Source organism: Arabidopsis lyrata, assembly GCF_000004255.2.
Source record: "Arabidopsis lyrata subsp. lyrata unplaced genomic scaffold ARALYscaffold_4, whole genome shotgun sequence".
NCBI classification, from domain to species: domain Eukaryota; kingdom Viridiplantae; phylum Streptophyta; class Magnoliopsida; order Brassicales; family Brassicaceae; genus Arabidopsis; species Arabidopsis lyrata.
In genome coordinates, this window is record NW_003302552.1 from 6,790,470 (window position 1) to 6,862,558 (window position 72,089).

At 42.6% G+C, this 72,089-nt stretch overlaps 2 protein-coding genes and 1 pseudogene across 2 annotated transcripts; 1 reads left to right on the top strand and 2 right to left on the bottom strand.

The window, feature by feature from the left end:
* Window positions 1-20,769: 20,769 nt before the first annotated feature.
* LOC110229396 lies at window positions 20,770-22,166 on the bottom strand. The gene is made up of 3 exons (XM_021029446.1): window positions 21,804-22,166; window positions 21,413-21,679; window positions 20,770-21,336 (listed from the first exon to the last, which is right to left on the bottom strand). The coding sequence occupies exons 1-3, from the start codon at window positions 22,086-22,088 to the stop codon at window positions 21,331-21,333; spliced, it is 558 nt and encodes a 185-aa protein (XP_020885105.1). The 5' UTR covers window positions 22,089-22,166; the 3' UTR covers window positions 20,770-21,330.
* A 5,107-nt stretch (window positions 22,167-27,273) lies between these two features.
* On the bottom strand, window positions 27,274-28,430 carry LOC110229449. Its single transcript, XM_021029674.1, has 2 exons — window positions 28,236-28,430; window positions 27,274-28,135 (listed from the first exon to the last, which is right to left on the bottom strand). The coding sequence occupies exons 1-2, from the start codon at window positions 28,265-28,267 to the stop codon at window positions 27,454-27,456; spliced, it is 714 nt and encodes a 237-aa protein (XP_020885333.1). The 5' UTR covers window positions 28,268-28,430; the 3' UTR covers window positions 27,274-27,453.
* A 4,061-nt stretch (window positions 28,431-32,491) lies between these two features.
* LOC110229532 lies at window positions 32,492-35,368 on the top strand (annotated as a pseudogene).
* The last annotated feature ends 36,721 nt before the right edge of the window (window positions 35,369-72,089 follow it).

Below are 72,089 nucleotides of genomic sequence, written 5' to 3' on the forward strand. Positions count from 1 at the left end.
ACAGAAACTCTCGGAGAACATCTTGAGAGAAAACACTTAAGAGAGAGTTACGATCGGTGCGATCGAAGGTGAGACGGTTCTAGACTTTGTGTCCAAACCTAAGGAGATATGATACGTACGATCTAGCCTAGGGATTGTTTCGATGACTTAGAAGATGTCCGGAATGATTAGGGTGATATTGTAGTATCGGGGGATCATTCATATCATGCATAAACTTGGTTCGAATGGCGGATCGGTTGAAATGGGGATGCGGCTCGGCGGACGATCGGCGGATCTGTGAAGATCTACCATGAATCGGCCGAACTGATTCGCATACTTCTACTCTCCGATCTGTTCTTCGTTCCGGGTGGTTAAAAGGCTTAGAGAGCATTGTATGGACTTGCATATAATAAGTAAAACGGATACTTATGCCTCTTTGACTTTCAGGAAAGGATGGTGATCGTGGGAAGGACTTGGCTTAGGCGTGAGAGACTCAAGGCCGGGAAGATGGGTGGTGATGAATCGGGTAGAATAGGATCGATTATATGACTTGTAATAGCTTATATGCAAACTCATAAGTTGTATCGAATCCTTTTAAATATCTAATAAAGTATCTGATTCTTTGTTTACTCTATTATCGCATATTGACTCTAAGTAATGAATCTCAGAATATCGTAAATCGGATTGTCTTAAGGAAATGGCCCTAAACTTTGACTAAGGATCGGATCACTTAATGATTTGGTCGGAGAGAACCTCTCCAGACTTAGGCAGTCCGGATTGGGGTCTTTCATCGGCCCCCAGCCTAGCATACTCAGCCTCGGCATCTCCATACTCCTCCTTCCATTTGGCGACCTCGAGCTTTTCATCTTCGATCTTTCCCCCGGATTCAAGCGCTTCGATCAGCTCGGCGTTGGCTTTCGCTTGAGAGAAGTATATGTACCGCTCGAAGACTTTGTCAAATTCAGCCAATTTCGCCTCGGTCATCTTGACCTTCTCGAAAAACTCCCCGACGATCTTTCGCTCACCAGCCTTCTTCGCTCGAGCCACCTCAGTCTCACGAAGAGCCTTCTCCTCAACAAGCAGACGCCTGAGTCTCTCAATTTCCGCTTCGGCCTTCTGACAGACACGGACACTCTCCTCAGTTTCTCTTCGCCTCGCCTCCTTCTCAGCAGCAACCAGTGCCTCAGCAGTCCTTGCCGCTGCAACTGCCTCGGCAACCTTTCTCTCGGTTTCACTCCGAACAGCCTCGAATCGCTCCTGAGCCGCTGCGTGCTCACGAGCCGCAGAATCGTAAGAATGAACCATAGTGTTCATCGAGGAGAAGGCCTGGAGAATAAAGCGGTCACGTTAAAACATGAAACAAGGCTACCTTATACGGAAAGGGACTCGAACGTGTACCTTTAAGAAATTGGCCGCGGTCTCACTGTACCGCTCTGCCTCGACTAAACCCTCTGGGGCGGGAAGCAGCGGCCAGGCGCAAGAAGCGATGAGGTTGGCAGAAGCAACTTTGTCTTTATAAATTGGCCGAGAGGAGCTGTGAGCTCTCTTCGACCCCTTGCGCGTATCCCCGGAATGTTCCCCTCGGGGACGTTTTCTCTTAGACTTAGTCTGCCCTCCGGCTCGCAGACCAACCACAGGCGTATTCCCCACCTCGGGAGCTCGGCCGGCAGTATCCCCAATCGGGATACCCTCGAGCACCTCGGTGTGAGCCGTAGCAACGGCTAGATCGACCCCCGATCCCGCTGGATCGACCATCACCTCGGGGTCAACGGTCACCTCGTTTCCCCCAGTCGCCTCGGGTAGGGTTAAAGGCCCAAAAGCAGCCTTGATCGCCCTCTCCTCTTCGCGCGCCTTCTTCTCGGCGGCCTTCCTTTCCCTCAAAGACATCTTCACTCCTTGCATCTTTGTCAAAAAATTTAGCCGCTGGTCCGAAGAAGATGAAGAAGTAAAACAGGACGCACCGTGAAGAACCCTTAAAGCTTTTTCGATCCTTTCTTGAGAGAAGTGCTTGATCCAGTGACACTTCCGAGCAGCCAACTCCTTGCGTACACTGAAAAGGTCCTCGGGAATACGATCCAAGAAGCTCGGGCCTCAATCTGCAAAAAAGAAAGATCAAGGCGAATTAATCAAGGCAGTCAAGTTGTAGTACAAAACAAGCAGAAATCTCGGAAAAACTACCAATCTTTCTCCATTTCCCAATCATTTTCTCAAGGCAGCCCTCGGGAACACAGTCTTCGTCAAGGGCAACGAAGAAAAAATGGTCGGTGTACTTCTCATCCTTGCTCGGGAAGCCACCAATAACCCTTCTCCTCGGGCTAGGAGAAATATAATACCTCTCCATCGCACAGCCCGGAACACGTCGAATCTCCAGCAGATTCCTCAGATGATCAAGGCCGATATTGTTGTACGTCTCGATCCCGCGCACTAGAATCCCGACCAAATGGCGAAGGCCTCGGGTCTTAATCTGGGCCAAATCAAGTTTGTACGACCACAGATACTCGATGATTGGCCTCAGGATTGGAAACCAGAGGAAGCAGAAGTAGAAGAATCCTTCGTACAAGGTAAAGAACCCCTCGGGAGGATCATCGGCTCTCTCATTAGGGGTCGGCAACCGGAGAGTCACCCCTTCGCTGAATTTAAAACGTGCCTTTAGGTCCCGAAGAGAGTCTGAAGTCGACAGAGTGGAACTGGGAGGATCAGGTTTTTTCATTTTCTTGGCTCGGGTCTTCTTTTTCTTAGCCATGACACCTTGAATCGCCAGCTGAAGCAGCCTGGCTCCCTCCTCGGGATCATAGGTAACCGTCTCACCCTTCACCTCGGGCAAAACCGGCAGCTCGGGCTCATCCTGCCAATGAGAAACCCCAGCCTCATCTGAAGTCAGAGGACGTGTCCTCCTCCTATTCAAAACTGCTTCGGGGTCGTCGGGTAGATCCTCGTCCCGAGCCATGTCGGCGATTGTATCTTCCCGTGCCACAAACTGGCTCGGAATCCCTTGACTTCCAGATGACGATTCCGCGTCACCACTTGACTCAGATCGATCTGACAAACTGGCCTCGGGCCCATCAGAGCTACTCCAAACCATGTTTTGTTTATGGACCGGAATATTTCTGCCTCGGGAAGAATCGCTTGAATCAGAAAGGGATATCAATCTGCTCGGGTAAATCAAAAGAACAACCGAAGAAAAAGAATTCAGGACGCCGGCAAAATCAACCTAGATCTAGACACGGCGGCGCTACGGAAAAGTAAATCGGAAAAAGGAAACAAAAACTAAATCAAGATCAGAGAAAAGAAGCAAACCTTAAAATTTTTCCTTGCAAATTGCGAAATAAGAGAATGAGCTGGGAACTCAGTATTTATAGAACCTTAGAGCGCGTCGGGTACGCGCACGTACAACAGAACGCTTCACGTCCGCCTAAAATCTTGGGAATCGGCGAAAACGCTTCCGCTTCTCGAGAAAAGAATTTCGACCGTCTCACAAGATGAATCGACAGAAGAACTCGAAACGTCCTAGGGAATTCGAATCGACAATTAAAATTGAACGGTCAAAGTATGAGCTATTGTTGAAATACGAATCGCCTCGGGAGCGCGAGGACAGCTCGGAAAGAGGACAAATGGCTCGGCCCAATGATGTGAAGCTCGTCGCACTTGCTTCTCAAGTCAACAAGCTGGGGGGGCTAACTGTTGGGGTCGGATTCTATCCCCTATTATGACCGAGCCAAACTTCGATGAACATGTAACCAGCTCGAAAAGTCCCCTTAATCTGTTCGGAAACTCCTCTCTATTCGGTTCGGGGGCAACTCTATATCAGCTCGGGTATAATTCCTCTCTCGGCTCGGGAATTGAGCTAATCGGTTCGGGTACGACTTAGCTAGTAAGTTCGAGTACCCGAGCCCCATCCAAACGGGTACCCGAGCCGGTTTGCCACTCATACTCCCGAGCATGCTCGTAACACAGCCTTCTGAGCCAGTCTAAGCACCAAGACATCCGAGCCGTCAAACTGTTCAGTCGCCGAGGAAAAATCATCAGTCACCCGAGGCGAAGACTTAGCAAATATCCGCCTTCAACGTATCATTTCCGAAGGAATGAACCATTTCCAAAATACTCGGAAATGATAAAGGAGAATCTAGAAGGATCGACTCAAATCAGAAAACCTTCCAAAAAACTCCGAAGAATAAGGAAATTATCCTAATCCCGATATTCTAGCCGACTTCAAGATAAATGGAAATCTTCCGAGAATATCGCTGGAGAGGCGGCTTATCATCCCTATATAAAGAGACTCAAAGCTCTCACAGAAAGGGGGGACATCGCTCTAGAATTTATATTACACAAAGCTCTCAAAGCGCAAACACTTTTTCTTTTACGATCAAACTCTTGTACGATCAAAGCTATCTTTTTCTTAATAATACCAAGAACACCATCTTTGGTTTCGATCCATTTTGCTGTTCTTTGAGAATTCTCGCAAGTCGTATCCCTAAATTAAAACCCTAGACAAATCTCGATTGTGTTAGTTTAGACATCCACATAGATTATAAGGTGGCACGCCAGATTGTTTTTTTCCACATAGTGGCATACGTCGCTCGGACTCAGGTTAAGCTTGTATCATCTATTATCTTATTTTAATCTCATGTTTGTATGTTTTAATTATCTATATTAACTAGAATTTAACCCGCGGTACACCGCAGGACTATATTTTAAAAAATATATATAAAGTTGTTTTTTAAAGTTTAAATGAAGATATATCATATTAATTTGTATTTTTAATTATAGATAACTGAAGATATATCATATTAATTTGTATTTTTAAATATAGATATTTTTAAAATTTTGAATATTTGACTCCGAAGTATACCGTGGGTCGGGTTTTTTATAACTAAAATTTTTAAGTTGTATTTGTTAATATTTTTTCTTTTGTTTTGTGTTTAAGATTGTATAATTGTATTTTGATTGTTAATTTTAGGCTTTCATCCGTGATATACCGTTATTTATTAATATCGACCCAAACCCGTCATTCCATATAAACCCGTCTATTATCCTGTTAGCTAATTTATTAGTGTTATAAAATCCAATAATTTTAGGATCTCACCCGTGGTATACCGTTCTTTGAATGAGTTTAAATTTATACTACTAACATGTATTTTAAATTTATCATATAAAATATATGATTTCACGTTTTTGTGTTTTTATTTTTTTTAAATAAAGCAACGGCTTAAATGATGACAGATATAGTTTTTTTTCTTATATGTGTATATGATTTTTCTATGTGAATATTTTGATTATTATAAATTAGTATTTTTATTACTATGCAAAATGTTAATATAAATATTTGCTATAAATTTTTTTGAAGATATATGGAAAGATTGTGAAGAGATTTTTAGAAACAAATTAGGCAAGATATTGTTTGGTTAATATCTTTTATTTAAATTTTTAAAAAGTAAATAATAAATGCCAATGGCATTCTTTGTAAATACTTAGCAACTCTAGGATTTATTTGCTAAGTGTACTCCAAAAATGTATATATAGATAATGTATTGATGATGACAAAACAAAATAGTTTGTAAAAGCAATCTGTAGTTTTAAAATATTATTTGGATTTTCTGTTTGTGGGATTTTAAATTTTGGGTTTTGTTTTTTTCTCTTAACTTTTAGAGTTTGCAAAAAACAGTAACTATTACTAATGGGGTAGAGTCGGAGTAAAACAAATTGTTTAGATAAATCTATAGTAATGGATTTCTAGGTTTTTAATTGGAAATTAGTGAAAACGTTTAAAATTTTGAAGTTTGATTGGTATGTCCAATAAATAGTAGAATAATGGTATACCTGATCATGAAATAATAAAAGTCAATAGAATGAGAAAAAATTAAGTTTAACAAAACTAAGAACGGCACAACTACAAAACTAAATTACATAATGTTAGAAAACTACTATTAAGTAGATGATTGAAGTTTAAGACATGTGGGATGAATGAAAAACACGTATTAATTTTAACGTTTTATCACATTGTGAATGGTATGTATTCGGTGGAATCAAATTTAGAATACGTGAAAGCATACAAATATTGTATAACATTTAAGCCATTAGTTTTTCTCTTTTTTTTTGGATAGAAAAATGGGATTTTGAAAATAGAGGAAAACGCACCTCTATATTTGCATCTAAACTATATTTTAAAGGTAAATATACTCCAACCAACCTCTATTTTCACCTCTAAAATAGAGAATTTTTCTTTTTTTTGCTCTATATAAGGAGGATCTCTATTTTTTCTTCTATAAATATAGTTAAACTTTTTTAGAACAAAAAAAATAGAGAAATACATTGGAGTAATTAAAGTTCCCTCTATTATAGAGATAGAGGTAGACATAGGGAAATACATTGGAGATGGTCTTAGGTATGGACATATAGGTCACATATGGTGTTACCCTATCTATATGTAACATGTATGTAGTTCCTAGGTCTGAAAACTATTAGGTCATATGCATTTATAAAAACTCAGTAATCTAGTGAATCAAAAGAAGAAGCTGTAGAATTAGCTTGATCACCACTAACTGAATAAAAAAAGTCAAAGTAAAATGAGACTTAGGTGATGAATGGTATGCCACTTGTTAACAATTTTGCGTTTCAAAAACTTGATTTTTATATTTTGACTATTCATAGTATTTGAAAGACCCCGATCCGGACTGCCTAACTCCGAATAGAATCTCTCCAAACTACTAAGTGGTCCGATCTTTAGCAGAATTTTAGGTTTCATTCCTTATGACAATCCATTAATTACATTATTCCGTGATTCATTACTTAGAGTCGTTATGCAACTTTAGAGTAAAACAAACAATCAGATACTTTATTAGACAAGTAAAAGATTCGATACAACTTATGAGTTTTCATATAAGCTATTACAAGTTATATATTCGATCCTATTCTACCAGATTCATCACCACCCATCTTCCCGGCCATGAGTCTCTCGCGCCTAAGCCAAATCCTTCCCATGATCACCATCCTTTTGTAACACCCCGGTTTCAAGAATATGGTGGTGCATGCAGAGAGGTTTATAAGAATTGATTTGGCCACCTATATCACTAAAGTGCACTTATCTTTTCGGTCAAGTGTCTTGAGAGAACTCCACAGTTAAGCGTGCTTGGGCTGGAGTAGTTTCAGGATGGGTGACTTTCCAGGAAGTGATGGTCGGAACTGTGTGAGTGAGGACAAAACACAGGGAAAGATCATGTGGTAATTTGTAGGGTCGGTAAACAAGTATTTAAAGCCTCCTGGACGTAGCGGACTGGGGCCCACTGGTAGGGACGGTCAGAGCGTTACACCTTTCCTGAAACCAACAAGGCATAAGTAATCGACTTTTATTTAGTGGATGCAAGTCCATGCAAGTCCATGCAATGCACTATATGCCGTTACAATCCTTTGGTCCAGAAAACAGATCGGAGAGAGGAAGTAAGCGCATCAGTTCGGCCTAGAATCGGTAGATCCTTGCGGATCCGCCGATTCCTTGCCGAGCCGCATCCTCGTCTCAACCAAACCGTTACTCCATACAATGTATACAAGATATGAATATGCTCATGAATGACTAAGCCGATCAACAAACTAATGAATCACCCCACAATATCCTAGCTGATGCGGACATCACATTTGCTGATGTACTTGCTGATGGACTTGCTGAACGACTTCTTGAACGACTTGCTGAAGGACTTTCTTAACTACTTCCTGACGAAGTAAACAAAGAAAGCGAATCATTCATCCAACTTGGATCGTTCAAATTAGGTATTTCAAATCCTCCAAATGAAGAAGAAGCTTACAAACATCTTTGGTCAAAATATCAAAAGGAAGCAAAGAGAAATCTTATAGAAAGAAACTTTCCTTATTCGGCTTAATCAAATTAGCATTGATTGCCAAGGAGGATTGCTTGCTAAAAATCCTTGATCCACCATTTAATCCAGAGAATGCACCTAGACGTCCTCAAGTCTCCCAAGACGTAAAGCTCAATCAATGCCCACGATTTGTCCCTCATCATCACCACCAATCACGCATTCTCCATTATATCGATTGATTTGTATTTAATTTTGAATATTTTCTTTTAATGTAGATTAGACCATGTAATAGCTATAAAAGGGCTCATTTGCTTCATTGTAAAGACACTATGAAATTTGAAAGTAATAGAAAGAGTTTTGTCTAAAGCTTAAGGTGATATGTCTATAATTTGCATGATTTAAGCATCCATTCTTCATCACTTTGTCATTGTTTCAATCACATTTCATCTCATTAGTAGTCGTTTTAGTGTGTTTTGCATATTTAGGACGTTTTTGCATTAGGATTGCATGTGCATCGCATATTTGGTTGTTTTCAGGTACTTTGGATGCTTTTGGAGTTCAAACAGAGGAGAAACAGAACAGAAATTCAGAACGCTCAATCACTCCCTCAGCCAAAGCACTCGATCGCAACCTCGGAGCCCTGACAGAGCAAAGCACTCGATCACAACCCCAGAAACTGTCATGAAGGGCAAAACCACTCGATCACAACCCCGGAGCAATTTCAGAAGAAACCACTCGATCGCAAGATCGAGCAGAAGCTGTCATGAAGGACATATCACTCGATCACAACCCCGGAGAAGCCAGTAGCTTAGTTTCACTCGATCGCAAGCCCGGAGGGATCACCCACTCTACACCACTCGATCACCACCTCACGTCATCTACTCGATCGCACCACTCGATCGCAAGGTCGCTGGACCATTCCATCTCGTCTTCACTACAGACCACTCGATCGCAAGACAGAGTTCCCGAAGCCCAGTTTGATCAGTTTCACTCGATCACAGGGAGGCCCATTTCAGCCCATCAGATGCTCGATCACAGGGTCTCGATGTGAAGACCACTATCTCGAACTTTCCTTATTTGACTTTTTTCGCTTATATAAGCAGCCTCTAAGGGTTTTCCCTAGGGCATCCAGTCTTTATTTTCAGTTTTTACCTAGACTCGTTTTGGTAGCCGCAGTGTGTTCTTCCTGCGACTTTGTATTTGCTTTCAAGTATTTTATAATTCAGTTTTGTTTCAGTCTTTATCATTTCTTGTTATCATGTTTTCAATCGTTTCATTGCTATTGTTTTTGATTATGTCTGAGTAGTGAATTGTATTTCTGAGGATGGGATAAAGTAGTCGTGGTTGTCTTAGTCGATTTAGATGGTTGAGTTTAGATTGTTTGAATCCCTTCTGGATTAGTTGCGCTTATTGCTTGTTCCTTTCTGATCAACTGGAAAATGAATCCAGACATTCCCGCACCCAAAAGGTGTTTGATGGAATGTCTGATCCACTAATTCTAGAGATACTCGTCTCTATCCCAAGGTATTGGCCGTTAAGAGCGGGTATTGGCTTTAACAAGTTGATTCGGTATTGCCTGCTTAGTTAGAGATCGCTAATGGTGATTAGGTCTGTGTCTAGCTCTGCTTGAGAATTTCTATCACGGTGGTGAATTGATTTGCTTTTGAACTTGTTGTCAAGGGATAGCTTCTGTGAAGTTTTGTCAACCGTCTAAATAGATTAAGGAGACCACGCTATTCGATTACCCTGTCCTTAGGAATCTCTCATCCATTTGATTGCCTGCTATCTTACCTGCTTTGTTATTCAACTGCCTGCTATTGCTAGTTTACATTTCAGTTTCATTTCATTTCTGTTATTTCGCATTAGGATTATTAGAAAACAACAACTCTCTGCTTGGCTTGACTTAGCAAATTCTGATCACATCTCATCTGTTTGCATCACACTAGATTGGATTGATACCCTATAGTACTACAACGACATGATAGTGCTTTAGGTTTAATTGATCTAAAAATCTATTATCAATTTGGCGCCGTTGCCAGTTTAGTGTTTGTTTGCTATATTTGAGATCATTAGAATCGTTAAGATCAAGTTCGTTTTTGTTACACAAGATACTGACATTGTGTTTTTCTGTCTGTATTTCAGGTACTCACAGTAACTAGCTTTACAGACTCATCTTTGATTGGTCTGCTAAAGCCTTGCTGTTACCTGTTATATGCATACACGGTCAAGAGGAAATCAGAATCTCCTCTTCAACGATAACATCGACCGTATCGCTCGCCAACTAAGAGAACAAACAGCAACAGACACAATGGCTGATATTGTAGATGACCAAGACCAACCCAACAACATTGGTGCTGGTGACTTCCCACACAATCACAACCAGCGTCATGGAATTGTTCCTCCACCAGTCCAGAACAACAACTTTGAGATCAAGAGCGGTCTCATTGCAATGGTTCAGGGGAACAAGTTTCACGGCTTGCCAATGGAGGATCCGCTTGATCATCTTGACGAGTTTGAAAGGCTCTGTGGCCTTACTAAAATCAATGGAGTAAGTGAAGATGGTTTCAAGCTTCGCTTGTTTCCATTCTCACTTGGAGACAAAGCCCATCTGTGGGAAAAGACGCTACCCCAGGGTACAATCACGACCTGGGATGACTGTAAAAAAGCCTTCTTGGCTAAATTCTTCTCCAACTCTAGAACAGCAAGACTCCAGAATGAGATATCCGGATTCACTCAGAAGAATGCTGAAACCTTCTGTGAAGCATGGGAGCGCTTCAAAGGTTATCAGACCAAATGCCCTCATCACGGCTTTGGAAAAGCTTCTCTTCTCAGCACACTCTACAGAGGCGTTCTTCCCAAGATAAGGATGCTGCTTGACACCGCTTCCAATGGGAACTTCCTCAACAAAGACGTTGGAGAAGGGTGGGAGCTCGTTGAAAACTTAGCTCAGTCGGATGGCAATTACAACGAGGATTATGACAGAAGCATCCGCACTAGTACTGACACTGATGACAAGCACCGCAAAGAGATGAAAGCTCTCAATGACAAACTTGACAAGCTCCTGCAAGTGCAACAGACGCATGTTCACTTCGTCTCTGAAGATGAACAATTCCAAGTCCAAGAGATGGAGAATGATCAGTCTGCTGAAATCAGTTACATTCAGAACCAAGGTGGCTACAACAAGGGTTACAACAACTACAGATCAAACCCGAATCTGTCATACAGAAGCAACAACGTTGCCAACCCTCAAGACCAAGTTTATCCTTCTCAGCAGCAGCAGCAACAACAACCCAAACCGTTTGTTCCATACAACCAAGGTCAAGGGTTCGTTCCAAAGCAGCAGTTCCAGGGAGGATATCAACAACAGCAACCACCACCTGGTTTCCCATCACAGAAACATCAAGCACCTTCGCCCCCGGATTCTGATATAAAGAACATGGTCCAACAGATACTTCAAGGGCAAGCCACCGGAGCGATGGAAATCGCAAAGAAGTTAGCCGAATTAAACAACAAAGTCGATTGCAACTTCAATGATCTTACTAGCAAGTTTGAATCACTGAACTCAAAGATACGAAACATGGAAGGCAAGACAGCTTCGACATCCGCTTCAAATAAAATAGGACATCTTTCAGGAAAAGGAGTGCATAGCTCACAGGAGTATGCACATGCAATCAATCTAAGAAGCGGAAGACAATTGCCCACCAGGGAAAATCCTACTCAAAACACTGAGGACAGTGTGGTTCAAGAGGAGGAGGATTTTTATCAAGATAACGTTTTGGCTGATAAAACAATCGAATAACCGATTCTTGTAAACCAACCTACTCAATCACAAGCTCCGCCTATCGTTCCCCCTGTTGAAAAACCGGTTGCTGCAAAAACCAAGGATACAGTCTTTGTCCCTCCACCTTATAAACCCCGCTTCCATTCCCTGGTCGATTCAAGAAAGTGCTCGTCAAGAAGTACCAAACCCTCCTAGAAAAACAGCTGAGGAATCTTGAAATCACAATGCCTCTGGTAGATTGCCTTGCGTTGATACCAGACTCTCACAAGTACGTGAAAGATATGATCACAGAGAGGATCAAAGAAGTCCAAGGGATGGTGGTATTGAGTCATGAGTACAGTGCAATTATCCAACGAAAAAACATACCTACGAAATTGGGAGACCCTGGCTCGTTCACTCTACCATGTTCATTAGGTCCTTTAGCATTCAACAGATGCATCTGCGATCTAGGTGCATCAGTGAGCCTCATGCCTCTCTCAGTTGCAAAAAGACTAGGTTTCAGCAAATATAAAGCTTGCAATATCTCTCTGATTCTAGCAGACAGATCCATCAGAATACCTCATGGCCTTTTAGAGGATTTACCAGTCAGGATAGGTGTCGTGGAAGTACCTACAGACTTCGTGGTGTTAGAAATGGACGAAGAGCCTAAAGATCCATTGATCTTGGGACGACCATTTTTAGCTACAGCAGGCGCCATTATTGATGTCAAGAAAGGAAAGATCGACCTTAACCTTGGAAAGGATCTCCGCATGACTTTCGACATCGCCAACACAATGAAAAAGCCTATGATAGAGGGTAAGGTCTTCTGGATTGAGGAGATGGAATTATTAGCTGATGAGCTATTGGAGGAGCTAGCACAGGAGGACTACCTAAAGAGCGCTCTGACCCAGGAATGCAACGATGGGGACTTGCATTTGAAAACTTTGGGATACCAGAAGCTAATGGACATGCATAAGGAAGCTGATGACCCGGAGGACTTTGAGGAACTGGCTGTACTCTATCGCGAGGAGGATTTTTCTCCCGACAAAACCACTCGATCGCATGGTATTCACAACCACTCGTTCGCGTCACTCAGTCATGATGCTAACCTTGACTCTGAATCAACATCTGACGATTGGTCTGAGCTCAAGGCACCCAAAATCGACCTGAAACCGCTTCCAGAAGGGCTAAGGTACGTTTTTCTTGGTAGTAATTCCACTTATCCTGTTATAGTAAATGATGAACTAAATGCTGAACAAGTAAATTTGCTGATAACTGAACTAAAAAAGTATAGGAGAGCTATAGGGTATTCGCTAGATGATATCAAAGGTATTTCACCTACTTTGTGCACTCATAGAATTTACCTAGAAAACGAATCATATTCTAGCATTGAACCCCAGAGGAGATTAAACCCAAATCTGAAAGAAGTGGTAAAGAAGGAGATACTTAAACTATTAGATGCAAGTGTAATCTACCCTATATCTGATAGCACTTGGGTGTCTCCTGTCCACTGTGTCCCTAAAAAGGGAGGAATGACGGTCATTAAAAATTCTAAAGATTAACTGATACCCGCTAGGACAATAACAGGACATAGGATGTGTATTGACTATAGGAAGCTTAATGCTGCCACTAGGAAAGACCACTTCCCTTTACCCTTCATTGACCAAATGCTAGAAAGATTAGCAAATCACCCCTATTACTGTTTTCTAGATGGGTATAGCGGATTTTTCCAAATTCCTATTCACCCCGATGATCAAGAGAAAACTACGTTCACATGTCCCTATGGAACTTTCGCTTATAGGCGAATGCCTTTTGGGCTTTGTAATGCACCCGCCACTTTTCAGCTGTGCATGACTTCTATCTTCTCCGATTTAATAGAGGAGATAGTTGAGGTGTTCATGGATGATTTTTCCGTGTATGGCTCTTCTTTCTCCTCCTGTCTGCTTCTGTGCAGGGTACTCAAGAGATGTGAGGAGACAAACCTGGTGCTAAACTGGGAGAAATGCCACTTCATGGTCAGAGAAGGAATTGTCTTGGGGCACAAAATATCAGAAAAAGGGATAGAAGTTGACAAAGCCAAGGTAGATGTGATGGTGCAGTTGCAGCCACCCAAGACTTTGAAAGATATCAGAAGTTTTCTAGGGCATGCGGGGTTTTACAGGAGATTCATCAAGGATTTCTCCAAGTTGGCTAGACCACTCACAAGGCTGTTATGCAAAGAAGCAGATTTTACTTTTGATGAAGAATGTCTGACAGCCTTTAGACTGATCAAGGAAGCACTAGTCTCTGCTCCAATTGTCCAAGCACCAAACTAGGATCACCCCTTCGAAATCATGTGTGACGCTTCGGACTATGCTGTAGGAGCAGTTCTAGGACAGAGAATCGATAAAAAATTGCATGTCATCTACTATGCTAGCAGAACGATGGATGAAACACAAGTGAGATACGCCACAACTGAGAAGGAACTATTGGCAGTGGTATTCGCATTTGAAAAGTTCAGGAGCTACTTAGTGGGCTCTAAAGTAATCGTTTACACCGATCATGCTGCACTGAGGCATATTTATGCGAAAAAAGATACGAAGACAAGATTGCTAAGGTGGATTTTGCTGCTTCAAGAATTTGATATGCAAATAGTGGATAAAAAGGGGATTGAGAACGGTGTAGCTGATCATCTATCGCGAATGAGAATCAAAGATGCGATCCCTATCGATGACTCTATGCCTGAAGAACAGCTTATGACTATCAGGAAATTGAACAAAAGCATCCAATCCCTAGATGAGGCACTTGTAGTAGAGGAAAAACTTCCCTGGTATGCCGATTATGTCAACTATTTGGTGTGTGGTGAAGAGCCTCCGAACTTGTCAAGCTATGAAAAGAAAAAGTTCTTTAGGGACATAAATCGCTACTACTGGGATGAGCCCTACCTCTATACTCTCTGCAAAGATAAGATTTACAGGAGATGCGCTTCAGAGAATGAAGCAGACGGTATCTTGCAGCATTGCCACGGTTCCAGCTATGGTGGTCACTTCGCTACATTCAAAACAGTATCAAAAATCCTGCAAGCAGGCTTTTAGTGGCCGACGATGTTTAAAGACGCTCAAGAGTTCATCTCGAGATGTGATTCATGTCAAAGAAGAGGGAACATAAGTAGAAGGAACGAAATGCCACAAAACCCTATCCTGGAGGTCGAAATTTTCGATGTATGGGGAATTGACTTCATGGGTCCGTTTCCATCTTCTTATGGAAACAAGTACATACTGGTCGCAGTAGATTACGTATCGAAATGGGTGGAAGCCATAGCTAGTCCCACGAATGATGCAAGAGTCATCATAAAGCTGTTCAAAACCATCATCTTCCCTAGATTCGGAGTTCCCAGAGTGGTCATCAGTGATGGAGGTACGCACTTCATCAATAAGGTCTTTGAGAGTTTGTTGAAGAAAAATGGAGTTAAGCACAAAGTCGCAACTCCTTACCACCCACAGACGAGTGGACAAGTGGAAATCTCCAACAGGGAGATAAAATCAATTCTAGAGAAGACAGTGGGAATTACAAGAAAAGACTGGTCGGTGAAGCTTGACGATGCACTATGGGCTTACAGGACGGCTTTCAAGACCCCCATTGGCACAACTCCTTTCAATCTTCTTTATGGAAAATCCTGTCACCTGCCGGTTGAACTTGAATACAAAGCCATGTGGGCAGTCAAACTTCTAAATTTTGACATCAAGACCGCTAAGGAGAAGAGGTTAATATAGTTGAATGATCTTGACGAGATCCGACTAGAAGCCTATGAGAGCTCTAAAATTTACAAGGAACGGACCAAGTCGTTCCATGACAAGAAGATAACCTCAAAAGATTTGAGAGTAGGCGACCAAGTACTGCTATTCAACTCTCGCTTGAAACTCTTTCCTGGAAAGATCAAGTCAAGATGGTCTGGCCCTTTCAGAATAGTTGATATAAGACCTTACGGAGCTATCACTTAAGCAGGAAAAAGTGGCGACTTTACAGTCAATGGCCAGAGAGTAAAGAAATACATGGTAGACCAACATCTTCTAGAAGGAACTTTTGTTCCATTGGATGAGCCTCCCAGCGCCTAATAACTGTAAGGAGTCAAGCTAGAGACTTAAAACAAGCTCACTTGGGAGGAAGTCCCATGACTATCCTTGTATATAGTTTTTATTTTCTTGTTGTTTTTGATTTGTGTTGATAGTGTTTTTTAGTTCTCAAGAGGCGTAATTGTCAAGAGCAGTAACAGGAGAAATATGGTGAACACACTCGATCGCAATGTCGGGGTATCACTGATGCCTTGCGATCGAGTGCTTTGGTTTAGGGGAAGGCTACAGTTTGAAATTTTTATTGAACATACTCGATCATGAGATCGCATGATCGCCGAGCTCAACAACCTGCTGGGGTTGCAATTGAGCACGATGATGAGGAGATGGCGGAAGCGCAGCTAGGACCTGTCATGCCTACGGATTACACTCAAGGGGAGATGGATGACTACATCTCCAGGCAATTTTCCTGAGGTAACACACCAAAACACAATTGTAAATACCGTTTTTGTTTTTGTTTCTTGTGTTTATCTTGAATTCTTTCACAAATTTTTATTACACAAGGGACTGTGTAATTTAAGTTTGGGGGAGGGTTCAAGACGTATTTGACTTGTTTTTTGTGAATATCATTTGAGTCTGCATATCATCTAAAACATAGAGAAAACAAAAAATTTGAAAATTTCTGAAAATGTATTCCACAAAAACAGAGTGCTCATGTAGCTGCATTGCATTTAGGATCGAGTCTAGAGTGTTTCATTTAGGATTGTTGCATATGCATAGGGGATAATGAGGAAATAACCTTGTAAGCATGTTGATTTACTGAATAAACTCAATGCCCTCGTTACTAGTTGTCTGATGCATTTGAATGACTTTGAAGTAAAACTGCACCATGTTCTATAGAAACCACTCGATAGCATGTCATGAAACCTTTCCCTGTCAATTTGAACTTGAATCTGACTTATAATTATCATGTTTGCATCGGTTTTGAACTCGTGTATAGAATACATACTTGGATTTTCTTTCACTTATTCACCACTCTTGTTAATCCAAGTAGCTGCTTCTGTTATTGGAGTAGTTTCCCCACCCTTAACCAACCCTTCTTTCAAGCCATGTTATTTGTGAGAGCATGTGAGGCCTATTTCAGGATTGAGCTTGGTAGAACGTGTTAGGTTTGAGCCGACAAGAGTAGAATCTCATGTAGTTCCAATCCGCGTTTTCGGACTTGGTAGGACTAGGTGGGAACTTATTTGGGATTGAGATTGAGTGTGAAAAGAAAAAAAAAAAAAAAATAGGTTAAAGTCTTTAGGAGAAGGAAGCTGAAAATCATACTCAGGTCTAGTGAATATTTGGGAAGTAAAGAATTGTTAAGTTATGCTCTAAAAAAAAAAAAAGATGGCAACAAAAACAGAAAAGATTATAAGAGCCATAAGAGTTTAAGAAAAACCAATTCACTAGACTAGACTCATAGAGTATAAGAAAGTTTCTCCTTAAGAACAAGAGCCAAAGAAAAGAAAAGACAGATTGATCCAAGAAAAATATCGAAATATGCCTTTAGTGCAAAAGGGTAGACTTAGGATCATCAATGGGTTTAGAAATAGGACCATCTACTTGTTATTCACAGTTTATGTCATTGGGTAGATGGGATGCTATTCTTGTATGCATAGGTTGGCACTTACCTTTAGCATTCTTCTAAAGCTCAGTTTATTCTTATTGAGAGTCCCCTGTTATTAAAATCTGAACCACCTTAAAGGGACCATCTTTGTCTCATAACCTGTCCTTAGCCAAACGAGTTCACTAACGTTGCACAGCTTGATTCATGATTTTGAACTTAATGAATGTTAAAGGGATTGGTTGATTTTGACGCATTATGCAATTGAGTGTGAGTTGGATCTTGACAGAGCATGGCTAAAGTTTTTAAGTAGAAGTCGTTCACCTCGCATCTTAGAACTATTAACTTGGACATTGAGCTTAATTACTTCATCACGTGTTTTGGTTCTGAGTCCCCAACTTCAAACCTCTCCTGCCACTTATGTTTTCTTGTTTGCTTGAGGGCAAGCAAAGACTAAGTTTGGGGGAGTTGATATGTCTATAATTTACATGATTTAAGCATTCATTCTTCATCACTTTGTCATTGTTTCAATCACATTTCATCTCATTAGTAGTCGTTTTAGTGTGTTTTGCATATTTAGGACGTTTTTGCAATAGGATTGCATGTGCATCGCATATTTGGTTGTTTTCAGGTACTTTGGATGCTTTTGGAGTTCAAACAGAGGAGAAACAGAACAGAAATTCAGAACGCTCAATCACTCCCTCAGCCAAAGCACTCGATCGCAACCTCGGAGCCCTGACAGAGCAAAGCACTCGATCACAACCCCAGAAACTGTCATGAAGGGCAAAACCACTCGATCACAACCCCGGAGCAATTTCAGAAGAAACCACTCGATCGCAAGATCGAGCAGAAGCTGTCATGAAGGACATATCACTCGATCACAACCCCGGAGAAGCCAGCAGCTTAGTTTCACTCGATCGCAAGCCCGGAGGGATCACCCACTCTACACCACTCGATCACCACCTCACGTCATCTACTCGATCGCACCACTCGATCGCAAGGTCGCTGGACCATTCCATCTCGTCTTCACTACAGACCACTCGATCGCAAGACAGAGTTCCCGAAGCCCAGTTTGATCAGTTTCACTCGATCACAGGGAGGCCCATTTCAGCCCATCAGATGCTCGATCGCAGGGTCTCGATGTGAAGACCACTATCTCGAACTTTCCTTATTTGACTTTTTTCGCTTATATAAGCAGCCTCTAAGAGTTTTCCCTAGGGCATCCAGTCTTTATTTTCAGTTTTTACCTAGACTCGTTTTGGTAGCCGCAGTGTGTTCTTCCTGCGACTTTGTATTTGCTTTCAAGTATTTTATAATTCAGTTTTTGTTTCAGTCTTTATCATTTCTTGTTATCATGTTTTCAATCGTTTCATTGCTATTGTTTTTTATTATGTCTGAGTAGTGAATTGTATTTCTGAGGATGGGATAGAGTAGTCGTGGTTGTCTTAGTCGATTTAGATGGTTGAGTTTAGATTGTTTGAATCCCTTCTGGATTAGTTGCGCTTATTGCTTGTTCCTTTCTGATCAACTGGAAAATGAATCCAGACATTCCCGCACCCAAAAGGTGTTTGATGGAATGTCTGATCCACTAATTCCAGAGATACTCGTCTCTATCCCAAGGTATTGGCCGTTTAGAGTGGGTATTGGCTTTAACAAGTTGATTCGGTATTGCTTGCTTAGTTAGAGATCGCTAATGGTGATTAGGTCTGTGTCTAGCTCTGCTTGAGAATTTCTATCACGGTGGTGAATTGATTTGCTTTTGAACTTGTTGTCAAGGGATAGCTTCTGTGAAGTTTTGTCAACCGTCTAAATAGATTAAGGAGACCACGCTATTCGATTACCCTGTCCTTAGGAATCTCTCATCCATTTGATTGCCTGCTATCTTACCTACTTTGTTATTCAACTGCCTGCTATTGCTAGTTTACATTTCAGTTTCATTTCATATCTGTTATTTCGCATTAGGATTATTAGAAAACAACAACTCTCTGCTTGGCTTGACTTAGCAAATTCTGATCACATCTCATCTGTTTGCATCACACTAGATTGGATTGACACCCTATAGTACTACAACGACATGATAGTGCTTTAGGTTTAATTGATCTAAAAATCTATATCATAAGGCTTTGTCTATGTTTATCTAAATTAGGTGGATTCCTTTACTTAGTAAATGTTTGTTCTTATGTCTTGTTGAGCGAGTCATCAAGACTTAGAGCTTGCGCTGTATCAGAGTCTTATCACAACTCTGTTGTGGATGTAGGATTCACACTCGATTGTCTTTAAGTATTTTTGCGGAGAAAAAACTCTAAAATCAAAGGATGAAAATAAGAATATGAACAGGAAAGTAACCAAGAAACTAAATAAAGCGAAAGAAGTTGATAAGAACAAAATAGTAAAGAGCTTTGCGAAATTGTAAGAGAGAAAGTATGTTGTATTGCTTGATTATAAGAGGTAAAAAGATTGTCCCCCCCAAACACATGCGTTTGAGGTTGTTTTTATAGAGAAAACATGATCAATGCGGTCATTTACTGCTCATAATCGCATTGACCCGCATTAATCATGTAGGTTACAATTTGACCGAAACGGCTTGAATTTGAACTATCTTAGGCCTCGCATGGATCTTCCGAACTCTTTCTTGTTGACTCCGAACTCCTGCGTCTTGACGCTGCCGCGAACCTCGAACAATATTCTCCTCGCTTCGGCCTTTCTCTGTGCGAGCTGTATGCTGAATAAGAGCGAACTCCGTACTGGTAAAGATCGAGCTCTTTAATAAACTGAATCGAACTTCCGGCTGGTCGAGCTCGATTCTCCTAATGAAATACCTAGAAATCCAAGAGGATTATTATGTAATAATGACGTGGACAGATCCAAATGGATCCTACCGAAAGTGTGTGGGATCCAACCCCAACATTTAGCCCCCCAAGTCTTGCGAGCTGAGTGCTTGGCTTGGAAGACTTAAGTAGATAGTAATTAATGACTCGAGATCTTTAACACTCTGGAATTTCTCCATGTTTTACGCTATTACGCCGATCTCGGATAATCAGATGATTTGATTTCCCTGACAATCGTGATCATTAATTTCCTAATTTTATATTAATACCACGGGAAAAACTGTCCCACTTCCCAATATTCTCGAGGCGGTTTTTCGCTAAATAAGGTTAAATGGAACGACGGCTTTTACAGCAGCGTATATTTACCCCAAAAGCTTTTACCAAACCAGAAAAAGAGAAACCTCTTAGTTAAAGATGTCTTCCCCAGCCGTCTATGTTTCGGAAAACGAAGATGACAGTCAAGGAATCCCTGTTCCCAGAGGGGATGAAGTCTTCACCCAAAGGGGAGACAAATTTGGTCCGCACTTCAGGTCTCAGTCGATCTCTGCTTCCCTTGGCGCTCTTCGCCGCCTTTGTAACATCCCCCAAGAAATTGAATTCTCTCTTCCTAGACCCAACGAGTCTCCAGAAGTGGTGCGAGAGGGTTACTGTTGTGCGTACGAAGTCTATTTCAAAGGTTGTGGTTTGTTTTTTCCCGTTCCGGAATTTCTTCTTTTATACCTCCTCCACCCACTACAAGAAATTCGGTCATTGATAGTACACTAAAAACGCTACTATATCGATTTTGTAGCGTTTTCATGAACGCTATGACAGAAGGAGCTATAATAGCCTCACCCCATATGATAGCATTTTTTTGAATGCTATGGAAAATGAACCTATTATAGCAAGTATCATATGCTATTGTATAAGTTATTCTAGCACTTGTTTCGTGCCACTCTATAATATGTCATGGCTTTTTATTAGTGCCATAGAATATTTTATTATGACACGATTACAATGTTGTTGAATACAGTTATTTGGCTGCCAAAATTGTGCACCTATTCGATCAATTCTGGGATTTATAAAAACCTATTGTGAAACAAAAAATCATAAAACAGCAATGCTTTTTCATTTAAGATCCAAAGCATACAAAGTGTACACATACATCATGAACTCTAAAAGAGAACATGTAAACATACATCAAACCAGTTCATAAACAAAACAGAAAGTCTTTATCAAGTTCTCAAACATAGCTAAACTTAATTAAAAGCAGAAAACATATTTCATTCCATCATCAGTTCAGATTAAGCAATTGAGTTCACTCCTGAAAACAAAAATATCTTAGATTAGTATGACATAGGTAAAATGAATCACAGCAAATTAATGATTACAAATCTCACCATTAATGGTTCCACTTTATCTTCTGGCCATGCAATAGAGGTTCCAAATGCATCTTCCATACACTCGATCTCAGAAGATCGTCTCCAAACTGCAGCATCTTTATCCTTGACAACATCCACCCAGACTCGACATGCTTTAGGGCCCAAAGGTACAAAGTGGACAACACTGGCAGGATTATTGGATGACCAACGTCCTTCAGCAACGACGTGGTTCTTTCTGATCAGATCTATCAACTTACATTTTTGATTTTCCTTGAATGCAACAGGCTACAAAGACAACCAACAAACAACCAGACAAACAATTAAAACAACAAACCACAATCAATCATGTTTATCAAAGTCAACAGCCCAACCATCAATCATGTAACACAGTAAATTTAAAAGAAAGTACCTGCAATTTACGACGAGGAGATGCGCGCGCCGCTTTCAAAGTTGTTGCTGGTTTCTTTACAGGAGCTTTTGGAGTTACTGGAGACTTCTCATTCTGATAACCTGTACTTGATGCTTTAGATGTAGATGGTTGAAGAGGAGGAGATTCTGGAGTTGTCTCCATCACAACTCTATTTGCAGGCCATGCTACAAAACAGTTCAAAGAATCCTCCACATTTCTCATGTTAACTGTAGGCCTCCATAGATATGCCTTAGGGTTTACTACCACATCCACATATACCTTCATTGCATTTGGACCAAGAGGAAGTCCATTTACCAACGCTTTAGGTTCTCGAGTCTGAAATCGACCTTCAGCGATCACTTGATCATTTGTACTATAATCCATGAGTTTGCATTTGTTCCTTATACTTGTGCCAGGGCTCTGCGAAATTCAAATGTACCAAACAATGAAAAGAAAAAATAATTATCAAAGACTCAGATATAGATAAAGAGCATCTACAAATAACAAAAGTTAAGAAACTTAACCTTAGGTGCTATGTCTTCTGGTATACTACCATCAGTTGGAACAATACAGTAATCAGCATCCCATGCAACCATTTCGCCAAGTACATCCTCAAGAGTAAACATGTCAGGTGCAGGTCTCCAGAGAAATGCTTCTGGTTTAGTAACTAATTCAACTAAAACCTTGACAAAGTTAGGCCCTAAAGGAATTCCATTCACCAACTCATCCTCATCATAAGAAACAACACGTCCCTCAGCGACATTCTCATCAGGACAGGACCAGTCAACCAAATAACACTTGGGAAGTGATTTGGTGTTTACACTCTACATGAAAAACAAACAATGAGAAATCAACTCATAAATATAAACAAAGGCAATATATAAATAGCTGGTACATACTCTATGAATCGAGTTTTCACCGATGTCAGACCCTTGTCTCTGTAATAAGATCTGCTCTAACTCATGAACCTTTTTCTGCAAACGAATCTGCTTTTCTTCCATTGCAGCCATACATTTGCTCTTGACTTGGAAACAAGCCAATTTTGTCAAGCTCATACCTCTACCCATTGCTCTCAATCTTCCAGGATTATCAGGTCCCAAAATCTGTGTAAGCATATCTTCCTTTGGATTCGTTGTCGTTGAATCATTAAGACTTTCAGTGTCTATCTCTTTTGCCTTTTGCTGCAAACACAATTACAGATCATAAGGTGGACCAAGCAGGATATCCAATTTCTAAAATCATACTGATAGGTAAAGTCAATACTTACAATCTTTTCAGCAGCATTAATATTTATAGGCGTACCATCCTTCCTAGTACGCGACTTGACCCAAACTTTTAGCCTTGTGATCTTAGATGGTTCTGAGCTACTCTTTACCAATTCTTCTCTCAATCTGACCATTCCTTTACGCCCACAAGTGTGAGGTATCTGCTTCTTCCTTCTTGCCTTAAATGAATCACTTACAACCTGAATTAGAATGAAAAAAAAGGTGAGTATTCTACAGGCCAATAAACAAAGACAACTAAGTGAATACCTTGAAGGCGTTACTAGTCTTGGCTTTGACAAAGAGACGCCATGCTGTTGGAGGTACATTATTCGGTCGCAGACTCATCCTATCTTTCATGGTTCTAGCTTTCTTAACCTTGCTCACCAGACGTGATTTGGAGGCTCTCCAGAGACATCCCATCTGCTTAAACACAGCATTCTTCTTATAGTCTTCGTCAATGTCAAACCTTGCCTTCATTCAAATGCACCAGGAAAAGAAAAAACAATTTACTAATGTGAGGCAAGTTAAACTTAAAATGTGGATAATTTAATTATAGCTTACCTCAATAGATTTCCACAGAACAGTTTTGATATCTTCACCAACTTTTTTCCAAGTGTCGATTATGACAGGAACATGTTCCCGTACTAACGGACCCAAGTATGATGATAACAGCACTGACCCTGGGCCACAATGTTCTCCCATATCAGTGAAGTCAACATGTTGCTTTTCATTTGGATCCTTGGCAATGTGTTTCATCTTCGTTGGTCCTCGTTGCTTTTTACGCTTTGGTTCAGCAACTATATCATCATCTGCCGCCTGTTCTTCAGGCACATTCTGTGTTTGCTCATCATCTCCATTAACTACATCATTACCAAATTCTTCATTCTCCTCATCTGCCGCCTGTTCTTCAGAGTTCTCTTCTAACTCATCTTCTTCATTCAGGCTACCTGCAGCTCCAGTACCTACATCATTACCAACTTCATTAACTACATCATTACCAGCTCCATTAAGTAAATCATGACCAGCTTCTTCAGTCTCTATATCTGCCGCATGTCCTTGAGCAATGTTCTCTTCTAACACCTCTTCCAAGTCCCTTGTCTTTTTGGTTACCCGCTTGTTGTTACGATTGCCCATCTTAGTTCACCTGAAACAAAAGAGACAAATGTTAGAATACAGTTCATAGATGAAACACCAGTGAAAAAACAGACACACACAAAGAAACCAAGATGTATAACACTCAAATCAAAAGCAATAATGATCCAATTTAATTAAAAACGAATTCCTGGCCATCATAGATCCACAAAAAAAAACGAAACACTATTCTTTCAAACATAAATTCCTTCACAATCATGACGGGCATTTCTAGCTTCATCAACCAAGTCATCAGCTTCCATGTCCACTACTGCTGGCAATGGCCCCACATCTGAATTTCCATCTTCAGATTCTTCTTCACTGTATCTTCTTGTAGGACCTCTCATAGCTACATACCAACTAGATGACTCATCTACCCTTGAATAGAACACTTGCTTTGCTTGAGAAGCTAATATGTAGGGATCTCTTGCAAATGAAACTTGACTTTGGTTAAGGTTGACTAGCGTGAAGCCATCTTCTTTCTTGACTCCATTACCTATGTTTGCCCATTGACACCGGAATAGAGGAATGTAGAAAATGTTGTAATCAAGAAGTATAATCTCTACCACTCTGCCATAGTAGGATACAAAGTCAACCATCTGAGAAGTGACTTTCGCACTGGCTCTACACATTGCTGTGGCCTCATATAAGACCCCACTGTTCTGAGTTTGTCTATCAACTGAAGTAGTGTGAAACCGTTGCCCGTTGACAATGTAACCCGTGTAAGACCTTGTGCAATTACGAGGACCGTAAGCCAACCATTTAAGCGTATCTTCATGTTGTTCTGAACTGAGAGGTATCTATTTCAAAAAATTTTAAAGTGTCAGTGTATATTGAAGACAAGTATAGCTACACCAAAAAATAAATAAGGGTGACTCAAGTATGAACTTGCCTGTTCTTTTAAGCAAGACGCAAATTTCTGAGTATGCGTACTCCATAATATTGTCGCATCACGTCTACATCTTTCATTAGAATCTTGTAGTTGTTGAAGGTGCATGCTTAAATCGAAATAAAAACCCAATATTAACAGGCTGATGTATCTATTAGAAATGACTGGTAGATATAACAAAAATTGAGAAGAGACTGTTAAGAGTACTTACTCCACATAAGGATCCACTAGAGCCATATTATGAATCACAGCAAGGTGGGCTATGTTCTTCTCTTTCTCAGTAAGAGTACATGATGTGGCTGCGGATATCGGACGACCCTCTAGTATAGAGCTGCTCTCATACTCATCATTTCTGTCAGATTTTTCCTCAACACTAGTTGTATTTTTCAAGAACTCACGGCAGAACCTCATGCATTCCTCAGCGAGATACGATACAGCAATACAACCCTCAGGTCTTGCAGTGTTTCTTACAAAGTCCTTAAGAACTTTCATGTACCTGCAGATAAAGCACATTGAAGATTAAAAGCCAGAAAAGCTAATTGTATAAGAAATAAAGTTAGAAGTTATCCATTTGTACCTCTCAAATGGGTAAATCCAACGAAAATGGACTGGTCCACATAACCGAGCTTCCCTGCCTAGATGTACCGTCAAATGCACCATTATATCGAAGAAACTTGGAGGAAAGAACCTCTCAAACATGCAGAGAGTTTCAACAATTTCAGTTTCCATTACTGAAATTGTCTCTCTGTCGATAACTCGCTGACATAGGTGGTTGAAAAATGCGGATAAGCGTCCAATAGCTATCCTAACACCTTTAGGTAACAAACCTGAAAATAAATAGCATTGAAGATTAAAAGCCAGAAAAGGTAATTGTATAAGAAATAAAGTTAGAAGTTATCAATTTGTACCTCTAATCGCAACCGGAAGTAACTGTTGCATCAACACATGATAGTCATGAGATTTAAGTCCTTTGACCGTAGAATCTTCTATTTTCACGCACCTGGAGATATTTGAGCAATATCCATCCGGACCTCTGAAATCAAAAAGGCGCTTACAAAATAGTTTCTTCTCTTTCTTGGATAAAGACCAAGGAGCTGCAGGCAGGTACATTCTTTTTCCACGGGGTTGGGGATGTAAATCCTTCCTAATACCAAGCAGTTGCAGATCTTTTCTAGCATTAAGCCCATCCTTTGATTTACCGCAATGCAATAGTGTTGAGACAATGCTAGCAACGACATTTCTCTCCACGTGCATAACGTCTAAATTATGTCTAACCGGCAGTTCCTAGGCCCAAACAAAAAGACAGAAAAGAATACTATATGTTAAAGACAGTTCAAATAGATCAATTCAGAAATGATATATAGAAAAAAAAAACAAAAAAACATTAGGAACATACCTTCCAATAAGGCAATTTGAAAAGGATTGACCGTTTCTTCCATCTAGATAACTCATCCTCATCTACTGGTTCATCCTCTTCCTCTGATTCACTGGTTTCATCATTAGAATCTGAGCCTGAACCAACACTTTCTTTCATATTCCTCTTCCTTCCAGTTACTCTCACATTCCCAAAATCATTCTTGTAATTTTTCAGTAGTTGGTATATGTTATGACCACTCAGAATCCGACCTCTTCTCCCATGCTCAGCTTTACCATCGAACCATACTTTCTTTCTTCGATAAACATGTGTTGGTGGCAAACCCTTCCGATGGCACATATATACGTGCTTTCTGCAATTAGTCAGCCACATACTGTCTGTGTGTTTTCCACACACAGGACATGCCATTTTTCCCTTGACTTTACAGCCCGCAAGATTTCCATATGCCGGAAAATCTTGTATGGTCCAGAGAAGCATCGCCCTTAACGTGAAAGTAGTGTGACTGAATGCGTCATACGTTGACTCTCCCTTCTCCCACAGATGATTTAGATCCTCTATAAGGGGTTCTAGGTACACATCTATATTGTTTCCAGGTTGTGTTGGACCAGGAATCAGTAATGACAACATGATGTTCTCCTCTTTCATACACTTGTCAGGTGACATGTTGTAATTGACTAACAAAACAGGCCAAGCACTATAGTTAACATTCTTCATGTTAAACGGATTAAACCCATCTGTCGAGAGTCCAAGCCTAATGTTCCTTTCTTCAGAGGCAAATGATGGGTACATGTCATTCATTTGATCCCACGTCACAGAATCCACCGGATGACGAATTTTCCCGTCAGTGCTCTTATTACTAAAATGCCACCTTAAGTCTTTCGCCATGTCTTCAGACCTGAACATCCTCTTGAGACGTGGAATTATCGGAAAATACCTAAGTACTTTCTGTGGAATACCTTTCTTCACCTCGCCAGTGCGGGTGTTAATCTTCTAACGTGAAGCGTCGCATTTCGGACAATTGTTGAGCTTCTCAAACTGCTTCCTGAATAAACAACAGTCGTTCACACAAGCGTGTATCTTCTCGTAACCCATATCAAAAGATCTAAGAAACCTCTTCACCTCGTACAACGAGGTGTGCATTACATTGTCCTTGGGTAGCATCCGTGGCAAAGTCTGAAGCAGAAGATCAAAACTTCTGTCAGACCAACCACTCTCTGTCTTTATCCTAAAGAGTTCAACTATCGCCGATAGCTTGCTGTGGTTTGCACAACTTGGGTATAGGGGCGTTTCTGCATCGGCTAGCTTTGCAAGAAACTCATCTTCTAGCTTATCCTCAGCCTCAGCACCCTCACATAAATCTGCCTGCCTAACCAACTCTTCATCTCTAAACTCAGCAGCTTGGTATAACCCCAAAATCTCTTGGTTCCACTGACTTGCATTGCTTCTACTCTCAGTCCCTGATTGCACTTCTCCATGATGATACCAATCCTCTCTCATCTTGTAACTCAAATCCATTCCTCTTGTTACAAGATGATCAACGACAATACCGGCTGAGTGACGATCTACGTTGCGACAGTCAATGCAGGGGCAAATAATCATCTCCATTTCTCCTAAAGCTGCAGCCACAGACCTCACAAAATCCCAAGCACCTCTCTCATAATCCGGTTCAGCTCTTAAGTAAATTAAGATGAGACCAAAAAACAATAAGAAACCTTAACTCTCTTAATCTCCCATTAAACCCTTAAGTATATATATATATTGTTTTTACATACCTGTTCAGATGAACCCATGACTTTTCGACCATTATATGTTCTTACCCATAAGCAAAACATAAAAACTCATAAGAATAACTCAAAGACCAAACAGACACCATAAGCAAAACATAACAAACCTATAATAATAACTCAAACACCAAATCGTTTTCATTGACATTCACATTAACAAGATTAAAGAGACAAGTATTAAACCAAACAAGAAATTCAAAGTCAAAAACATTGGAACCTACAAACAATACCGTTATATGTTCTTACCCATAAGCAAAACATAAGAAAAGATAAACTGATCAAACACCAAACAGACTGTACCATAAGCAAAACATAACAAACCCATAAGACTAACTCAAACACCAAACACACATTGACATTCACATTAACAAGATTAAACAGTCAAGTATTAAACCAAACAAGAATTTAAAAGTCAAAAACAATGGAACCTGTAAACAAGACAAACTGCTTTAAGCTTCTGAAGATTGGTTTTGTGAGTTTTAGTCGTCAAAAGATCCAACCTGCAAACTAATAACAGAAGCTAAGAACCCTAACCTAAAGATTGTCTTCTGAATGTATATCTCGATTTCAATTGCAGAAATAAACAAAAATCAAAACCAGATTTCAAACAAATAAAAGAGCCATAACCTGAAGCTTATATTCGTGTTAGGTCCTCGAAGATTTCTCTAGAGCTACAATGAGAGTAAATAGAAAGTAATTAGAGAAATCGAATTAACACATTGAGAAATCGAAGATTATATCTACAGTTCATTACTACAGATCTGAGTTGCCTACCTGTCGTGGGTTTCTTCTTCGATTTTGCAGATCTCCGGAGACGACACCAACACAGCGACGGAGACGACAACAACTCAGTGACGGAGAAGACATGCACCAGCTAAAGGGTTGATTTTCCTTTTCGAAACCAGAGAGAAATCGAGGGAATCGACTGGAGATCGAGGGAATCGAGAAGACAGAGGTGGCGGAATGACCGGAATTGGGTTTCCTGGTCGCCGGAAAATCGAGGGAATCGAGAAGACAGAGGTGGCGGAATGACCGGACAGGTTTCGATTTTTAGAGAAAATGACCTAAGTGTGTGAGAGTGTTTGGCTAAGTGTGTGAGAGTGTTTGGCTAAGTGTAGAGTCGCGGAAAAAACAAAGTTTTGGCTAAGTGTTTTGCCTCCAAAATGATTTTCTTTGCTACAGTAGTGATTTTTGGGTTCCCGCTTAGTGAAATTCTATTCCAGCACTAAATTAATGCTACAATATAGTTGCCATCCGATTTTGTAACTTTTAGTAGCAGTTAGTGAATTAGTGCTACAATGATATGCTACCAATGACCGAATTTCTTGTAGTGACCTAGGGATTGCCTTTCCCCAAATGGCTCCCAACTTCCTTCGATACGTTCTGAGTACCCTGACCGTTTCGGCAGAAGCAGGGTTTTCCCTCTCCACCAGCGAACTCTTAGGGCTATTTCGAGCCCGTGAATCCGCAGCAGCGGGTATTTTTTCTATAAACCCTATCCTTGAACGTAACATGATCGATGGAATGCCCTCGAATGATGGGCCTTGGCGGAAATACTGGTTCTTTTTCCGAGTCAATCCCCATTCCGTTCAAGGTCTTTCCGGTCTTCTTCTCGCCAATTGGTCGGCTAAACTTGGTTAAAAATCCAACCTTTACTACTTTCTACTGAATTAAGCAAAAGAGATGGAATTCTTAACCCAATTCTTTGTTTCAGGGAACCAGACGATCCCCCGCCCAACCGATGACTTCTTGTCCTTCTTTCGAATCGTTTCCGAGTGTGAAACAAATTGGAATTCCTTCACCCTTCAACGCATTCATAAAGCGGGGCTCGCCATTAAAGACGGTCAGACTCTCCCACTCGATCCTCCTCCCGAGGAGAAAGACGTCTCGAGCCTGAATGCCCGAGACAAAAGAAAGATGCAGGCTGAAATCAAGGCTCTTAAGGATCAGCTATCCGAAATCGGGAGAAAGAAACGGATATCTACAATCTCCAGGGTTGGTAACTTCCACAGGAAGACCCTCTTGGTTGATGATGGTTCGTTAGAAGCAGCCCTGTCAGCCACGGTGGATACTCTAGCAGCTAACGAGCAACGCATCAGAATTGCGAATGCTGAAAGAGATTCTGCGAGGTCTAATGCTTCTCGCTTAGAGGCTGAGCTAGTGGAGAATACAGCTTTGTTCGAAGGCAATTGCATTGCTTAAAGCTTGCTGATCAGCCATAATTTCTTGGTTTGAGAAAGAGAGATTTTGAGATTTAAAAAGTTTTGCGGTAAGTCTCCACAGGCGGCGCCAAAATGTGGATGTAGGATTCACACTCGATTGTCTTTAAGTATTTTTGCGGAGAAAAAACTCTAAAATCAAAGGATGAAAATAAGAATTTGAACAGGAAAGTAACCAAGAAACTAAATAAAGCGAAAGAAGTTGATAAGAACAAAATAGTAAAGAGCTTTGCGAAATTGTAAGAGAGAAAGTATGTTGTATTGCTTGATTGTAATAGGTAAAAAGATTGTCCCCCCCAAACACATGCGTTTGAGGTTGTTTTTATAGAGAAAACATGATCAATGCGGTCATTTACTGCTCATAATCGCATTGACCCGCATTAATCATGTAGGTTACAATTTGACCGAAATGGCTTGAATTTGAACTATCTTAGGCCTCGCATGGATCTCCCGAACTCTTTCTTGTTGACTCCGAACTCCTGCGTCTTGACGCTGCCGCGAACCTCGAACAATATTCTCCTCGCTTCGGCCTTTCTCTGTGCGAGCTGTATGCTGAATAAGAGCGAACTCCGTACTGGTAAAGATCGAGCTCTTTAATAAACTGAATCAAACTTCCGGCTGGTCGAGCTCGATTCTCCTAATGAAATACCTAGAAATCCAAGAGGATTATTATGTAATAATGACGTGGACAGATCCAAATGGATCCTACCGAAAGTGTGTGGGATCCGACCCCAACATCTGTGGTGCACTTCGCCCCGCCATCATTTTCCCTCATTTGATCCCACACGAGAGAAGCGACCGCCATCGTGTCAGATTTCCACCTTCGACCATCTTTCCTTCAGAAGAGAGAAGCCATCTCCAGCATGTGAAGCCGCCATATCTATCCGCATACGAGTCTCACCACTGAGTCTTATTGTATCACTAGCCCTTAGACCATCCGCACATCCGGAGATCGGAATCTCCGATACCTTACCACGGCTTACACCCACCTTGACTACACGGATACGTTCGGTCAAAGAACCGTGTTGCCTCTCTTGATCGCCGATAGAAAGCTCGGCTCCGCAAACTCTCCTTCTAACTGTATTTATCTCGGTAAATGGCTTAGAGTTTCTATGGATTTTTAGGTGTTTATGCGTGTCGAGAAATGAAGGAAACGCCTTCTATTTATAGTTTTTCCGGATAAAACCGTTTTACCCCCAATGGTGTCCATTCGGTGAAAAACGCTTGTTCGCATGTTTTCGCCGAAACCGCTCATTCACACGTGTTCGCCGAAACGGCTCATTCACACGTGTTCGACCAAACCGTTCACCCGTGTCTGTTCGGCCAGCGAATGTAACCGTCAACCCAACCGCCTTACTACCTTTCCACCCGACTGTGGATGTCGGATTCACACACTTAAGTATTTTTATTAAGTAGGAAAGATTACTCTTGAGGGACAAAAATGAATATGTAAAAACTTATGAATTGCTACGAAAATTGCTATAGTATTTCTTTCTTGAGAGGAAGATCCCCCCTTACATGGCCATTGGCCTTTGTAGTTATACCTAAGAAAACGACATTAAAATGGCTAATTAAGTATAATTATTCTCTCTTAAATGTGTCCGTTTTGATCTTTGGCTTTAATGCTTCAACGTTTGAATTTGAGTTGACTCTGATCTTCATGGGCCCCGCCTTTTGGCCCAAATGTCCTTAAACCGACTCAACCGTGACTTCGATGCCAGACTCATGCCGAAATGCAGTCACTTCGGATTCTACTTGTGGCGATACCCACTTCGACTGTTCCTTTGGCTCACTGATCTGACGGGCTTTATCCTTTATGGGTCTTCATCTTGTCTACGTGGCAATCTTTGGTTGGTCCCGGACTTCTGGTGCGGGATCCGACACCAACAATTAGCCCCCCAAGTTCTTCGAAGTGCCATTCCAATTCGGAGAACTTTAAATGCTTAAATGACCAAAGATTGCGCTCGAGAATCTTTCTGATTTCCCGCCGAAAATCTCATCACTCCCTTAATTTCGGCACTAGCCATTTCTACTCGAGTGACATCTGTCATCATTATGACCGTATCTTAATTATTTACTATTAAAGCGGGAAACCTTTCCACTTCCCCCACAATTCCCAAGGCGGTTTCACCATTATCACTTAACTTCCGTGAGGTAACTTCTTTCATCATTACTTCTTTTACTTTTGCGTTTTTAGCCGAAATTTCTCTCTTCTCTTTCTTCGCCGACTCTTTCTTTGCCGGATTTTAAATTCCTCATCTTCTCCGATGATTTATGACTCCGAAAGACCCGAGTCTCCATCCTTTGAAGGTGGCTCTAGTAATGACGAATGCACTCGTCCTAACGATATCGCTGGTCCGCACTACAGATCCACCTGTACCCTTCAATCGCTAGAGCGATTAAAGGGGCTTTGCCAGATCCCCCCCGGAATCATAGCGGAAGCGCAGATAGCCAACCCTACGGAGTCCCCGGAAAACCACCGTGATGGCTATTTTTGTGTCTATGAAATCTACTTCAAGGGCTGCGGATTGACTTTCCCCCTTCCCGAAGCCTTAGTTCGATACCTAGCGGCTCTTGAGATCGCTTTAGCTCAATTAACCCCCAATCTCCTCCGAACTATCCTCGGAATCATAACCGTTGCGGCGGAAGCGGACTACATTATCGGGGTCCCCGAACTTAAGGAACTTCTAAGTGTGAGAAGTTCGTCAAAGAAAACAGGATACTTCTCGGCATACCCAAATGCCAATAGAAACGTCATCTCGCACCTCCCGAACAAGGATGAAAACTGGCACCATCCTTGGTTCCTGATTAAGAAAACTCCTGCTTTGATTGGGAATCTTTCCGATGTACTCCCATCGAAGTGGTCTACGAAGCCTGGTAGAGACTAGGTCGTATATTCCTTTCCTGGCTATTATTATTTTTTTACTGATCAAATTCGTTGTTTCACTTCGCAGCTCTCATCGCTTCAACTCTCCCGACTGAAGAATTTGTCAAGTTCTTCAAAACAATCCTCGAAGGGGAAACCCTTTGGAACTCTTTCACCCTCGATCGGTTTGTCGAGGCCAACCGAAAACTCAGGATGAGTCCTCCCAATCTACTTCATCGTCTTCCGCCTCCTCCCTCAACTCAGGGAATGTCAGCTCGGGCCCTTACTGCCCAGCGTAAGAAACTCTTCAAGCCGATACCAGAGGCTTGTGATGAAAACAAGGCGTTCCTTGCGGCCGCCATTGACAAAAAAGACTACAGCAGAACCCTGCTGGTTGATGATAACAGCTCCAAGGGAGCCAGATCCGTTGCTGCTTATAGGTTAACACCTCGTCGCGAACGTCGTGACGAACGTTCTCCTCGGAGAGAGCGATCTCCTCGTCGTGATTCTCCTCGTCCTCCCCGATACGATTTCAGCAATTAACCACTTAAGAACTTGGTTCGCAGGAAGAGAGACAAATCATCCCGTAGTGACTCTTCTCCGCGAAGGGAGAAATCAAGGGCCCGGACTGACCGTTCACCTCGATCATCCCCTCCCACTGAACCAATGGGTCCTCCCCGACCTGTTGATATGTCTTCTTCTTCCCAGCCCGATAGCGAAAAGACTGCTCGGAGTGCATCTCCTAAAAAGGGGGATTCTGAATCTCGAGATGCTTCCTCGAGGTTAAAGCCTGCTCTTGTTCCTCAAGTCAAATCGCTTTCAGGTTTGGTGACTTACACATACTTAAACGTTTTTGTCTCTATTAAGATTCTAATTTTTACAACTCTTCCTTCTTCGCAGCTATGGAGAAAGAAGGCAGCGTCTTCCGATGCTTCAAGACCCGATCGGGTTCGATCTTGCCAGACTTCGACAAGTGGCGCCCTGCGATTTGCGAACTCTATTTGCTTCACGCTCACCACTCATCTCGGGTTAGTTCCGTTTTTTTTTTATTGTATTACCATTCTGCAAACTGACTCACCATCCCGGGTTTATATATAATGCCAGGCTCACAGCAAGCTTAACGACATGATTGAACATTACGAAGGGTTGGTCATTGGACGGGAGAAGGAGATTGACATGTGGAAGAAGAAATTCTCTGCTCTTGAGGCTGAACTCAGTTCTCCTGCCGGCTCCAAGCACGATCTGGAGGACAAGGTCGATAGTTTAACATCCGAGCTTGCGCAGATAAAGGGGGAGCTGCAAGACCAGTACGACCGGAATTACAAACTCCAGGATGAACTTTCTAGTGTTCAGGGTACACTTCATGAATCCGAATCAACCGCCGATACCCTGAACAACCAACTTATCGAGCTTAACGCGAAGTACAAGGCGCTAGCCAAGTTGCGTGATTCCGAGTTGGCAAGGTCGGCATCGAAAGCCAGACAAGATGTTAAGGGACGCGGGATGGAGTTGATCCAGGGGGCCATCCGCTTCATTCAAACCGAGAAGGCTAGGTCAGATCTGGAATCAGACATCAAGGAGCACGAGAGCAACCTGATTCTGTTGGACCAAATCCATGATGCAGATTTCTCCGAGGTGCAAGAGAGGGCCGAACTGTCGGCTAATCTTTCTGAAAAGCGGAGTCGTTTGGCAGCTCTTCCCGCTTTGACTTTCAACCCGCAGGACTTTGAGGAATTCTTCACAGAATCTCCTCCTATAAGTGAATCGGGTCTAGACTGGGCGGGTAACTTTTGGCTCTTGATATTCACTACCTTTTCTTACCTTGTACCTTTGATTGACTGGAATTATTTTTTCTAGGCTCAAGTGAGACGGAAGACGTTATCCCGCCCGAAGTTCCTGTGGCGCCGGAGGTCACTCCGGAGGATGGTTGTATCGTGGAGGGTGGTCCAGGAGCTTCATCTGATCAAGCACCAGTTAAGGAGGCGAGTGAAACTTTGAAAGCTGAGCCGGAGTCCGAGGTGGATGTTGATCCGTAGTGGCTGTGTCCACTTTAAACTGGGGATCCGTAGTGGCTGTGTCCACTTTAAACTTAATTTCGAACTTGTTTTTGGCCTAAGGAGGCTTTATCATTTCTTTTGAACAAGATATTTGCCTGAAGAGGCTTTTAAACCTTTCTAGGTTATGACCCCAAGGGGGTTTGGTTAAAATTATATGCGGGTTTGCAAAGTCCGCTTTTAACCTTTTGTGGCCTTGTGGTTATGCTTTTGAGATTTTTTAGGCTGATTAGACCTTTCTCTTAAGAATGCGAGAACTGAGCTCGGCTTAAAGCGAGTTCCCCACTTCGGGTTTAGTCAACTCGATAAATTTATTGGGCTTGGGCCTTAGAAAGTTTTGTAATTAATGCGACGGTTGCTTTTTCCCTTCTTATTTCTTAAAAGTAGGGGAAACGGCTCGTCTTTAATGCAAAAACTGCCTTTTCTCGATTTTCCAAAAATGGTTTAAACCACTCGGGCACACTACCATTATTGGAGTTATGGTTCTAAGACAAACCCTACATCATTATAAATAAAGGCTTACCTATCTCTAAGCTTTATTTAAATACGTTTTTAGAATCTTACTTGAGAAATATTACGAGAATGGAAAACGAAAAAGTAGCCCCCGTTGATCACGGCAGCCCACTCTTCTTGTCCGGCGACGGCTTTGAACCAGCCGGCGTTCTCTTCCCTACGCCGTCTTTCACTTTCCTTTAAAGGAGAAAAAAGAGGCTTGCGACTTTATTGACAAGGTTAATATCTGTCGTCTTTGATTAAAAACTTTCTGTTTCATCTTATTCATTCATCTTTATGCTAGGTTGCCGACAAACACCGTCGCTTGTGTGAAGAGAGGCAGCGGCTAGGCCTTAAAAGGCAAACACTCGAGGCTCGCATCGCTCGGGTGGAGAGGAAGATACGGGCTTTGGAAAGTGATCCCTTTGAATGGGAATGGCGGAACTTTGATTCTGTCGCTGAGATACCGAAGATGCTCCGGATGTATCTCCGCGCTAAAGGAGTCCCGGGTCCCGTGAATGCCCCGGTCTATACCGTTCCATCTGACAGCGAAGAAGAAGACGAGGAGGAGGCCAGCACCTGTCGGAAACGCGTTCGAGATCATCCCGAAGTGGATGCCAAGAACAAGGCGTCCACTTCGAAGACTAAACCGGCGATGAAGGAGCCTGTTCCTGAGCCTCTTCCATAAATGTCCTCTAACTTCTTCACTTATTTTGAACTCGTAACGGGCTTCGGCCCCTTTTTATTTATGGAAACATTTGCAATTTTCCTTACTTTTCAAATATTCTCGGAGATGCGTCTTTTAATGCAGGATCTGTTCGAGGGCATAAATCTCTCCGCGAATCACTCCATTCCTAGGATAGAATCCGCAGCTGACTTAGGAATATAACATTCCTATAAATTACAGTCTCAACTTCTCTTTTCTCCTCACCGTTCTTTTTCATTTTAACAGGCATGGAGTTTAACCTTCGATGTTCAGAATCTATGCCCGACTTCTCCAGGATCGGAATGATAAACGAAGATGTTCCAAATGAGCCAAACAGGCAACCTCCTCCACCTCGCGGCTTCTTCAGATCTCAGATCCGAGCTCCATGTGCTTTGATCAGGGATCTCCCTATTAGAGACCAAGGAACAGCGATGGCATTCATAGAGGCACTCACGCTTCAACATCGGAAGCTTACATTGGAAAAGAGGAGACTCCGGAAGAGAATTAACCGGATGCAACGCAGGCTTACTACGGTATCAAGAGATCTCCACATTCTTGAATCTAACCCCGGAGAATGGATAGAACTTGGAATCTCTGACCTCGCTCGAATTCCAGACTGCATGTTGTCAATCCTTGACCTTGCTGGCCAAGGAGTCGAAGTGTTCTGTTCGTCAACAAGATCTCCATAATCCGAAGTGTACGATGAGGGATATTTTGCCTTATTTGCTTGAATAAACGCTCTTTTTCCAATTTATTGTATGTTCGCATAGCCAAACTTTTATTTGCTTCATTTGTTCGCACAGTCGAACCTTTCCCTTTAATACTGTAATAAAACAAATTTTTATTAATAGCTGAACTCGTTTCCGAACTGCCTACGTACCCATTTTGGGATCAAGCCACACCGTAGTTCATGTACATATAAAATGCATGCAGCTTTTAAATATAAAACTTCTTTAGGTTGATCACATTCCAAGGTCGCTTGACTGGCCTGTCTTCTAAGTCTTTCAATCTGTAGACACCGTTCCGAACCACTTCGGTAATAATGTAAGGTCCTTCCCAATTAATACCAAGTTTACCGGCACCTTCTTCTTTTTTATTGTCAAAGACGCGCCTTAACACATAATCTCCTACGAAGAACGGCCTACTTTTGACTTTAGAGTTGTCATATCGGGCTGCTGCCTGCTGGTAGTTTTGAATCCGAATCAAAGCTTGATCACGCCTTTCATTTATGGTACCTAGTGAATCATTAAGCATTGCTGAATTTTCTTCCTCATTTAACGGTGCTTCTGTTCGGCGAAGTCCGGGCACGTTGAGTTCAGCTGGTACTACTGCCTCCATGCCATAAACCAAAGAGAATGGAGTTTCTCCGGTAGGTCGCCTAGGGGTTGTACGATAGGCCCATAGGACGGGTTGGAGTTCTTCGTACCATCCTCCCTTTAGATGATTCAAACGTTTCTTGAGATTGCTCAATATCGTCTTGTTCGCGGCTTCAGCTTAACCGTTTCCTTGCGGATATCGTGGAGTCGAGTAACTGACTTTGATTCCCCAGTCCGCACAAAAGGCATCAAACTCTTGTGAAATGAATTGTGGCCTGTTATCGGTGACTATTTCATACGGAACTCCATGTCGACATATAATATTTTTCCAAATGAAACTCCAAATCAATTCAATGGAGAATACGCGGCTCGCGACGAACGAATGGAAGCGTATCTTGCTCTCACGCAAGACTTGGCGAAACAGTTCGGAGAGTTCGAGTTAACCAGAATCCCACGAGGTGAAAACACATCGGCCGATGCCTTAGCGGCTCTAGCTTCAACCTCCGACCCGAATCTGAAGAGAATCATACCGGTCGAGTTCATCGAAAAGCCGAGCATCGAAGATAATAGCAAGGATCAAGTTCTAACAGCTCGGGAGACAGAAGAACCGGAAGAAATGGACATCGAACTGCTAAACCAGCAAACTACAGACGCAACCGAGCCCGAATACGGAAGCGACGCCAAATGGATCGGAGCCATCCAAAGCTACATTGCCGATGGAGAAGTTCCTACTGAAAAATGGGCAGCTCGGAAGCTTAAGGTAAAAGCGGCTCGGTATACTCTGATCGACGGAGAACTCTTTAAATGGCAATTTTCCGGTCCCCTCCTTATCTGTGTCGAAGGAAATGAAGCTCGGAGAGTCATGGAAGAAGTACACGGTGGATCTTGCGGAAACCATTCTGGCGGGAGAGCCCTAGCTATAAAGATCAAACGGCACGGATATTTTTGGCCGACAATGGTCAAAGACTGCGAGAAGTTTTCTCAACGGTGTGACAAATGCCAGAGGCACGCACCCACCATTCATCAACCCGCCGAGCTCCTCTCTTCCATCACTTCGCCTTATCCGTTCATGCGATGGTCCATGGACATTATTGGACCTCTACACAACTCCAAGAAGAAGAAACTCGTCCTTGTACTGACAGACTACTTCTCCAAATGGATCGAGGCGGACTCTTACGCCAGCATCAAAGACGCGCAGGTCGAGAGCTTCGTCTGGAAGAACATCATATGCCGCCACGGGATACCTTACGAGATCGTTACAGATAACGGATCGCAGTTTATTTTGGCTCGGTTCGAAGGATTCTGCGAGAAATGGGGAATTCGCCTCAGCAAGTCTACGCCTCGGTACCCTCAGGGAAACGGTCAAGCCGAAGCGGCAAATAAGACGATTCTCGACGGAATAAAAAAGCGCCTCGACGCGAAGAAAGGCCGCTGGGCCGACGAATTGGAAGGAGTACTATGGTCGCACAGAACTACGCCGCGGCGGGCCACGGGAGAAACGCCTTTCGCCCTTATCTACGGCACGGAGTGTGTGATTCCCACCGAAGCCAAGATCCCAGGACTAAGAAGACGTTTTCTCCCCGAGCAGGAAAATTCCAACACTCAGATGATGCTGGACGAGCTGGACTTAATTGACGAAAGAAGAGATTCGGCTTTGATCCATATGCAGAACTATCAGAATGCAACGGCTCGGTACTACAATTCTCACGTTAAGCATCGCCGTTTCCACGAAGGAGATCTCGTACTGCGCAAAGTTTTCCAGAATACCGCCAAGCAGAACGCAGGTAAGCTCGGCGCGAATTGGGAGGGACCTTACACGATCGCAAAGGAAATCTGTCCCGGCGTCTACGAACTCATCAACATGAATGGCAAAGCAGTACCTAGATCCTGGAACGTAATGCATCTAAGGAAATATTACCGCTAAAAACCTAAGGTACGCAACCACTCGAACTACGGGGTGGCTTGATCCCTGAAAAGGGTACATAGGCAGCTCGTCCTCGGACGAGTTCAACTACCCCCCCTAATTAAAAAAGGGGGGAGTGGGTCCGTATACATATACTCCCACTAAATTTTTCAAATTTTCTAAGTTTTTACCCTTCGGATTTTCATTTTTATCCACCTCGACATCTATCCCGAAATTCATCTCGGGAACCTTTACGGTCTCCTTATCGACCCACAAAGCCAACAGTTCGTTCGGACGATGGCCACGCCCACGAACAGAGAGCTCATTTCACCGCTTCGGTTACAGCGCGCTATATAAGCATTCAAGACAATTCGGTCGGAGATATCTTGCCAAATAAATTGTCTTCAGAAAACCCAGTTAACTTCAACACTAGTACCCCGGTTCGCTTCTAAGCACTGGCATCGACTATATCAGCTCCGGTCGCAACCGATAAAGATTAGTCCCATATGACCAAAACCCAGTTACCTTAACACTGGTAAACGATCCATTTTACTTTCAGTTCGGAAGTTGAAATGGTTCAGGAGAATTTAACTTTTTCACGTCACACTTACAAAAACCCAGTTATCTTAACACTGGTTCGCTATTCCGAAAGTTAACTTCTTCTGAACCGAAACTCATTTTTACCAAAACCCAATTACATTGACATTGGTGTATAATTTGGTTCAGAAGTTAAAACGACTCGGAAAGGATTAATTTATCGATAAACAATTATTAAACCCAGTTACTTAGAACTAGTATCGAATTTAGTTCAGAAATATTTCAAGATAAATAAGACTATTCAAGTACTTGAGAAAGAACATATATTCTGTGGATAAAGCCATCCAGGCATAAGTCTTTACAAAAGAAACTCGAAACATGAAACAAAAGAAAGAAGAAACGCCTCAAACTTATTCGTCTCGCTCCTCGACATGCGCTGCCACAGGCTGCAGAAATGTGCCCGCCTGATCCGTAATGCCAATCCCCGCGGCAACTCCCTCGATTGATCTGTTTCCGAAATTATCTTCAACAGAATCTGGAGAAGCCGGAGGAAGCCTCAGATCCTCTCGCAGCTCGGTTCCAATCCGCACGAACTCTTCCTCGGCATCTCCGTACTCTGCTTTCCACTGGAGCACTTCCTCCTTCTCATCTTCGACGTTTTTGCCGCCTTCAAGATCGGCAATAAATTCGGCATTAGCCCTAGCCTGGACCAAGAACATGTAGCGCTCGGACGCCTTCCCGTACAGGTCCATCTTCGCCTCTATCGCCTCAATCTTCTTGGCGAACTCCTTCTTAGCCGCTTTCCTCTCCCGACCTACTTCCTTCTCCCAAAGAGACTTCTCCTCGGTGAATAGTCGGTTCAAGCGTTCGACTTCAGCCTCCAACTTCCGACGAAGGCGAAGACCATCCTCGGCCGTCTTTAATCGCTCGACCTTCTCTGCTTTGGCCAACGCTTCGGCTTTCCGCCTGGCCTCATCTGCCTCGGCAATCATGGCCGCCGCCTCGGCAATCTTGGCCTCAGCCTCGGCACTCTTGGCATCCGCCTCGACTATCCTGGCATCGGCCTCAGCAATCCTGACCTCCGCCTCGGCTCGGGAAGTCTCGTATTTCTGGTTCGAGGAGTCGTAGGCTCGAACCATGCTGTTCATCGAATGAAAAGCCTGGGACGCAAAAACTTAAGTTAGTACCAAGAATTCTAAATTTTAAAAGACCGAGGATGCCTCAGAAATGAACCAATACCTTCAGGAATCCCGCAACGGTTTCGCGGTAGTTTTGAGCCTCGAACAAGGCCTCGGGAGCAGGCAATGGTGGACCCGAGCAAGAAGCGACAAAATTCGCCGACGCGATCTCGTCCTTGTACACTGGAGTTTCACTACGACTCCTCTTCTCCTTCCTGGAAACTCCCGAGCCGTCACCTCGGGGTCTTTTTCCCCTAGTTTTGGATTTCGCCTCGGCGGCTGGAGCAGCAATAACCAGAGCCCCTACCACCTCGGGGACATCAGTCGAAGGGGAGATATGCCCGGCCACCTCGGGCACGATTGAAGTCATATCCCAAGCATCATCAGTCGCCTCGGCACCGACGACGACCTCAAGGCTGGCCTCGGGAGGAGTAGGAGGTCTGAAATTGAAAGACCCCAACCCGGACTCCCTAGGCCCGGAGAGGTTCTTCCCGAACGGATCACTAAGTGGTCCGATCCTTAGCCAAATTTTAGGGTTCATTCCTTAAGACAATCCGTTTCATATTATTCCGCGATTCATTATTTAGAGTCATTATGCAACCTTAGAGTAAAACAAAAGATCGGATACTTTATTAGATAAGTAAAGGATTCGATACAACTTATGAGTTTGCATATAAGCTATTACAAGTCATATAATCGATCCTATTCTACCCGATTCACCACCACCCATCTTCCCGACCATGAGTCTCTCGCGCCTAAGCCATATCCTTCCCACGATCACCATCCTTCCCTGAAACCAACAAGACATAAGTACTCGTCTTTTACTTAGTGGATGCAAGTCCATGCAATGCACTATACGTTCTTATAATCCTTTGGTCCGGAAAACGGATCGGAGAGAGGAAGTAAGCGCATCAGTTCGGCCTAGAACCGGTAGATCCTCGCGGATCCGCCGATTCCTTGCCGAGCCGCCTCCCCGTCTCAACCAAACCGTTACTCCTCGCAAAGTATGCACGATATGAATATGCTCATGAATGACTAGGCCGATCAACGAACTAATCAAACAACCCACAATATTCTAGCCCTTATACCATCCGCACGTCCGGAGATCGTAATCTCCGAGGCATTACCACGGCTTTACACCCACCTTGACTACACAGATTCGATCGGTGAATGATCCTTGTTGCCTCTCTCGATCGCCGATAGAACGCTCGGCTCCGCAAACTCTCCTTTTAACCGTATTCCTCTCGGCAAATGCCTTAGAGTTTCCTCTAGATTTTAGGTGTTTGCGCGTGTCCCAAAAATGAAGGAATCGCCTTCTATTTATAGTGTTTACGGATAAAACCGTTTTCCCCAAAGGTGCCCGTTCGGTGGAAACGCTTGTTCGCATATATTCGTTGAAACCGCTCATTCATGCATGTTTGAGTAACCGTTCAACCCAACCGCCTTACTACCTTCCCACCCGACCAGCTGACCTAGCTAGACTGTCACTCGACCAGCTGACCTTCACTCCGTCCAGCTTAGGTGAGCTACCAATCAGCTGGTCCAGCTAGTCGAGCTGGTTAGCTCATCACTTCTAGCTCGTTTCACCTTGTTAAGCACTTCGGAAGCCATTCTATCCGCTTCCCTTAGACTTAGCCCGAGGTTTCCACACTTCCCTCGAACCAAGTCTTCCCCGGCGATCCTATTGAGGATCGCGGGTGTTACAGAAATTTGCCTCCAAAACAGCTCTTTCCTTAACCGCCTTCTTTTCGGCAGCTTTCCTGGCTCTCAAAGACTGCGCGGCGCCCTGCATCTCGATAAGATGATCTAGGCGATGATCGGACAATTCGGAAGAGGATTGACAAGGAGCTCCGTGCAGTAGACGCAGGGCTCTCTCAATTCTTTCTTGGGAGAAGTGTTTCGTCCAATCGCACTTTCGAGCTATTAGTTCGTCGTGCAGATCTAAAAAGCCTTCGGGAACGTCTTCGAGAAATGACGGATTCGGATCTGCAAACACAAGAAAACGTTCAGTGAAAAGTTTAAAGCAAAACAAAACAGCAAATACGGCTTCGGGCGTAGTACCGATTTTTCTCCACTTTCCAACAACTTTCCCTAAGAAGTCCTCGTGGACACTATACTCATTCAAGGCTACGTAGAAGAAATGGTCAGTGTACTTCTCATCCTTGCTCGGGAAACCACCGATAACCCTCCTATTTGGCCTCGGAGATATGTAAAATCTCTCAACAGGGCCTGGTATGCGCCGGATCTCTAGGAGATTCCTTAAGTGGCTAAGGTCGACAAGGTTGACCGTCTCAATACTCCGGACTAGAATCCCTATAAGATGGCGCAAGCCTCGGGTTGTGATCTGAGACAAAGCGATCTTGTACGACCATAGAAACGCCAATATAGGCCTCGGAATCGGAAGCCAGAGGTAGCAATGGTAGAAGAACCCCTCGTAAAGGGTGAAAAACCCCTCGGGTGGATCATCTGCTCGCTCATTCGGAGTTGGAAGTCTTAGTTCAATCCCCTCGCTAAAACCAAATCGAGCCTTGAGATCCCGAAGGGAATCCTCCGTGCATAAAGTGGAACCCGGGGGATCAGGTTTCTTAGCTTTCTTGGCTCGTTTTCTCTTCTGTTGACCCTTGGCTGCTTGGACATTAGCTTGGAGCAACCTAGCTGCCTCGTCAGAATCGTAGTGAACCTCCTCGGCCTTAATAGGAAGTAGAGGCGCCTCGGGGGCATTTAGCCAGCACGAGACTCCAGCTTCACCAGCTGCCGGTGGATGGATCCTCCTTCTACTCAAAATTGCCTCGGGGTCATCAGGCAAATCCTGATCCCGAGCTACATCCGCAATCGTGTCTTCCCGAGCAACGAAACGGCTCGGGTCTTCCTCCCGTGAGGCCGACTCTGCATCACTACCGCGGTACAACTCGATCTGACGGTCCGTGGTTCCCGCCTCGGGGTCACTCGAAGAACTCCAGACCATCTTTCTCTTGTAGACAGGGAGATGAGTGTCGCCTCGGGGCGAATCACCGGAATCAGAGAGAGACATTTTCCGGCTCGGGCAATTGAAGGAGTTGATCGGAAGAACAAAGCCTGACAGATCGGAGAAATCAACCTAGATCTAATAACGGTGGCGCTACGACGGAAGTATAACGGAAAAAGTATAAAATGCAAGAGCTCAAGATCAGAGAGAGGAGAACAAACCTTGAAAATTTTCCTTTGCAGTGGCGAAATGAAAAAATGAGTCGGAGACTTAACATTTATAGAGATTTAAGGCGCGTCGGGTACGAACGAGCCAAATAAAACACATCGTGTCCGCGTCTAAGGCGCGTCGGGCACGCACAAATTGAATATGATTCTTCACATCCGCACAAATCTCGGGAATCAGCGAAAGGACCTTTCAACTTCTCGAGAAGGAATCCTAACCGTCATACGCCAAGAGAAGATGAAACGACAGAGGAATTCGAATCGCCAAAAACTTTGAAGGGACCGAACTGTCCGAAGTAAACGGCTCGGCCCAATTATCATAAAGCTCGTCACGCTTGGTTCTCCAAACTAACAAGCTGGGGGGCTAACTGTTGGGGTCGGATTCCACCCGCGTTAAGACTGAGCCAAGACATGACACCTCGGGATCTACCACCAGAACGGCTCGGGGAACTATGACTAGGCCAGCTCGGGATCACTCGCCGAACTGGCTCGGTGAACGACGATCAAATCAGCTCGGGATCAATCACCGAATCGGCTCGGGTTAGGACATGATTAAACCGGTTCGGGTCATCCTGCGTCAGCTCGAAGACGAGACCCAGAACATCCTCACCAGAGCTGAATTCTCCCTTCGTTCCGAGCCGATTTGGCAAAATCACCCGAGACAAAGAACCAAGTCACCCGAGGCAAAGACTTAGTAAAAGTACCATTTCCAAGCAAGGCTTCATTTCCGAACAAGAAGGATTATTTCCGTTAAACCCGGAAATGATAAAGAAGAATCACGAAGGATCAACTTAAATCAGGAAATCTTCCAAAAACTCCGAAGAATAAGGAAATTATCCTGATCCGCGATATTCTACACCGACTTCAAGATAAATGTAAATCTTCCGAGAATATCGCTGGAGAGGCGGTTTATCACCCCTATATAAAGAGACTCAAGGCTCTCGCAGAAGCGAAGCAAGATCGCTCTAGAATTTACACTACGCAAAGCTCTCATAGCACAAACATCTTTTCTTTACGATCAAACTCTTGTACGATCAAAACTACTCTTTTCATCAATAAGATCAAGAACACCATCTTTGGTTACAATTGTTTCTGTTGTTCTTTGAGAATTCTCATTTATCGTATCCCTAAATTAAAACCCTAGACAAATCTCGATTGTGTTAGTTTCGACTTCCACATTAAGTATGCCTTAAGCTGCCCAAAAGCTTCTTCACACTTCTCATCCCAAAGAAATCCTTTGTTCCCTTTTAGAATTTGGTAGAAAGGTAACGACTTATCTGTTGATCTCGAGATAAAACGATTCAAAGCCGCAATCCGCCCAGTCAACCGTTGTACTTCTTTGAAGTTTCTTGGAGATGGCATGTTTAGAAAGGCGTTAATTTGATTTGGATTGGCTTCAATCCCTCTTTCTGTCACGATATAGCCAAGAAATTCTCCGGACGGGACTCCAAATGTGCACTTCGCCAGGTTCAGCTTCATTTGATATTTATTGAGAATATCAAAACATTCTTCTAAATGCTTAACGTGATCCTCTTTCTTTAACCATTTAACCAACATATCATCTATGTAGACTTCCATTGTTTTCCCGAGATGATTATGGAACATTTTGTTAACCAACCGTTGATAAGTTGCTCCTGCATTTTTCAAACCAAAAGGCATTACCTTATAACAATAGATACCTCTATCAGTGATAAATGACGTTTTTTCTTGGTCCTCGGGGTTCATCATTATTTGATTATAACCCGAGAAGGCGTCCATGAATGTTAACAGCTCGTTCCCAGTGGTGGACTCTACAAGTCGATCTATATGTGGGAGTAGGAAACTGTCTTTGGGACATGCTTTATTGAGGTCTGTGAAGTCGATGCAAACCCTATCTTTCCCATTCTTCTTCTTCACAACGACAGTGTTTGCTACCCATTCCGGATATTGCACTTCTCTTATGGACCATATCTTCAAAAGTTTATCCACTTCGTCGTTTACTATTTTTGCTCGCTCCACTCCAAGCTTTCTTCTTTTTTGTTTCACCGGTTTGAAGCTTGGATCCACGTTTAGTTCATGACAAATTATACTTGGATTTATGCCAGGCATGTCCGCTGCTGACCACGCAAACGATGTTCTGTTTTTCCTTAAGAGTTCGATTCAAGCTTCTTTTATTTGGCCAGTCAAAGTTGCCCCAATTCGAATTTTCCGGTCCGACTTGTCTTCTTCCAACACCACTTCGATTACTACATCGTCTTTCTTCTGCCCGCTAGGAAATTTTGTTCTTAGTCCCTCTTTTGCGGGCTTCGTTAATTGCTATTGAATCTTCATACGGTGGCTAGCTAGATAACACGTTCGTGAAGCTTCTTGATCTCCCCGAATTGTTTCCACTCCTCTTGATGTTGGAAATTTGATACATTGATGATATGTAGAGGGGACTGCTTTCATTTGATAAATCCAAGGACTCCCGAGGATGATGTTGTAAGCTGCGGGCTTATCGAAGACAACAAAGTCCACGATCTTCGATACCTTTTTGGCAAGGACCGGTAGCTTGATTGTCCCGAGAGACATGGCTGACTCACTTGTGAATGCAACTAATGGAGACGGAGGCCCCACTATGTCCGCCCGACTAATTCCCATTCTTTCTAAAGTACTTAAAAAGATCAAATCGACCGAACTGCCTGTATCTATAAGGATCCTTGATACTTCGAAGTTGGCAACGTCAAGGGTAATGACTAGAGCATCATCATGAGGTCTTTCGAGGTACCGCGTTTCTTCTTCATTAAATGATATTGATGCACCTTGAAAATCGACTTCTTCGCTTAAGCTTGCTTTGAGTAGGACATTTCGTCTATGTTTCTTGATGGAACTTATCGAATCTCCGCAAAATTTGGAACCTCCTAGAATAACATTGATCTTACCCTTAGAATTCCTTGGTTCTTCCTCGTTGGTTAACCTTGGTCTTTTGGAATTTTGATCTTTGGAACTTTCCTTTGCTTCGTGGTATTCCTTCACAAAATCTTTTATATCGAATTTGGAAAGATCTCCACTGGCCCAAAGCTCTGCGAGGTGCCTTTTAAGAACGCTACAATCCTTGGTTAAATGTCCGGTTACTTTATGAATGTCGCAATATAGACTTTCATCACGGACCCAAGTGTTTGATCTTCCTTTCCCTTGGAATTGCTTTCTGACGGTACTGTTGAAGGGTTGCGACCCAAATTTCTTTGGTCCTTTGTTCTCCCTAGGTTCGAACTTTTTGGCAGGGACGGTGATTGCCGGCTTCTCTTGCTTATTTCTTTTGGCAAAACTTTCTTTTTCGTCCTCTACCTCCATCCAGTTGTTTGCGCGGAAGAGTGCATCCTGAATTGTGTCTGGTTTATGAAGTATTAAATCTTCTTTAAATCTTGAATCATGTCGCAATCCTTTTCGTAAGGCAGATAAAGCTGATTGTTGTGAGATTCTTGGAAGCTTTGACAACACTCCTTTGAACTTGGTGATGAAAACTCGAAGTGATTCATTTGATCCTTGTGATAAGTTCCAAAGATCGGCATCCGAAACGCTTTTATCCATAAGGATGGAATATTGCTTTAAGAATACAGCTGATAGCTCGTCGAAATTGCTGATCGAACCCGGCTCTAATTGGGTGAACCACATTAAAGCTTGGCCGCATAGGTTTTCCGAAAAAAGCTTGCAGTAACCTGCATCCTCATCAGCTTCATCCAATTCGACTCTTCCAGCAGCGATCAGAAAAGCTGCGAGATAGCTTTTTGGATCCTCCAATCCGTTGTAAGGGTCCAACTTGAGCTTCCGGGAATCTTTGATTCTTAAACTCGCGATTCGCGAGATGAAAGGTGTTCGCCTAGCTTCTTCAATGACTCGATTGATATCCGGCTCCGAACTTGTAGCCTGATGGAACTTTGACTTCATTTCTTTTAGGTCTTGGCTAACGTTCCTCATAGTCTCGAACTGGTCGAGGTTTTCCTGCTCGTACTGATCTGCAAGTTGAGCTTCATCTTCGAGCTGTGCCTCTCCATCCAATGGCTGAACTACATTGTTAGTAGTACCAGGAGTTGTTTGTCCGCTGGTTTCATTTTGCACAACGGAACTTGGCGAGTTGAGTATCCTCCTTCGGATTCCACAGGATTTCCTGCACTTAAAGAGCGAACACGAGTTTGTATAGTATTGACATTTTGACTAAGAGATACCTGGGATGTTTGCAACGTATCGACAGCCTTTTCCACATCCGAGATCTTTTGCGATATGTCCGACATGGTTTGCTGCATAGCTTTGAGGGTTTCGGCCAATGATGTCTCAACGGCGTCTCCTTCGGACATTGCTGCTTATCTCGGGAATGTAGTAAAGAAAAATCTGACCACTTAAGAATCCTCTGTTGTTGGTATCAGATCCCGCACCAGAAGTCCGGGACCAACCAAAGATTGCCACGTAGATAAGATGAAGACCCATAAAGGATAAAGCCCGTCGGATCAGTAAGCCAAAGGAATAGTCGAAGTGGGTATCGCCACAAGTAGAATCCAAAGTGACTGCATTTCGGCATGAGTTTGGCATCGAAGTCACGGTTGAGTCGGTTTAAGGACATTTGGGCCAAAAGGCGGGGCCCATGAAGATCAGAGTCAACTCAAATTCAAACGTTGAAGCATTAAAGCCAAAGATCAAAACGGACACATTTAAGAGAGAATAATTATACTTAATTAGCCATTTTAATGTCGTTTTCTTAGGTATAAATACAAAGGCCAATGGCCATGTAAGGGGGGATCTTCCTCTCAAGAAAGAAATACTATAGCAATTTTCGTAGCAATTCATAAGTTTTTACATATTCATTTTTGTCCCTCAAGAGTAATCTTTCCTACTTAATAAAAATACTTGAGTGTGTGAATCCGACATCCACATCCACAGTTTTTACGTAGTAAATTACGTAGCAATTCATAAGTTTTTACAAATTGGTTTCTTAAATGTGTCCGGTTCGCTCCAGCAGCAAGGCGAGGCTCCTCAATGCTAGGCGACCACTCAACCGCCATACTGACCGCCAAGCTGACCCTGAGATCGAGCACCATGCACCTGAGGAGGAAGAGCAACAACAAGGTCCCAACATTCCATGGGAATACACCAGAGAGGAGATGGATGACTACATCTCCAGGACCTTCAACTGAGGTACCACACTCAACCACCATTGTTTATACCATCTCTTGATTTCTTTCTTTATTTGTTTGTCCTGAGTACTCTCTTCCAAGTTTGATCACACAGAGGACTGTGTGATTCAAGTTTGGGGGAGGGCTCAGGAAGTGTTTGTTATCTAATGAAGTTTGTTCTGTTCTTATTTCAAATTTTTACATCATATAGTCTGCATTGCATCTAAAGCATAGAAAAAACCAAAAAAAATTTGAAAAATTACTGAAAATGATTTCATAAAAAGAGTGTTCATGTAGTTTGCATTGTCATGTAGGATTGTTTAGTATGCAATCACTTAGGACTGTTGCATCATGAAGTTTGCATTGGGGATTATGATGATATTGCCTTGTAGAAATTCTGGTTTAAGATTGAACTTAAAGCCCTTGAGCATAGTTGACTGCTGCTTGATCATCTGTGAAAAAATGAAAATTCCATGCTTAGACTTCTGTATGATTTGAAAGCAATTTCTACTTGTGTGATGCTTACATGATCTCTGAAACATCTCTATGAATTTGGACTTAAAACTGATTTAATTCTCTCGCTTATGGTATCTAAATGCATCCTCATGGTTGTCTATATGACTCATTCGGGTTTTCTTCTCCATTTTGCCAATCTATTGTGAACCCGAATGACCATTCTCATCTTTAGAATGGCTCCCCTACCCTTAACCTTAACCTTTTCTTTGAAACCTATGATTTGATTGTGTGTGAGGCCTTTTTGTTTGATAATGCAATAGGTTGTGAAACTTTGAGAGTATCGAGAACAACAAGGCTTTAACTCTTGCTTTAGACTAGACTCCTGAACTTCATTAAGGATAGCTAATAGGTTGGGAATGAAAAGGCATAAGTGGTTAGAACAATATATGGGGTTGGTCAGTGGGTTTGAGAGAAAGAAAAGGGAATGAAAAAGAAAGGTTGATCACTAAGTGTTTTAAAAGAGTCCCTAGGGAATGAAAGTCATAAGTAAAAGCTCTAAGCCTCTAAAATAAGAGAAGTGAATAAGTTAGTTCCCCAAACAGAAAAGAAAAGTCTCAAAGTTATACAAGTATTGGGAACAAAGAAAAGTCTAAGAAAAGTTTAAAGAAAGAGCTAAGTGTTTAAAAGGATTCCCTAGGTGGCTAGTAAAAGAAAGATGATCTTATGGGTTGTGTTTTAAAGAGAGACCAAATGGTCTAAGTGGTTTCTGGGAAAAGAGAGAATGATAAGATTGAGTTAAGGGTAGATACTAGAGATTACATCTAAGATGGGTAGAGCAGCAAGAGTTGAACTTTGTAGCATAAACTGTTCTTGGTCTTAGATAAATTTCATGACTGTCTTGCATTCCTTGTTTCTGAGAGAAAGCCACCAAAAAAATAAAACACTTGAAACCTCCCTCAAAAGCCTTTGTCCCTAAGCCGATTGAGTTTGATTCATTTACCATCTGCGAGACTGCACCAAACACTAATGAATGTTAAAGAGTTGTTTCAGCTTGATTGTGAGTTTTCGCTAATAGCTAGAAGTTGAACTAGGATCATGCATTAACATAAGTATGGAGAAGTACGAAAGAGTATATTGTTTGATCCTTGCAGCTTTGAATTATTCTCAAGGACTTTAAGTTGAATCTTTCATCTGATGCTTAACTTGGTTCTGAACCCCCACCTTCAAACCTCTCCTCCAGCTTGTTCTTGATTGTTTGCTTGAGGGCAAGCAAAGACTAAGTTTGGGGGAGTTGATATGTCTATATTTTACCTGTTTTAAGCAACCATTTAGCATCACTTTAGCATCGTTTCATCATTGTTTCATACCATTCTTCATCATTTGTCATCACTTTACATGTTTAGGATAGTTTTGCATGCATACTGCATATTTGAGTTTTAAGCAACCATTTAGCATCACTTTAGCATCGTTTCATCATTGTTTCATACCATTCTTCATCATTTGTCATCACTTTACATGTTTAGGATAGTTTTGCATGCATACTGCATATTTGAGTTGTTTTCAGGTGCTTCGGAGCCACTTGTGAGCAGATTGAGAGAAGCAGAGCCAAATCAGACAGCACACTCGACCTACTCAGTCGAGCATGATCAGGGACAAAACAAGGAACCACTCGACCACGGTGATCGAGTAGTGCTCTTCACCAAATGACTCGATCACCACTTCAACGCCACCACTCGACCACATACTCGATCACGAGGTCGAGTACCATCATCCTGGCCGCTGAAGCAGATGCTCGACCACAACCTGCCACAACACTTGATCGCATCCTCTGTTGACATACTCGATCGTGTCAGTCGAGCATTCCCCAGCAAGCCTCCCTCAGATCACTCGAGCAGATGCTCGATCACCACCTCCACGCAGCCTCTTGATCACAAGCTTCAGAGTCTTCTCAGATCCCCACTCAACCAGACATTGAGCATAAGGAAGAGAAGAGGATGAAGCAGAACGCGAGCACATACTCGACCCAAATGCTCGATCACAACATGCCCAGAGCAAGAAAATCGCAAGGCGCCAACTTTATTCAACCTCTCTACTCGATCACAAGGGTCGAGTATCTCCATAAACCGCCCTAATACTTTGTCGTCTTGTGATTTAGGGTTTCCTAGTATTTGCTATAAATAGGTTATTTCTCATAATTTTCAGACTAAGTTATTTTCTGCAGAACAATTAGTGTTTCTTCATCTTTGTAATCCAGATTTCTCTTAATCTATTGAGTTTTTGCTTTTGATTTCTTCTACAAAGTTGTTCATCTTGTTGAGATCTTGCTAGTATGAAGTTTTTATGCATTTCTGGGTTTATGTTCATGTTCATGAGTTTTGAGTAGTGATTAGGGTTCTTGAGGATGGGTTAGAGTAGTTTGGAATCCTTGATCTGCTGGGTGGTTGAGTTTGATTGGTAGATCCCTTCTGGATTAGTTGTTCTTAATGCTGATTGCTTTCTGATCAACTGGAATCTGAGCCCAGACATTTCCGCACCCAAAAGGTGTTCGATGAAATGTCTGAACCACTAATTCCAGAGATTCGTGGCTCTGTACCAAGGTATTGGTTACAGGGAGCGTTTTGGCTTAGACTTGTTGTTTCGTAATGCCTGTTAGGTTAGCTCTCGTCAATGGTGATTGAGTCTGGGACTAGCTTTGCTTGAGGATCTCTGTTGCGGTAGCACTTTGATTTGGCTATTGAACTTGTTGTCTAGGGATAGTTTGTTGAGCATGTTAACCACCTGTTAGATTAAGGAGACTTCACTACTCGATTACCCCATCCTCAGGAATTTCTCTTCCATTTGATTTCTTTGTTTACATCGCTATTAATTGCTTGATCTGGTTACTTGTTGCTCAGTTTTATCATTTCTATCCTGTTTCATTTGAAGTACTCGACCACACCCAGTAGTTTGGTAACAAACTGTGCAGTCGAGTACCCTGTTTACAGTTTCTGTTAAATTACTCGACCTGATACTCGACCACATCCAGTGCTTGGCATCAAGCTGTGTGATCGAGTATATTGCCTGTTATAGTTAGAATTTATGTTATCTGCATGATCGCTAGAGCTGTTAACAACACCAAAACCTGTTATTGCTTGGCTTGACTCTGTGATATCTGATTGCATCTTGATTGCTAGCATCACACCCATTTGGATTGACACCTTAAATACTGCAATGACATGATAGTACTTTAAGGATAATTGATCTTAGTCAAAATCCTACTATCAATTTGGCGCCGTTGCCATTTGGGTGTTTGTTTGTTACATTTGAGATTTCAGACTTGCTTAGATCAAGTTCTATTTCAATTTTCACTTAGGCTACTAACTTTGTGTTTTTCTTGTTGTCTTCTTGATCCAGGTACAACCCTGCTGTATGCAAACTCGATCAAAAGGCAACCAGAACCTCCTTTTTAACGATAACATTGACCGTATTGACAGAGAACTAAGGGAAAGGAGAGACACTACAGACCTTGAACACAACCATCCTTTCAGAATGGCTGATGAACAAGATGTCAACAATCTGCCTGCAAACATTGGTGCTGGAGATGCACCAAGAAACCACCATCAGAGGCAAGGAATTGTGCCTCCTGCTGTCCAAAACAACAACTTCGAGATTAAAAGTGGTCTCATCTCGATGATTCAAGGAAACAAGTTCCATGGTCTGCCTCTGGAAGATCCCTTAGACCACTTGGATAACTTCGATAGGCTCTGCAGCCTAACCAAGATAAACGGTGTTAGTGAGGACAGTTTCAAGCTGCGCCTGTTTCCCTTCTCACTGGGAGACAAAGCACACCAATGGGAAAAGACGTTACCTGCTGGCTCCATCACATCTTGGGACGATTGCAAGAAGGCCTTCTTAACAAAGTTCTTCTCAAATTCAAGAACTGCACGGCTTAGGAATGAAATCTCCAGTTTTACCCAAAAGCAGTCTGAATCCATTTGTGAAGCCTGGGAGAGATTCAAAGGCTACACTATACAGTGTCCACACCATGGTTTCAAGAAGGCTTCTCTACTAAGCACACTCTACAGGGGAGTTTTGCCCAAGATCAGAATGTTGCTGGACACTGCTTCTAATGGGAATTTCTTGAATAAGGATGTTGAAGAAGGCTGGGAATTAATTGAGAACTTAGCTCAATCCGATGGTAATTATAACGAGGATTTTGATCGCTCCAACAGAGGTATTGGAGAATCGGATGCAAAGCATAGTAAAGAGATGAAAGCTCTTAATGAGAAACTGGATAGGCTTATCCTTGGCCAGCAGAAGAATGTGCACTTTCTACTTGATGACGAGCAGTATCAAGTCCAAGATGGGGAGGGGAACCAGTTAGAAGAGGTCAGCTACATCAACAATCAAGGCGGCTACAAAGGGTATAACAACTTCAAGACTAACAACCCCAACCTTTCTTACCGCAGCACCAACGTTGCTAATCCACAGGATCAAGTGTATCCTCCACAACAACAGCCGGGTCAGAATAAACCTTTTGTTCCCTACAACCAAGGTTTTGCTCCCAAGCAACAATTTCAGGGGAACTACCAGCAGCAACCACCACCTGGGTTTGCAGCTCAGCAACACCAAGGTTCTGCTGCTCCTGATTCTGACATGAAGCAAATGCTACAACAGATTCTCCAAGGACAAGCATCTGGCTCCATGGAGATTGCTAAGAAGATTTCCGAATTACACAATAAGCTGGACTGTAGCTACAATGACTTGAATGTCAAAGTGGAGGCATTGAATTCTAAAGTCCGATACTTGGAAGGACAATCTGCATCCACTTCTGCTCCAAAACCTACTGGCCAACTTCCAGGCAAAGCGATTCAGAATCCAAAAGACTATGCTCAGGCTCATGCTATCACCCTGCGCAGTGGTAAAGAACTTCCAACCAGAGAGGGACCTAAGCCAGCCACTGAGGACAGTGCAGACCAAGATGGGGAGGATTTCAATCTCAATGAAGATCAAGTTGACAAGCCAACAGAAGTACTCGACCCTCCACTCGACCATGTTACTCGATCACCAATTCCAGTAACATCACCTGCTGTTCTAAAACCAGTTGCTGCTAAGAACAAGGAGAAGGTTTTTGTTCCTCCTCCTTACAAACCCCCACTTCCATTCCCTGGACGACACAAGAAAGCATTGGCAGAAAAGTATAGAGCTATGTTTGCCAAGAACATCAAAGAAGTTGAATTAAGAATACCTCTTGTTGATGCTCTCGCGCTTATTCCGGATTCCCACAAGTTTTTGAAAGACCTGATCATGGAAAGAATTCAAGAAGTGCAAGGAATGGTAGTATTGAGTCATGAATGCAGTGCTATTATTCAGAAGAAGATCATTCCAAAGAAGCTTGGTGATCCTGGCTCATTCACTCTACCGTGTTCATTAGGTCCTTTATCATTCAACAGATGCCTCTGCGATCTAGGCGCATCAGTGAGCCTCATGCCCCTCTCAGTTGCGAAAAGACTTGGTTTCAGCAAATACAAAGCTTGCAATATCTCTCTGATTCTAGCAGACAGATCCATCAGAATACCTCATGGCCTGCTTGAAGACTTACCAATCAAGATCGGAGTCGTAGAGATACCTACTGATTTTGTAGTGCTTGAAATGGATGAAGAACCAAAGGACCCTCTGATTCTGGGAAGACCTTTCTTGGCGACTGCTGGAGCTATCATTGATGTCAAGAAGGGGAAGATCGATCTGAACCTTGGTAAAGACCTTAAAATGACCTTTGATATAAAGGATGCAATGAAGAAGCCAACTATAGAAGGGCAACTCTTTTGGATTGAAGAAATGGATCAGTTAGCTGATGAGTTACTAGAGGAACTAGCTGAAGAAGATCACCTTAAGAGTGCTTTGACCAAGAATGGTGAAGAAGGGTTTCTGCATTTAGAAACTTTGGGTTACCAGAAGCTGTTGGACTCACACAAAGCAGTAGAAGAGTCAGAATCCTTTGAGGAATTGAATGGGTCAGCAACAGAGGTAATGGCAGTGAATGACGAGGACTCAACTCAGGCTCAACCTGCTCACTCGAGGACTTACTCGACTGAACACTCGACCACTACAGTTGACATCCCTGCGGAGCTGATCATTCCAACATCAAACGACTGGTCTGAACTCAAGGCACCAAAAGTTGAACTTAAGCCGCTTCCCAAAGGACTCAGGTATGCATTTCTAGGTAATAACTCTACATATCCTGTCATTGTGAATGATGCATTAACTGATGAACAAGTGCATCTTCTGTTAACTGAACTGAAAAAGTATAGAAGAGCCATTGGTTATTCACTTGATGATATAAAGGGCATTTCACCTAGTTTATGCACACATCGCATTCATCTTGAAAATGAATCTTATTCGAGCATTGAACCCCAAAGAAGGTTGAATCCTAATTTAAAAGAAGTTGTAAAGAAAGAGATACTTAAACTATTGGAAGCAGGTGTAATTTACCCTATTTCCGATAGCACTTGGGTATCTCCAGTTCATTGCGTTCCAAAGAAAGGAGGTATGACTGTTGTAAAAAATGATAAAGATGAGCTAATACCCACTAGAACTATAACTGGACATAGAATGTGCATTGACTATAGGAAGTTGAATTCTGCATCTAGGAAAGATCATTTTCCACTTCCATTCATCGATCAAATGCTAGAAAGGTTGGCTAATCACCCATATTACTGCTTTCTTGATGGTTATAGTGGTTTCTTTCAAATTTTGGTTCTGAGTCTCCACTTTCAAAAACTACATTCACATGTCCATATGGAACCTTGAGGGCAAGCAAGAGCTAAGTTTGGGGGAGTTGATATCTCTGTATTTTACCTCTTTTTAGCACACATTTCTTATGCATTTAGCTTAGTTTCCTCTCTGTTTCATTGCATTAATAGTCCTTTTTCATAAGATTTTCATCACTTAGTACGATTTGCATTGCATGGCATAGCATGTTGCATATTGGATGAGTTTTAGGTACTTTGGAGCTTATTTGGGACTTGATGGAGCAAGGAGGAACCAACACGACCTTGGAGCTAGACTTGGGATCGAATTGGAGAGGAATGAAGTCGTTCAAGATCACCCAGGAGCAGTCTCGACCTGCAGGCTCTACGACACGTCGAGTAGGACGCCAAGAAGCAGACTGGGAGCAGTCTCGACCTGCAGGCTCTACGACACGTCGAGTAGGACGCCAAGAAGCAGACTGGGAGCAGACTCGACCAGACAGACTCGATGACACGTCGAGATGGACGTCAAGGCGCCACCTTTGAAGATCAGACGGTCTCGACGTGGCTGGCTCGACGTCACGTCGAGTTGGCCTCCACCGACTCTCTATTTTGTCCTGTAGCCAATTAGGGCAACCTAGTATTTCCTATAAATAGGGGTACATGCTATTGTCCAGGGGATATTCTTATTACCCAGCAGATATTCTTCTTTTCTCTCATAAACCCTAGTTTTTGTAATCGTTTTTCCTGTTGATCCTTTGAGTTTTTGGATTTCGTTTCTTCATCAAAGTTGTAGATCTCCCTCTTATCTATAACATACTTGCTTTTTAATGATTTCTGGGTTTGAAACGTTTTCTGGGTTTTTATGCATGATGTTCTTCAGTGTTCTTGAGTAGTGGATTAGGGTTCTTGAGGATGGGATAGATTAGGTGTGGAATCCTTAGTATATTTAGGTGGTTAAGTGTAGAATTGCTTGATTTCCCTTCTGGTTTAGTAGATCTTAATGCTATTTCCTCTCTGATCAATTGGAAGTTGATCTCAGATATTTCCACACCCAAAAGGTGTTTGATGAAATGTCTGAACCAACTATTCCAGAGATTTGCATACTCTAGCCCAAGAGATTGGATGTTTAGAATGCTTATTGACTTTATTAGATTGAATCATAATGCCTGCTAGGTTATATTTCTTCAATGAGAATTGAGTATGAAAGTGATTTAGCTTGAGAATCTCTGTCACGAGAGTGGATTGATTTGTATTCGAATCTATTGTCTAGGGATAGCTTGATTGAGTTTGTTAACCACCTAGGTAGGCTAAGGAGACTGCCATAATCGATTACCCCATTCCTCAGGACCCTTCATCTCTATTGATAGTTTAAATCTTGTTTCTGTTAGTCTCTGTTGCTTAGCTCGACCTGCTAGGCCTAGATCGTTTCTCTGCATTGTTAGGTTGCTAGTTTCTTTTCCAAAGCTTATGCATGATAGTTTCTGGTCTTTAGCTTACTTCTTGTTCTTGTTTACTTGCTGTTTAGTTCTCTTTTGCAAGCTTTTAAATTCAGTATTTGCATGTTAATTTGGTTGCTTAGGATCAATAGAAACACACAAAACCCTTTCATAATTGGCTTGACTTATCTGCTTTCTGTTTCATATCTTGAATGATTGCAGTCACACTAAGATTGGATTGATAACCTAATATACTACAATGGCATGTGTATTAGGGATTGATACTTGTTAGATAGAGTAAAATCTCATTATCACTCTGTAATGCACCAGCTACATTTCAGCGGTGCATGACTTCTATCTTCTCGGATTTAATTGAGGAGATGGTTGAGGTATTCATGGATGACTTTTCCGTGTATGGCTCCTCCTTCTCCTCTTGTTTGTCAAACTTGTGCAGGGTACTTTCTAGGTGTGAAGAGACGAACTTGGTACTCAACTTGGAAAAATGCCATTTCATGGTCAAAGAAGGCATTGTATTGGGGCACAAGATTTCAGAGAGGGGTATAGAGGTTGACAGAGCAAAGATTGAGGTTATGGTGCAACTGCAACCACCAAAGAGTGTCAAGGACGTGAGAAGTTTTCTGGGACATGCTGGGTTTTATAGAAGGTTTATCAAGGATTTCTCCAAGCTGGCAAGACCAATGACAAGGCTGCTGTGTAAGGAAATAGAGTTTGATTTTGATGAGGAATGCCTGAAAGCTTTTCAACTCATCAAGGAAGCTCTGATTTCAGCTCCAATAGTCCAAGCTCCAAACTGGGACTATCCATTCGAAATCATGTGTGACGCCTCAGATTACGCTGTAGGAGCAGTCTTGGGACAAAAGATTGACAAGAAGCTCCATGTCATCTATTACGCAAGTAGAACAATGGATGATGCTCAGGTGAAGTACGCCACGACAGAGAAGGAGTTATTGGCAGTTGTTTTTGCGTTTGAAAAGTTCATAAGCTACTTGGTGGGTTCTAAAGTCATAGTCTACACAGATCATGCAGCCTTGAGACACATTTATGCAAAGAAGGACACTAAGCCAAGACTATTGAGATGGATACTACTTCTGCAAGAGTTTGACATGGAAATAGTAGACAAGAAGGGTATAGAGAACGGTGTAGCTGATCACTTATCAAGGATGAGGATCGATGATGAAGTCCCTATTGATGATTCGATGCCAGAGGAGCAACTCATGGTTACAGAATTCTTTGGAAAGAATTACAGTGGGAATGAGTTTCACCAACTGAATGCTGTTGAAAGAAAATCTCCATGGTATGCTGATCATGTCAATTACTTGGCCTGCGGAGTAGAGCCTCCCAACCTGACCAGTTATGAAAAGAAGAAGTTTTTCAGAGATATCAACCACTACTACTGGGATGAGCCATATCTTTACACTCTCTGTAAAGACAAAATTTACAGAAGATGTATCTCAGAGGAGGAAGTAGAAGACATCCTGCTTCACTGCCATGGTTCAACATATGGTGGTCACTTTGCGACTTTTAAGACAGTATCTAAGGTACTGCAAGCAGGCTTCTGGTGGCCAACCATGTTCAAAGACGCCCAACAGTTCATATCAAGATGTGACTCATGCCAAAGGAAGGGAAACATCAGCAGAAGAAATGAAATGCCACAAAATCCTATACTAGAGGTAGAAATCTTTGACGTCTGGGGAATCGACTTTATGGGGCCGTTCCCTTCTTCCTATGGGAACAAATACATCTTGGTAGCAGTAGACTACGTGTCCAAGTGGGTTGAGGCCATTGCAAGTCCGACAAATGACTCAAGGGTGGTTCTGAAGATGTTTAAAACCATAATTTTCCCTAGATTTGGTATACCAAGGGTCGTCATCAGTGATGGAGGTACACACTTCATCAACAAAGTCTTTGAGAACTTATTGAAGAAACACGGAGTGAAGCATAAGGTAGCCACTCCTTATCATCCACAGACAAGTGGTCAGGTTGAGATCTCCAACAGGGAGATAAAAGCAATTCTGGAGAAAACTGTTGGGACTACAAGGAAAGACTGGTCTGCAAAGCTAGATGATGCACTATGGGCTTACAGGACAGCATTCAAAACCCCTATTGGTACAACTCCCTTCAACCTTCTCTATGGAAAATCCTGTCACTTACCTGTTGAGCTCGAGTACAAGGCTATGTGGGCTGTGAAGCTTCTGAATTACGACATCAAAACTGCTGGAGAGAAGAGGTTGATCCAGCTGAATGATCTCAATGAAGTTAGGTTGGAAGCTTATGAAAGCTCTAAAATCTACAAAGAGAGGACTAAGCTTTTCCATGATAAGAAGATCATCACCAAGGACTTCCAAGTTGGTGATCAAGTGCTGCTATTCAACTCTCGCCTAAAACTCTTTCCAGGAAAGCTAAAGTCTAGATGGTCTGGTCCCTTCTGTGTTACTGAAGTCCGCCCTTATGGAGCAGTCACTCTAGCTGGTAAGAGTGGAGATTTTACAGTAAATGGCCAAAGACTCAAGAAATACTTAGCAGATCAAATCCTTCCAGAGGTGACCTCGGTTCATCTCCAGGACCCTCTTGATGTTTAAGGGAGTAAGGAAGTCAAGCTAATGACTTAAAACGAGCTCACTTGGGAGGAAGTCCCATGACTATCTCTGTAAATAATTTTTCTTTCTTGTTATTTTTGATTTGTTTTGGTAGTGTTTGTGGTTCTCAGGAATGGAGGATCAATCTGGAGATAGAGTAAAAATTTAAATTTTTTTACTCCACCATGGACCTTGAGATCGAGTATATTAGCCCAGTGGAGTCCAAAAATTTGAAAATCTTTTGTTGCACCTGGAGACCCCGCCATCGAGTAGGAGAGTCGAGCATGCGTGTTTTTGATCACAAAAATCCCCATTCATCATCACCTACTCGATCACAAGGAGAACAAGACGATGAGAGTGCAACAGAGCACCCTACCAGTGGAGATCGAGTATAATGGTCAGTTTGGTGCAAATTTGATTGTCTTGGAGCTGAAGAGGTAGAAGAAGGATCAAGCGATTAAAACAAGTTTGGAGGTACAGTAATCACTCTAATGAGTTGCGATTCTGCTAATGGTGATTAAAGAGATTCCCCATTTGAGTCAATGGAGGCGTCCCATCATGTCTCCTACATCCCATCTTGTCTCCCACCAAGCTAAAGCCACCAACTTAACCACTTCCTTTCCCCACGTTTTTAATGAGAACTCCATCCTCAATGGACGGAGAAGAAGAACATCTCAATGGACGAGTACTGTGAGTTCTTCAGGCGTCATCACTTTGTCGGGACTAGGTACCCGCATCCAGGAACGATGATGGAGCTCGGTATCTATGAAGACATCGAGTATCTCTGTGCGCAAACCAGTCTATTCACCCTCCTGAACCGTCCCTACAGAGCTTACAAGGAGGAAACAATCCAGTTTCTCTCCTCCTTCAAGTTGAGATCTTTTCCGAGCCATCGAGTAGGAGAGTCGAGCATGCCGTGTTTTTTGATCACAAAAATCCCCATTCATCATCACCTACTCGATCACCAAGGAGAACAAGACGATGAGAGTGCAACAGAGCACCCTACCAGTGGAGATCGAGTATAATGGTCAGTTTGGTGCAAATTTGATTGTCTTGGAGCTGAAGAGGTAGAAGAAGGATCAAGCGATTAAAACAAGTTTGGAGGTACAGTAATCACTCTAATGAGTTGCGATTCTGCTAATGGTGATTAAAGAGATTCCCCATTTGAGTCAATGGAGGCGTCCCATCATGTCTCCTACATCCCATCTTGTCTCCCACCAAGCTAAAGCCACCAACTTAACCACTTCCTTTCCCCACGTTTTTAATGAGAACTCCATCCTCAATGGACGGAGAAGAAGAACATCTCAATGGACGAGTACTGTGAGTTCTTCAGGCGTCATCACTTTGTCGGGACTAGGTACCCGCATCCAGGAACGATGATGGAGCTCGGTATCTATGAAGACATCGAGTATCTCTGTGCGCAAACCAGTCTATTCACCCTCCTGAACCGTCCCTACAGAGCTTACAAGGAGGAAACAATCCAGTTTCTCTCCTCCTTCCAAGTTGAGATCTTTTCCGAGAAGAAGAAGAAGAGGGAAAGAAACTACGGGCTCGGCTACATAACCTTCACTATCCATGACCAAGACTACATCATCACCATGAAGCAGCTGGAATCTCTCTTTGAGTTTCAGAGCGGAGTTGGCACTGGCCACCGTGTTGACAGAAAAGAGATAGTTGGTCTCTAGGAGACGATTGGAGATGATGTCAAGTTCTTCTCTTCCCATTCCAAGAGCAACGCCATCAGGAGCCCAGTCCTCCGCTACTTCCACCGCAGCCTTGCTAGTGTTCTATTCGCAAGGGAGGCAACTGGCACAATCATCAACGGAGAGATGGAAGTGTTGGTGATGGCACTGCAGGAAACCCTGGGCATAACCAAAGACAATACCGTGTTAATGGGTGACAAGTCAAACACTTCTGCTGTTTTCTTCTTACTTGGCCACTTGTGGAGCTACAAATCATGGGCAGTTGCGAATGCCAAGAAAACTACTAAAGGAAAGTTGTGTATGGGTGGGCTGATAACACCCATATTGATGGCATGTGGAGTACCCTTGGAATCACAGGAAGTCCTTCCTAAGTGGCTTGACATCGAGCATTTGAGGAAAACTACCTCTTTGGCTTGGGGGATGATAGATGAAAGGTATGCCTGGATATTTGACCTTCCAGAAGCAGAAGGGGCGAAGTTTCTCCTCCCTCACCAGGCATACACCACGATCACGGACATAAGCAATATTGACTTCAAACCACCTGCTCAAATGCTCTATGGCGTGAGTGAAGTCATTCAACCTGCTGAAGAAGAAGGAGCCAACGCTGAAGAAAACAAAGCTGAGGAAGAAGAAGCGGACCCAGATATAGAGGAGTATAACACCAGGAGGTTCCACTTCGCTGAGCATATCTCGCCATCAAGGGAGAGCAAGAGTCTCGCTGAGAGCCATGAGAAGATCAGTAAGCTCCAAGCCTGGTGCAAGTTCCAGGACAAGTTCATTGGTAAGTGCTTCAAGATGTGCACATCCATACAGAAGAAGTTGAACCGCTCCTCTACTAGCACTACTGCACCAAGGGTCGACCCTCCTGAAGAGATATACTCCAGACGTTATGATTCAGATGCACCAAGGGACTCAACCTTAGCACCGGTTCAAGACGTCTACGAAGTGCCCAGGCAATCCACCTATGAACCAAGGGAAGCAGACACTCCCCACGCACCAGCAAGACATTCTTCTCACGAACCTAGAGAGCACAGAAGAAGAAAGAAGCAAGCACCGGTTCGCTCCAGCAGCAAGGCGAGGCTCCTCAATGCTAGGCGACCACTCAACCGCCATACTGACCGCCAAGCTGACCCTGAGATCGAGCACCATGCACCTGAGGAGGAAGAGCAACAACAAGGTCCCAACATTCCATGGGAATACACCAGAGAGGAGATGGATGACTACATCTCCAGGACCTTCAACTGAGGTACCACACTCAACCACCATTGTTTATACCATCTCTTGATTTCTTTCTTTATTTGTTTGTCCTGAGTACTCTCTTCCAAGTTTGATCACACAGAGGACTGTGTGATTCAAGTTTGGGGGAGGGCTCAGGAAGTGTTTGTTATCTAATGAAGTTTGTTCTGTTCTTATTTCAAATTTTTACATCATATAGTCTGCATTGCATCTAAAGCATAGAAAAAACCAAAAAAAATTTGAAAAATTACTGAAAATGATTTCATAAAAAGAGTGTTCATGTAGTTTGCATTGTCATGTAGGATTGTTTAGTATGCAATCACTTAGGACTGTTGCATCATGAAGTTTGCATTGGGGATTATGATGATATTGCCTTGTAGAAATTCTGGTTTAAGATTGAACTTAAAGCCCTTGAGCATAGTTGACTGCTGCTTGATCATCTGTGAAAAAATGAAAATTCCATGCTTAGACTTCTGTATGATTTGAAAGCAATTTCTACTTGTGTGATGCTTACATGATCTCTGAAACATCTCTATGAATTTGGACTTAAAACTGATTTAATTCTCTCGCTTATGGTATCTAAATGCATCCTCATGGTTGTCTATATGACTCATTCGGGTTTTCTTCTCCATTTTGCCAATCTATTGTGAACCCGAATGACCATTCTCATCTTTAGAATGGCTCCCCTACCCTTAACCTTAACCTTTTCTTTGAAACCTATGATTTGATTGTGTGTGAGGCCTTTTTGTTTGATAATGCAATAGGTTGTGAAACTTTGAGAGTATCGAGAACAACAAGGCTTTAACTCTTGCTTTAGACTAGACTCCTGAACTTCATTAAGGATAGCTAATAGGTTGGGAATGAAAAGGCATAAGTGGTTAGAACAATATATGGGGTTGGTCAGTGGGTTTGAGAGAAAGAAAAGGGAATGAAAAAGAAAGGTTGATCACTAAGTGTTTTAAAAGAGTCCCTAGGGAATGAAAGTCATAAGTAAAAGCTCTAAGCCTCTAAAATAAGAGAAGTGAATAAGTTAGTTCCCCAAACAGAAAAGAAAAGTCTCAAAGTTATACAAGTATTGGGAACAAAGAAAAGTCTAAGAAAAGTTTAAAGAAAGAGCTAAGTGTTTAAAAGGATTCCCTAGGTGGCTAGTAAAAGAAAGATGATCTTATGGGTTGTGTTTTAAAGAGAGACCAAATGGTCTAAGTGGTTTCTGGGAAAAGAGAGAATGATAAGATTGAGTTAAGGGTAGATACTAGAGATTACATCTAAGATGGGTAGAGCAGCAAGAGTTGAACTTTGTAGCATAAACTGTTCTTGGTCTTAGATAAATTTCATGACTGTCTTGCATTCCTTGTTTCTGAGAGAAAGCCACCAAAAAAATAAAACACTTGAAACCTCCCTCAAAAGCCTTTGTCCCTAAGCCGATTGAGTTTGATTCATTTACCATCTGCGAGACTGCACCAAACACTAATGAATGTTAAAGAGTTGTTTCAGCTTGATTGTGAGTTTTCGCTAATAGCTAGAAGTTGAACTAGGATCATGCATTAACATAAGTATGGAGAAGTACGAAAGAGTATATTGTTTGATCCTTGCAGCTTTGAATTATTCTCAAGGACTTTAAGTTGAATCTTTCATCTGATGCTTAACTTGGTTCTGAACCCCCACCTTCAAACCTCTCCTCCAGCTTGTTCTTGATTGTTTGCTTGAGGGCAAGCAAAGACTAAGTTTGGGGGAGTTGATATGTCTATATTTTACCTGTTTTAAGCAACCATTTAGCATCACTTTAGCATCGTTTCATCATTGTTTCATACCATTCTTCATCATTTGTCATCACTTTACATGTTTAGGATAGTTTTGCATGCATACTGCATATTTGAGTTGTTTTCAGGTGCTTCGGAGCCACTTGTGAGCAGATTGAGAGAAGCAGAGCCAAATCAGACAGCACACTCGACCTACTCAGTCGAGCATGATCAGGGACAAAACAAGGAACCACTCGACCACGGTGATCGAGTAGATCAGCTCCACCGCTTCTCAAGCGCTCGACCATGCTCTTCACCAAATGACTCGATCACCACTTCAACGCCACCACTCGACCACATACTCGATCACGAGGTCGAGTACCATCATCCTGGCCGCTGAAGCAGATGCTCGACCACAACCTGCCACAACACTTGATCGCATCCTCTGTTGACATACTCGATCGTGTCAGTCGAGCATTCCCCAGCAAGCCTCCCTCAGATCACTCGAGCAGATGCTCGATCACCACCTCCACGCAGCCTCTTGATCACAAGCTTCAGAGTCTTCTCAGATCTCCACTCAACCAGACATTGAGCATAAGGAAGAGAAGAGGATGAAGCAGAACGCGAGCACATACTCGACCCAAATGCTCGATCACAACATGCCCAGAGCAAGAAAATCGCAAGGCGCCAACTTTATTCAACCTCTCTACTCGATCACAAGGGTCGAGTATCTCCGTAAACCGCCCTAATACTTTGTCGTCTTGTGATTTAGGGTTTCCTAGTATTTGCTATAAATAGGTTGTTTCTCATAATTTTCAGACTAAGTTATTTTCTGCAGAACAATTAGTGTTTCTTCATCTTTGTAATCCAGATTTCTCTTAATCTATTGAGTTTTTGCTTTTGATTTCTTCTACAAAGTTGTTCATCTTGTTGAGATCTTGCTAGTATGAAGTTTTTATGCATTTCTGGGTTTATGTTCATGTTCATGAGTTTTGAGTAGTGATTAGGGTTCTTGAGGATGGGTTAGAGTAGTTTGGAATCCTTGATCTGCTGGGTGGTTGAGTTTGATTGGTAGATCCCTTCTGGATTAGTTGTTCTTAATGCTGATTGCTTTCTGATCAACTGGAATCTGAGCCCAGACATTTCCGCACCCAAAAGGTGTTCGATGAAATGTCTGAACCACTAATTCCAGAGATTCGTGGCTCTGTACCAAGGTATTGGTTACAGGGAGCGTTTTGGCTTAGACTTGTTGTTTCGTAATGCCTGTTAGGTTAGCCCTCGTCAATGGTGATTGAGTCTGGGACTAGCTTTGCTTGAGGATCTCTGTTGCGGTAGCACTTTGATTTGGCTATTGAACTTGTTGTCTAGGGATAGTTTGTTGAGCATGTTAACCACCTGTTAGATTAAGGAGACTTCACTACTCGATTACCCCATCCTCAGGAATTTCTCTTCCATTTGATTTCTTTGTTTACATCGCTATTAATTGCTTGATCTGGTTACTTGTTGCTCAGTTTTATCATTTCTATCCTGTTTCATTTGAAGTACTCGACCACACCCAGTAGTTTGGTAACAAACTGTGCAGTCGAGTACCCTGTTTACAGTTTCTGTTAAATTACTCGACCTGATACTCGACCACATCCAGTGCTTGGCATCAAGCTGTGTGATCGAGTATATTGCCTGTTATAGTTAGAATTTATGTTATCTGCATGATCGCTAGAGCTGTTAACAACACCAAAACCTGTTATTGCTTGGCTTGACTCTGTGATATCTGATTGCATCTTGATTGCTAGCATCACACCCATTTGGATTGACACCTTAAATACTGCAATGACATGATAGTACTTTAAGGATAATTGATCTTAGTCAAAATCCTACTATCAAATTAACGAAGCCCGCAAAAGAGGGACTAAGAACAAAATTTCCTAGCGGGCAGAAGAAAGACGATGTAGTAATCGAAGTGGTGTTGGAAGAAGACAAGCCGGACCGGAAAATTCGAATTGGGGCAACTTTGACTGGCCAAATAAAAGAAGCTTTGATCGAACTCTTAAGGAAAAACAGAACATCGTTTGGATAAACAAAAAAGAAGAAAGCTTGGAGTGGAGCGAGCAAAAATAGTAAATGACGAAGTGGATAAACTTTTGAAGATAGGGTCCATAAGAGAAGTGCAATATCTGGAATGGGTAGCAAACACTGTCGTTGTGAAGAAGAAGAATGGGAAAGATAGGGTTTGCATCGACTTCACAGACCTCAATAAAGCATGTCCCAAAGACAGTTTCCCGCTCCCACATATAGATCGACTTGTAGAGTCCACCGCTGGGAACGAGCTGTTAACATTCATGGACGCCTTCTCGGGTTATAATCAAATAATGATGAACCCCGAGGACCAAGAAAAAACGTCATTTATCACTGATAGAGGTATCTATTGTTATAAGGTAATGCCTTTTGGTTTGAAAAATGCAGGAGCAACTTATCAACGGTTGGTTAACAAAATGTTCCATAATCATCTCGGGAAAACAATGGAAGTCTACATAGATGATATGTTGGTTAAATCGTTAAAGAAAGAGGATCAATTTAAGCATTTAGAAGAATGTTTTGATATTCTCAATAAATATCAAATGAAGCTGAACCCGGCGAAGTGCACATTTGGAGTCCCGTCCGGAGAATTTCTTGGCTATATTGTGACAGAAAGAGGGATTGAAGCCAATCCAAATCAAATTAACGCCTTTCTAAACATGACATCTCCAAGAAACTTCAAAGAAGTACAACGGTTGACTGGGCGGATTGCGGCTTTGAATCGTTTTATCTCAAGGTCAACAGATAAGTCGTTACCTTTCTACCAAATTCTAAAAGGGAACAAAGGATTCCTTTGGGATGAGAAGTGTGAAGAAGCTTTTGGGCAGCTTAAGGCATACTTAACCACTCCACCTATACTGTCCAAACCAGAAGTGGATGAAAAACTTTATTTGTACGTGTCAGTTTCAAACCACGCGGTTAGTGGAGTCTTAGTTCGGGAAGACCGCGGGGAGCAGAAACCAGTTTACTACGTAAGCAAGTCAATGACGGATCCAGAAACCAGATACACAATGATGGAAAAACTTGCACTCGCGGTGGTGACTTCGGCACGAAAGCTGCGCCCATATTTTCAATCCCATCCGGTTGAAGTATTAACCAACCAACCACTCCGAACAATACTTCATAGTCCAAGTCAGTCCGGACGTTTGGCAAAATGGGCGGTGGAATTAAGCGAGTACGATATAGAATTCAAAAGCCGGATCAGTATGAAGGCTCAGGTTTTAGCAGACTTCTTGACCGAGCTACCAATACCTGGAACGATAGAGCAATCGGAGAACCAAACTTGGAAATTACATGTAGATGGGTCTTCAACAAAGCAAGGATCCGGAGTGGGAATCAAGTTGGAGTCTCCAACATCAGAAATTCTAGAACAGTCATTCCGATTGTTATTCAATGCATCCAATAATGAGGCAGAATATGAAGCCCTGATTGCCGGACTTCGATTGGCACAAGGAGTTGGGGCTAAGGAAATAGTGGCTTATTGTGATTCGCAATTAGTAGTTAACCAGTATAATGGAGACTATGAAGCCAAAGACTCAAGAATGGAAGCGTACCTCGAAGTGGTGAAGGATCTATCTAAAAATTTCTCGAAATTCGAATTAATCCGCATACCTCGGGTAGAGAATACAACTGCGGATGCACTTGCCGCATTGGCGTCAACATCAGATCCTGAGTTGAAAAGAGTTATTCCAGTGGAATGCATTTCAGAGCGAAGCATTCAAGACAACAAAGAAACCCTTGTCGTTACAAGGTCTCGAGCAGCTGCACGTGACCGTGGCGAACCAGAGATCAAACCGCCACCCAACAAACGGAGGAAGTCAAAGGGATCAAATACATCTAACAAGGAACCCGTTGTCTTAACTGAAGATGTGATTCCAGAAACGATATTAGAAACCGAGCCGTTAATCGAGGAGGATGTTCTTGAACCAAACGAACATCCTGAGCCAGAGCCACGAGTATTTCACAAGGTTGACCAAATTCCGGCTAAAGACTGGGGGGCTGACTGGAGGGAACCAATAAAGCACTACATCATGACAGGTGAGCTCCCAAAAAATAAGTGGCAGGCCAAGAAAATGAAAATCGTTAGCGCGAAATTTTGTCTATCAAAGGATGCGTTATATAGACGAGGTGTCAGTGACCCTTACCTATTATGCATTTTTGGGCCCGAAGTCGAAATCGTCATGAGCGAAGTGCATGAAGGATTATGTGGGAGTCATTTATCAGGAAGATCTATGGCTTTTAAAGTTAAAAGAATGGGATACTATTGGCCCACTATGATCACGGATTGTGTTAAATTTGCCCAAAAATGTAAGCGCTGCCAACTCCATGCACCATTGATCCATCAACCTTCAGAGTTATTCTCTTCCATCTCCGCCCCGTACCCGTTTATGAGGTGGTCAATGGACATCATTGGACCATTGCACAAATCAACTCGAGGTGTACAATACCTTTTGGTCTTGACGGACTACTTTTCGAAATGGATTGAAGCTGAGGCATATGTTGGCATCAAGGATTCGGCGGTAAAGACTTTCATTTGGAAGAATATTATATGTCGACATGGAGTTCCGTATGAAATAGTCACCGATAACGGGCCACAATTCATTTCACAAGAGTTTGATGCCTTTTGTGCGGACTGGAGAATCAAAGTCAGTTACTCTACTCCACGATATCCGCAAGGAAACGGTCAGGCTGAAGCCGCGAACAAGACGATATTGAGCAATCTCAAGAAATGTTTGAATCATCTAAAGGGAGGATGGTACGAAGAACTCCAACTCGTCCTATGGGCCTATCGTACAACCCCTAGGCGACCTACCGGAGAAACTCCATTCTCTTTGGTTTATGGCATGGAGGCAGTAGTACCAGCTGAACTCAACGTGCCCGGACTTCGCCGAACAGAAGCACCATTAAATGAGGAAGAAAATTCAGCAATGCTTAATGATTCATTAGATACCATAAATGAAAGGCGTGATCAAGCTTTGATTCGGATTCAGAATTACCAGCAGGCAGCAGCCCGATATTACAATTCTAAAGTTAAAAGTAGGCCGTTCTTCGTGGGAGATTATGTGTTAAGGCGTGTCTTTGACAACAAAAAAGAAGAAGGTGCCGGTAAACTCGGTATTAATTGGGAAGGACCTTACATTATTACCGAAGTGGTTTGGAACGGTGTTTATAGATTGAAAGACTTAGAAGACAGGCCAGTCAAGCGACCTTGGAATGTGATCAACCTAAAGAAGTTTTATGTTTAAAGCTACATGCATTTTATATGTACATGAACTACGGTGTGGCTTGATCCCGAAATGGGTACGTAGGCAGCTCGGAAACGAGTTCAGCTATTAATAAAAATTTGTTTTATTTCTGTATTAAAGGAAAGGGTTCGGCTATGCGAACATACAAGAGATTGGAAGCAAAACATTTATTCAAACGAACAAGACAAAGTGTCGATCTTTGCACACTTCGAGTTAGGAAAACCCTCCCGGAGAGCAGAACACTTGACCTCCTTGACCAGCAAGATCAAGAACTGGCATCATACAATCCGGGAAACGAGCAAATTCGGAGATTCCGAGCTCAATCCACTCTCCGGGGTGAGAACTAAGGATGTGAAGATCCCTTGATATCGCATTGACCCTGCGCTGCATTCGATGAATCTTCTTCCGAAGTTTTTTCTTTTCCAGCGATAGCTTCCTGTGTTGAAGCTGTAATTTATAGGGACTTCATATCCCTAGCAAGCAGCAGATTCAGCTCGGAAATGGAGTGATTCGCGGCGAGATTTATGCCTTTAAACCAACCCTGCATTAAAAGACGCATCTCCGAGAATATTTGAAGAGAAAGGAAAGTTGCAAATATTTCCATAAATAAAAAAAAGGGGCCGAAGCCCATTATGAGTTCAAAGTGAGTGGAGAGGTTAGAGAACATTTATGGAAAAGGCTCAGGAACAGGCTCCTTCATTGCCGTTTTAGTTTTCGAAGTGGACGCCTTGTTCTTGGCGTCCACCTCGGAACAATCCCGAACGCGTTTCCGACTGGTACTGGCCTCCTCCTCGTCTTCTTCCTCACTATCAGATGGAACGGTATGGACCGGAGCATTCACAGGACCCGGAACTCCTCTAGCACGGAGATACATCCGAAGCATCTTCGGGATCTCAGCAACAGAATCGAAGTTCCGCCATTCCCATTGGAAGGGGTCACTTTCCAAAGCCCGTATCTTCCTCTCCACCCGAGCAATGCGAGCCTCGAGTGTTTGCCTTTTGAGGCCTAGCCGCTGCCTCTCTTCACACAAGCGACAGTGT

What these genes read in the sequence shown, in the direction of transcription:
- LOC110229396 (XM_021029446.1), bottom strand. Translation starts at nt 22,088, where the DNA reads ATGAAGGTATATGTGGATGTGGTAGTAAACCCTAAGGCATATCTATGG. An exon ending in CTCCTCGTCGTAAATTGCAG is followed by an intron (nt 21,680 to 21,803) that starts GTACTTTCTTTT and finishes TTGTCTTTGTAG; the next exon opens with CCTGTTGCATTCAAGGAAAA.
- LOC110229449 (XM_021029674.1), bottom strand. Translation starts at nt 28,267, where the DNA reads ATGGTCGAAAAGTCATGGGTTCATCTGAACAG. An exon ending in TCATGGGTTCATCTGAACAG is followed by an intron (nt 28,136 to 28,235) that starts GTATGTAAAAAC and finishes AATTTACTTAAG; the next exon opens with AGCTGAACCGGATTATGAGA.